The following is a 72089-nucleotide window of genomic DNA, read 5'->3' as shown; positions in this document are numbered from 1 at the left end:
TAATTCAATATCAACACCATTTAAGTACCATTTTCAGTCTCTTTAACGAGGCCTCTATTTCTAAACACAACAATTTTTGTTTTAGACAAGTTAATATCCAAATCATACTCTCTAGAATATATGTCTACACTGTCTATCATCTTTTGTAAACCATCAACAGTTTCACTAAAAAGAACTGTATCATCTGCATACATTAGCAAATATAAATTGAGCATCTTTAACTCATATGACTGACAACCTTGGCTTAAAAGTTCATTTTCAATGTCATTAATATACAAAGAATATAAAAAAGGAGATAATGATTCTCTTTGCATCAAACCAACATTACTTTGGAAGAAATTTGAAAAATTTCCTTCCAGTTTAATACAACATTTAATTTTGGCATACATAGATTTAATAACAGTTAATAAGTTTCCACTTATACCACATCTTATTAATCTTAACCACAATTTGAAATGAGACACACTATCAAATGCTTTTTTTATAGTCTATGAAACAACAATAAAATCGTTTTCCACTACGTAAAGACTTAGAAATTAGAGAATGGAGTGCGAAGATGGCGTCAGTTGTTCCATAACCCGGTTTAAATCCAAACTGTGCATCGGTTATTATATTGTGTTTTTCGCTCCATTTGGTAAGCCTGGTGTTAATAATTGATGTGAACAGTTTACCCACATGTGATACGAGAGAAATACCACGATAGTTGCCAGGGTCGTCCACTGGTCCTTTTTAAAAAAAACTGGTATTATAATGTTGTTTACCCATATTTCTTGAAAATCGCCTTCACTCAATATACGGTTAAACAGTTTACATAATACTGGTTTGATAAAGTTTCTGCTCGTTAATATATATTCGTTCATAATATTGTCATATCCAGTGGATTTATCACGTTTTAAATATCTAATAGAAGTGTCAAGTTCCGTCTGTAAACCACGGTTTATCATCTTTTTGGTCACGTGTTTTACTACTTGTAGGGCAGGAGTCACAATGTTTTTTGTATTTCACTTCTGACTTTGTGTATTGCTCGACAATATCTTTCGAAAGTTTATTCAATTCTTCCACGCAACAATCAATATCGCTTAGTTCGTCTATATTTGTGAGTAAGTGTTCAAATTGTTTGATCTTCGCACCCCTCGTTCCATTTAAAGATATCACAAACATAATAATAGTTTGTCACACTGTTTCGGTACTTCTAACACACGATGGAATCTGTTTCACTTATATATTTAATGCATACAGTTTATGTCAATCTTGAACTTGCAGTAACAGAAAGGAGTTTATTCGATGAGGTGAGAAACTAATATATAATCTTCATTTCTTTTGAGTTTTTTATTTGTGCTTTTCATTTTCTGTAATCATTTGATGCCATTTTTCTTGTTTTTTCACTGATTGATTGCCCTCTCGATGTCTTTTGGTTATTTGTTGTAGGGTTACTATTTCGTTGACATATGCCCATAATCACATTACATCCTTTATACTAACTTCAACCATCTTTGTCGTTGCCATCTCTCATACTAACCTTAACATTCTTTGTCGTTGCCATCCCCTATACTAACCTAACCATTCTTTGTCGTTGCCATCTCCTATACTAACCTAAACACTCCTTGTGGTTCCCATCTCCTATACTAACCTAAACATTCTTTGTCGTTCCCATCTCCTAAACTAACCTTAACATTTTTTGTCGTTGCCATTTCCTATACTTACCTCAACATTCTTTGTCGTTGCCATCCCTTATACTAACCTTAACATTCTTTGTCGTTGCCATCTCCTATAATCCAAAAGTTTAAAAAGTATAGCCAAATCCGTTAAAGGAATCAGAGCTTTGCATGAGGGAGATACATTCCTTAATTTATGATAAGATTCATCATTTTGTATAACCAAAACATTCTTTGTCGTTCCCATCCCCTATACTTACCTTAACATTCTTTGTCGTTCCCATCCCCTATACTAACCTTAACATCCCCTGTCGTTCCAATCTCCTATACTTTCCTAAACATTCTTTGTCGTTGCCATCCCCTATACTAACCATAACATTCTTTGTCGTTGACATCCCCTATACTAACCTTAACATCCCCTGTCGTTCCAATCCCCTATACTTACCTTAACATCCCCTGTCGTTCCAATCTCCTATACTTTCCTAAACATTCTTTGTCGTTGCCATCCCCTATACTAACCTTAACATTCTTTGTCGTTGACATCCCCTATACTAACCTTAACATTCTCTGTCGTTGCCATCTCTATACTAACCTTAACATTCTTTGTCATTCCCACCTTCTAAACTAACCCGAACATTCTTTGTCGTTCCCATCTCCTATACTAACCTTAACTTTCTTGTCGTTGCCATCTCCTGTACTTACCTTAACATTCTTTTTTATTGCAATCCCCAATACTAACCTTGACATTCTTTGTCGTTGCCATTTCCTTTACTAACCTTAACATTTTTTGTCGTTGCCATCCCTTATACTAACCTCAACATTTTTTGTCGTTGCCATCTCCTATACTAACCTTAACATTCTTTGTCGTTGCCATTTCCTATACTTACCTTATTATCTTTGTCGTTGCCATCCTTTATACTAACCTTAACATTTTTTGTCGTTGCCATCTCTTATACTAACCTTAACATTCTTTTTCGTTGCCATTTCCTTTACTAACCTTAACATTCCTTGTAGGTGCCATCCCCTATACTAACCTTAACATTCTTTTTCGTTGCCATCCCCTATACTAACCTTAACATTCTTTGTCGTTGCCATTTCCTATACTTACCTTATTATCTTTGTCGTTGCCATCCCCTATACTAACCTTAACATTCGTTGTCGTTGCCATCTCTTATACTAACCTTAACATTCTTTTTCGTTGCCATTTCCTTTACTAACCTTAACATTCCTTGTCAGTGTCATCCCCTATACTAACCAAAACATTCTTTGTCGTTGCCTTTTCTTATACTAACCTTAACATTTTTTGTCCTTGACATCCCCCATACTAAACTCAACATTCTCTGTCGTTGCCATCCCCTATACTAATCATAACATTCCCTGCTGTTTCCATCCCCTATACTTACTATAACATTCTTTGTCGTTCCATCTCCTATACCAGCCTTAACATTCTTTGTCGTTCACATCCCCTATACTAACCAAAACATTCTCTGTTGTTTCGGTCTCCTATATTAACCTAAACATTATTTTTCGTTCCCATCTCGAACACTAACCTAAACATTCTTTGTCGTTCGCATCTCCTATACTTTCCTAAACTCTCCTTGTCTTCCCATCTCCTATTCTAACCTAGAATTCTTTCTCGTTGTCATCTCCTATACTAACCTTAACATTCTTTGTCTTTCCCTTCCCATATACTTACTTAACATTCTTTGTTGTTCCCATGTCCTGTACTAACCTAAACATTCTTTGTCGTTCCCATGTCCTGAGCAAAATGAAGTTGATGGCAATGCTTCTATATCATCACAACTTTTCCGAGCATGACAGACCCCAGGTTTTGTCACTGTAACGTGCGACTAGAAGTTTTAAGAAATAATTACGTGACAATAATTATCAAAGTATCAGGATTATTATTAAGTACGCCTGACGCTGAGATTAAAATAGTTATAAACCAAACAACTACAGTTGAAGAGAATTGAGAACCCAAAATTTAAAAATTTTGTGCCAAAATACGGTTAAGGTAAAGGTACCAGGATTATAGTTAAGAACGCAAGACGCGCGTTTCGTCTACATAAGACTCATCAGTGACGCTCATTTCAAAATATTTATAAAGCCAAACAAGTACAAAGTTGAAGGGCATTGAGGATTGAAAATTCCCAAAAAATGTGCAAAATACAGCAAAGGTAATCTATGCCTGGGATAAGAAAATCCTTAGTTTTTCGAAAAAGTCAAAGTTTTGTAAACAGGAAATAATTATGAAAATGACCACATTATTGATATTCATGTCAACCCCTCGGGGATGAAACGTCCACCTGCAGTGGCGTCGACCCAGTGTAATAAATAGTTATTATACCAGGATTATAATTTAGGACGCAAGACGCGCGTTTCGTCGACATAAGACTCATCAGTACATACAAAAAACCAAAGTTTAAGAGCAAACTGAACTGGATCTTATTTCTAATTTAATACTCTTATAACCAGGTATGACTTTTAACTCTTTGAAGAGAGCTTTAAATTGTTTTATTTCAAAACAAACATTCTTATTGTCTTGTTGCAATAATCTTAAGGTTCTAAGATATTTAAAATACACTTTTGTATATTTTTGTTTTAGCAAGAACAAACTTGTTTTCACATATATTTTGCAACCAGCTATTTTTTTTAAAGATATTTATACAATTCATTTCAGTTAATCTACCTATACAACATCGTAATTTATTTCGCTTTTAACATTTTGAATCGAACGTCACTAACGAGCGTTTTGTAGATAAAACACGCAAAAGCCATACAGTTTACAAATTATAGGCCCTTATATTTTTGAGAGCTTTTTTACGCACAGTCAAACATAGCCAAACATGCACACATTTACTGCTGACTTCTGGGCTTGTGATACCCTATGGGAAATAAATCTCTACCAGCAGTGGCATCGACCAAGTGGTTGTAAATAAACTCATCATAGAAACCAGGACTCAATTTAGTATATTCGCCAGACGCGCGTGTCGTGTACAAAAGACTCATCAGTGACGCTCGAATTCAAAAAAGTTAAAAAGGCCAAATAAATTAGGAAGTTGAAGAGCATTGAGGACCAAAATTCATAAAAGTTTTGCCAAAAACAGCCAAGGTAATCTATGCCTGAAGTAGAAAAGCCTTATTATTTCAAATAATTAAAAAAATTGTAAACAGTAAATTTATAGATATAACCATATCAATGACAATTCATGTCAGCACTAAAAGTGCTGACTACTGAGCTTGTGATACCCTCGGGAAAATCCAGCAGAAGTGGCATCGACCCAGAGGTTGTAAATAAACTCATCATAGATATCAGGACTAAATTGAGTATATACGCCAGACGCGCGTTTCGTCTACAAAAGACTCATCAGTGACGCTTTTCTCATCAGGTGGACAATAAGAGAAGTATACCTAAAAAATCACAGTGTGAACCTGGACGTATACATCACCTCAACAAAGACACTAAGTACAGATCTGAGAGTACTTGTAGTTACGAACAGCTAATTCAAAGTCGATAAAAACTAATTAGAAAAATATGCATCTTAAATTCAATAAAAACTAATTAAAAAATATGAATCTTAAACTCAATTGTTATGACTGAATATTATAGTTCATGTTTGATGATACTTCAATTGTACCTACGACATGTACTATGTGCAAAAAAAAATATGTTAATATTATTATTTTTTATTTTTTTTATTTTTCTACATATCTTATAATAGTTATCAAAGGTACCAGGATTATAAGTTAGTACGCCAGACGCGCGTTTCGTCTACATAAGACTCATCAGTGACGCTTTTGAAAATGTTTATAAAGCCAAACAAGTACGAAGTTGAAGATAAATTACTAGTACTTAAATTTGTTTACCTTTAATTAACTTGAACACACTATAAAACAAACTAATCACTAGTAAAACAGTTTCAAATTGTCTCACAAACATTTTCCTGATTGTCCAACAAAATGTCAGTACCTTCACACATATACACAAAATTAACTCTTTCTACTCAATAATTATTTATTATGTTTAATATATTTTTTTCTTTCTGTCATGTCCTTAGCAGTTCTGTATAATAATCAAATTATTTCATTCTTCGAATTCTATTCTATTTTTTCTCTTGAATTAGGGGACTGCAAAATAAATGCTGTTAAGAATACTAATATAAAAACAAACCTTTACTGAATAAAGCACACACCATATAGTAATCCAAGCTCGCATTCTAATTATAATAAACCTTTAGAATTATAGTGTAAATCAAATACAGGTTGAGAAATTTTAATTTAATGTATGAATATTAATGAGATTGTGCTGCGCATGTGTGAACTTCAGTCTTCAAAGTAAAGTTTTATCAGTATGACATACAACGAAATATATACATATGTAAACCATAATAGCTACATATTGGTCTCCCTTAACAAGAGAGGGAGGGTGTGGCATTTAATCCCTTCAGTGTTTACACAACTCATAAAATTACAATTTAACTTTGTCTTTTACCAAGGTAAGAATCGTTTAATTGTTAAATTTTATTTCGTTGTAACACATCCAGGACCAAATGAGACTTTAAAGCCATAATGATAAAACTGAATACTAAGAATGAGAATTACCTTATGATTAATTCTTCAACACATTTTAAAAGCTGAAAGAATTTTTATCTTATTCAATCTTTTTATTATAAAATTTCGCAATTGGTTTTGCATCTGACCATCCTGCTTTTTGTAAATTACAAGAAATAGGTACTGCATTCATCTTAGAAAATGATGCAGATCGAACACTGTTAATCTTGAAAATTGTTGTGTCAATATTAGCTTTTGCCATTACTATTTTTATCCATCTAGAAATTGTATCTCTCGAAACAGGCTGATGCGGTTTCACATAACTTAAAAGAACCGGTTCACGTTTCCCTCTTATCAATTTGGTACGAAATACATATTCCTTATACACAGTATATACACAAAGTCTCCTATCTGGAGGGTAAGCCTTTTAGTTTCTTGTGTACAATTTGGAGTTTATCACTGAACTAGTATATATATTTGTTTAGGGGCCAGCTGAAAGAAGTCTCAAGGTGCGGGAATTTCTCGCTGTATTGGAGACCTGTTGGTGACCTTCTGCTGTTGTCTGCTCTATGGTCGGTTGTTGTCTCTTTGACCCATTCCCCATTTCCATTCTCAATGTTGATATGTGTATTTTGTATTAGGTAATAATGTGATGACGTTACAACACAACGTAATGCTTGGGTTAAAACAAAAGCTTAAAAAAAGACAAATTGTTAAACAAAAGGAAAACAGCGGATAAACTAGAGAACAATAAAGATATTTACTATAAACATGATAAAGAATAACAAAAAAATGGCATATTCATTCAGATTTCAAAAATATTAAAGAAATACAGACATTTTGCTTTATCGTCTTTTGATTACTGCGTATTTAACAATTATTTCATATGACACACACCAAATATTAAAACACAGACGGCCTTACCGTTGTGTTATGTAAAGTAAATGACCACGTGACCGCACAATAACACATTTTTGTGGTCTTTTGTACCATCCACGCCCAATAATTATGACGTAATCAGAAGTCATTCATTGTTAAAAGCTTTGTGTTTTAAAACCATTACGATGGAAAGTTTACATGGTAAAGCTATCTTAGATTGACTACATAAATAGAAAAACTATTATTAGAAGCATAACAATACATGTTTGGTATTGAGTACCAATTAATATGGTTACTGCATTGAATATTCATAAGAATAGTTATATTCTCTGTAGATGAGATTAATTAAACAACTCACTGGCGTATGAAGGGAGGTCGAAGTTTTTGATGGTCTGTAACGAAAGGAAAATTGATACTGACCGATGATAGTTGGATATTTGATACTGACCGAGGAAAGCTGGCAAATTGATACTGACCTAGGATAGTTGGATAGATGATACTGACCGAGGATAGTTGGAAAATTGATACTAACCGAGGATAATTGGATAGTTGATACTGACCGATGATAGTTGAATAGTTTATACTGACCGAGAATAGTTGGAAATTGATACTGACCAAGGATATTTGGATAGTTGATACTGCCCGATGACAGTTGGATAGTTGATACTGACCGAGGATAGTTGGATAGGATAGTTGATACTGACCGAGGATAGTTGGATTGTTGATACTGACCGAGGATAGTTGGAAAATTGATACTGACCGAGGATAGTTGGATAGTTAATACTTACCGATGATAGTTGGATAGTTGATACTGACCGAAGATAGTTGGATAGTTGATACTGACCAAGGATAGTTGGAAAATTAATACTGACCGAGGATAGTTGAATAGCTGATACTGACCGAGGATAGTTTGATATAGGTGGTGGCAGAAAAGAGACCAAGACGATTTGACATAAAACAACAAACACTTTGTAAAATCAGCAATAGAGGCGAAATAAAACTGAATACCAGAAGGAACCAACAGAACGACAAAAAGGCGCTTATTATCAAACAAATTAATAATAGACATGTTCGAATGCAACGGATTATATCACCTACTATTTCAAAGGCAAACAACAACACTGTGGATCCAGGAACAAACTTTTGTAACATAACTTTTTGTGAAATGACAGGATTACGGATCCGAGTAGTGGTCTAGCACAAAACATGATATAATTATTTGCCCTTCATATCTTCTTCCTCCTTTATAAAATTTGGCACTTGACATTACACAGAGATCGATCCCATCCTTTGCAATGTTTGCTAGCATCACTAATCTCATATATATAGAGCAGTTATTCCAGAATTTGCTATTTTGGCAAGATTCTCATGATTATTATAGAAGGTTACTAAAATAATATTAAAAAATAAATAATTTCAGTTCTGTGACGGCACCTGCTTTGGGATAACATTCATCGGTTTCACTTTTGACTTTTTATCGGGTAGGTTTACATGAAATATGTGTCAGTTCTAAGTTGTGTAATAATGGTTGTTTTCGCCTTATCTTTTACTTAGTGAGTTCACTCATCATAGATCGACACACGAGGTGTTATATGTTGAACAGGAAATGCTTATCCAACCAGAGCACAAGATTTCACTTCTGGTTTTTTTTTATGATGAAAAGGAATGGGGAATGGTACAATCAAATTTTAGTTCTCTTGCTTTCCTTTTAATTGCGACGTAAAAAGAAATAAGCAGACTATCGCTGTTGACGTCACATAAGAAGCAAACATTTAGAAAACCAAATAAAACAGACGGAAACGTTTGTCTTAATGTCTTCAAAGCGGGTTATTTAAAAATATGCACCACATGTTTGAGGTCATTTCGAATACGGAATAGACAGAAAAAATATTACACTCATTATTATTTGTTGGATACCAATTTTCGTTGTTTTCACGAGTAAAGGTGAACTACGAATTCAAATGTTCAACAATCTACACTTTTTCTATCATATTGTATGCACACTTCACATATCCGCAATCCTCGAAAATTGGTACTACTGAAAATAAATGAATCCGCAGTAGTTGAATTCTTAATTTCATTTTTAATGTTTTAAGGAATATTTTACAAACACTTCAATTATGGTGTCATATTCAGTTGTGAAGTTAATTGTATGAATTTTTCACTGAGGTATATATCTTGCTTGTTGTTTACAGAAACTTATTTAGTTGAGGTTTAGGGTAATTGATAATTGTCATACACCCTTAAATAACGCAACAGACTGAATTGTATTTAAAGCTACTGAAGAGTACAAGATTCATTGCAGGTAAAACGTGAGAATGTTACTGTATTTTAACCAATGAATACACTCTGAACGAAATTTACCTTTCTTTGGTTATAACCTTTTCAGAAAATATTCATCTGAAAACGGCTTTAGGCTTTAATACAATGTATCTACTTGGTATATCAGACAATGACTTTAAATTATTTGTTTTTTTTCCACATTTCTCTATTCTTATTATCATTTCATATTTTATTAAATTCATAAAACCCTCACATAAAAAATCAATGAAAAATCACGAATACCATGATTCCTTTAACTTTTAGATGGGAAATGATTGCAGATTATCCATTTGTGACCGAAAGAACGAGAATAATACTTATATGTAAAGATGCGGCTATCATCAATTAAACAACTATGTCATAAAATAAGACAAACAATACTTATTTGCAAGGTGATGTTTGTTAAAAAGCAACTGCTAATGGCGAATGGCTCATAAAGCAGAAAGCTATCGAACCAGGGCAATATGAAAGTAGTCTCGTCCTGATAAATATTGCCTGTCAACTTCATTAATAATACATGATGGTTTTTGAGTATAGATTATAGGTACAGACATAGTTAATCATCTTGTATAAATTATGCCCTTTTGTTTAGCCCACTTTTTTATTTGGCGGAGTGGCTTAGTACTTATACAACCCTGCAATGTGTTATTGTGCCATGGTTAATATGGCTATATGCAATTAAACATGTTATTTCTTATGTCATCTTATGATGAAACAGTATAAACTGAATAATGAAAAAAGTTAAGGTTGATTTTGATTTAGTGAAAATACAATTTATCATTCATATCTCAACTGGTTGATTGCGTTTTGTGTCTTGATTTCGGTTTTTCTTTTGGTTTCGCCATTGCATGATACGTCAAGTGTAAGGAAACAATGCAAAAAGAAAGATAACTTGTGTCATCATTAGAGATACTGATTTGTTTTTCACCACTGAAAACTATTAGACTGGTTTGAAAAGCCGTTTTATTCTGAACCACTCTCAAAAGAATTAAGTAAACATTATCATTATAATTTTCAGTCTTTCAGTTAATTGTTAGAAAGGTTCATCGTTATAACTTAATATCATTCAGACAATTTGGTTGGTGTTAATTGGGATCTCTTCAGTCTCTGTATAGATAAATCCCTTTTTTCGGTTCAACAAACGTTTTTATATGGTTCATAAGTGTTTCCCCTTTCTCGTTTTTTATACCGATTAGACCATTGGTTTTCCCGTTTGAATAGTTTTACATTAGCAACTAACAGGGCCCTTTTAACTTACTGTTCGGTGTCAACATAGTCTGTGTGTTGAAGATTATACCTTAACTTATAATAGTTTACTTTTATAAATTGTGACCTGGGTGTAGAGTTGTCTTATTGGCACTCATACCACAGTTTCGCATATTTATAAAACAGTATTTAATTGTGAGACTCCACAGGAAGATGTTATGATCAAATATAAAAAAGAAGATGTGATATGATTGCCAATGAGACAACTATCCACAAAAGACCAAAATGACACAAACATTAACAATTATAGGTCACCGTACGGCCTTCAACAATGAGCAAAGCACATACCGCATATAGTCAGCCATAAAATGCCCCGATAAGACAATGTAAAACAATTCAAACGAGAAACCTTTTACGATAAGAATTGTCATTATATCTAATTTAGAGTCGGTTATAACGTCACCCAGACTACGTATGCGTAACATTTCGTGCAATAGAACATTCGTATTTAATGGAGCGAACTGTAAAACCTTTATGTCTTGTTTTAATCAACAAAAGTGTGTTCGTTTTTTTTCACTTATTCCATGACCCTTATCAAAACCCTCAAATAACAATTACGGGCACTCTCAATTTAAAAATAAGGAGATGAGGTATGATAACCAAATGATAGAAATTTTCACAAGATATCAAGTTGACAAAAAAGGACGACAGATACCAGAGGAACAGTCAAACTCATATATTGAAAATAAACTGACAACGCAATGGCTGAAAATAAAAAGATTGGCACTCACACCACATCTTCCTATATCTATCTAAATAATAATACAGAATACACAAAGGTTATTGACCTCAGCTCAAAGCGCGCCTGTCAGCAATTAAAACAAAATCATATTGTATATTTAACTATTAACGGAGTAGGCTCGACTCAAATGAGCAAAATTCCAAAACACAATGATACAGAACAGTCAGTTATTAATGATCACTGGTTATATTAATTTCAATAGAAAATTGATTTGTTTTTAGAGATATACTGTTTTGCTTATTCATTGTCTTTGTAGATGAACAATTAGGAATATTTTAAAAAGAATGTAAATAGTAAGTTATAACAAACAGGATGTAACTAAATAAGGCTCCCAATAAACAAATACAACCAATTAGATTGAGAGCAAAGCCTGGACATAGCTTTGTATCTGAATGTATATTGAATGAAATGTCAATGAAATATAGGTATGTAAAAAGAGGTTAAAAAATTCGAATGTCTTCTTCTTGAATGGTCGCTTGGCAGTAGTATCTTACTTTAGCGATAAATTTAAGACAATGTGATTTGATTGCCAAGGAGGCAACTCTTCACCAATGTCCAAACTACATGGGATTTAGCTACAACAAAAGTCAGCATAATAAGGCATAGAGCCTCGCAGTTATCAATTAAAGAACCTTAGTGAGCACGCTCACATACCCCACGTCCCCACATTGTCATCGGACATTGTCAATTCTGTTGTGTGTTTTCAGAGGAGTTGAGATGACAAATTGTTGCAGAAGTACATTGAAGCAAATAAATTTAAAGGGGTGTAACTCCTAGAAAAAAAATTGGATCGCAATTTCCCGTCAATATGCACAACTACATAGTATGTCCTTACTATCTGAAAAGGTTTCGTGAAATTCTGTTGTGTGGTTTGAGAGGAGTTGCGATGACAAACTGTTACAGTAGTACATTATAGTAAATAAGTTCAAAGGGGCATAACTCCTAGAAAAAAAATTGAATCGCAATTTCCCGTCAATATGCACAACTACATAGTATGTCCTTACTATCTGAAAAGGTTTCGTGAAATTCTGTTGTGTGGTTTGAGAGGAGTTGCGATGACAAGAAACAGGACTGACGGACGGACGGACGGACGGGTCAAAAACATTATACCCTCCGCAAGTCGTTGCGTGGGGTATAATAAGAAAACACGGGAAGTTTGAGGATCTCACAGTATGTAACACAAATAAGGTGTACTGCAAGAACATTTGTTTGCTATCATAGCAGGAAATAGAGAAACGAATCATGAAAACTAGTAATACACGTTTATTGATCTGTTTTGGATAAAACAATGTGTAATCTAGTGTCATGTATATAACACCATCGTATAAATGTTTCACGGTCATCTTTACACTGATTTAACACAAACATGACTGCATCCCTGTTTACAACACTTCTTTCCCTTCGCACACGATGAATCATCCGTACATTTCCTGTCATAATAATAGCAAATCCTGTCGTCAGAATTCGGTGGACAGTTGTCGCGCTTTATAAAAGCAGCTGTAAGTAAAAATATATGTATATCATATTTGGTTAAATCTAAGAGGTTTGCAGAAAGAGAGGTGGAGAACAACAGTAAAAGAGTAATATTATATACATGGTCCCTTAAGTTCTGATTTTGTATTTCAACAGTAAGGGACTATAACTAAAGTTATTTTATCATATATCTGTGATATCTTTTTCATTTCAGAAAGCTTAAATCGTTGAGTAAATATGAATAGGCAATTTTACAATAGTTACTTTGTTCACTAATAAATAGAACATTATATTATTCCAAGATCACAAACGTCATTAGATAATAATAAAAATACTAATAAAAACAATTACGTGATGGTGTTCTCTCTACTGGATCTCGCGGTCCTATTGGTTCATTTTCTACGTCTTGACACTTAAATTAATACAAATTATCGAAATTATATTCAGTCTGATATGCCAAATCGTGCAACACTAAGTTAAATAATAATGTTTTTACTATGAGAGTCATGCATTTCTCTTTCATTGCAAAAAAGAAGTTTTTGCAACGCTATATAGTTAAGCATCGTAAATTAAAAGAATTTCGGTTCACAATTTTGAGAACAAAATCAATTTTGTCTGCTTTGGATGTGTGTATTTTCATGTTAAATGCATAAATCTACCAACATTGATACTGATTTTTATTTATGAAAAAGTCGATTAACCTTTTTTCAAATAATTTACTTAATTCATAAATATCGAAATTAAATTTCAAATAAACAATAATGTGTCCATGGTACACGGATGCCCCACTCCCACTTTCATTTTCTATGTTCAGTAGACCGTGAAATTGGGATCAAAACTTTAATTTGGAATTATAATTAGAAAGATTATATCATAGGGAACATGTGTACTAAGTTTCAAATTGATGTAACTTCAACTTCAACAAAAACTACCTTGACCAAAAACTTTAACCTGAACTTTGCACTATCATTTTCTATGTTCATTGGACCATGAAATAGGGGTCAAAACTATAATTTGGCATTGAAATTAAAAAGATCATATTATTAAGAACATGTGTACTAAGTTTCAAGTTGATTGGGCTTCAACTTCTTCAAAAAACTAACTTGACCAAAAACTTTAACCTGAAGCGAACGGACGCACAGACGGACGAACGAACGGAGGCACAGACCTGAAAACATAATGCCCCTCTACTATCGTAGGTGGGGCATAAAAATAATCTATCTAGCTTTAATATATAGAATATGAAAATACGCATTTAGGTCCATATCATTGTTATAGCCCGTTAATCTGTGAATGATTTCAGTTTCCGCATTTTATTTAAATTAACTATTGCATAATTCAAAATATGTATTCATTTTTGTTACGCAATTGTATATTTTCTACACAGTCCGTATATCAATGCATATCTTCTCATAGTATAAGCTTCCTTAAGGAACTTTGGTCCTCACTGCTCTTCAACTTTGTATTTCATTTGGATTTTTTTTTACTTTTTTGGATTCGAGCGTCACTGATGACTCTTTTTTAGACGAAACGTGCGTCTGACGTCAATTCAAAATTTAATCCTGGTATCTATGATGAGTTTATTTACAACCACTGGGTCGGTGCCATTGCTGGTGGAGTTTTCCGATGGAATTACTAGCACAGTCGTCAGAATTCGAATAAAGTAAATTGTGAAGAAAAGACAATTGCTTTTTGTATACTGCTATTGAGAGTCCACCAATCAAGAGGTGTATTACAGCTACAGCCGTACGATGAGGAAGAGATTGGAAATGTCTTAAAATCTTTCTATTTAAAGATGGTAGCTGTGTTATACTGGTCTTATTTAAAGAAATGACTTCCAAACCATATACATAAACAAAATTTCAATAATATTTTACAAGAGGGAACACTTACATATAAATGACACTGATACGTTTAATACCTCTTGGAATATAACAAAACAATTGAAGAACTAGAGCCTAAGTCATGTAAGTAGTACATCTTCGGAGATAACCAACTGGAAAACGCTAAGAAAAATCAGTTTGAGAATCGCTCTAAGCAAGGTTGGTTCTATTTTGGGTTTAACTAATAAAGATTAAAATATTCTTGCCGAATTTCCTTAGTTCTCTTTCAGAACTATAATACAACTGGACGGCATTGAATAATCACAAGAGATCAATTTGGTGCCATCTATCAAATAACTGTTCTCTTATAGTGAAGTTCTATAATTAAAAGTAATAACATCTCGTAATTAATTTGTCCTCAATAAAATTGTCTTAAAAATATAACAATTCAAGACAAAATCGAAGACAATTCTAACAGAAAAACGAAAAGAAATTTAATACCATTCTCGGTGGACACCTTTCTCCTTGTTGTACCAGTGGTCCCTTTTCCCCAAGGTGACATCCCACTTTACAACGTTTTCCGTTAACAGTTTCATACTCATAAATACACTTTGGAGGACATTCACCTGGAGGACTCCTGTCAGGTCTTGGACAACGTGGTGGGGGATCGCATCGATCTGCAAAAAAAAATTATCGTATGATACCAAAGCAAAATACTTGCATATCTAAAAACATGAATTGATTTTTTTCATTTCATTTTAGACTTTTAACGAGAAACGACCGATGTCCATGTATACGTTAGTCTTTTGAAACTCTTCAAATCATCTCCTATCGTACATCGATTACTGATTCTAATACATTTTGGATGTAACAAATTATTTCATTGGCTAAAAGTTGCCGTCAAATCCACAATTGACCAAGCGTAACAAAGGAGGGACCCGCCATTTTGAATTGATTGAATCAACAAATGTTCGATTACTACTAAATAATCGAAAATAAAACAACACCTACCTCGAATTCGCCGTTTTAATGTAATTTTATCCGAATTTGAAGCGTACAGTAACGTTATAACCTCCAGTATATAAGTTTTCATTTGTGCCAAAATCATTCATGAAGTTTCGCTGATTTTTTTCTTTTTGTCAAATTTGGACATTTTTTCAAGTTTTATCGTATTTTTTCTGTTTGTAATACATTAGAATCTGAATAACAGTACTGTAGTTAAAGAGTTGTCACCGTCAATTTTGATTTGATGGTCGCAAATCTCCGTTTAACTGTCACCGCTACGCGTCGCCAGTAAAACTGCATTTGCGACCGTCAAATCTACAATTGACGGTGGCAACTCTTCGACTACAGTACTGTTATTCCTTAATAACGTTGTTGATTTGGTATTGCTTGCATCAAGTGGTGTCGAGTTTGCATAATATATCTACCCACAATGACACAAGAGTGGACAATCAGCTTCCAGCTTAATATCATGAATTTTCGGTTCTTCCTTGACACCATTTGCGACTGTAAAAATTAATTGGGGGACAGGACAATTATTTCGCTTTTTCTGTATAAAAGAGGGACGAAAGATACCAAAGGGACAGTCAAACTCATAAATCCAAATCAAACTGACAAAGCCATGGCTAAAAATTAAAAAGACAAACAGAAAAACAATAGTTCACATGACGCAACATAGAATACTAAAGAATAAACTACACGAAACCCCACCAAAAACTAGGGGTGATCTCAGGTGCGCAGGAAGGGTAAGCAGATGCGGCACCCGTCGTGTTGCTTATGTGATTACAAATCCGGTAAATAGTCTAATTCGGTAGGTCAAATTCATGAAAGGGAAGGGGATTGTAGTTACGACGTAAGGAACATATCCGATATCATTTGTGAAACGGTTATTCCATAACGGTCAACCAACTCGTGATGGCGTCCGTAAAATTTACGAAGGGATGATTTCAACTTCACCATTTGGAACTCTTGGTTTAATAGCATCCTTGTGAGCAGCAACCCTCTATCAAGAAAATCATGATAGGAAATGCAAGCACCGGAATATCGTATCAATAGGGAGATATATACCCCGTATGCAGGTGCTGCTGGAATGTTGCAACTTAGAAATGGAAAGTTCACAATTGGAAAGCTGAAATCATCTCTTTTGGCGTAAAGTTTTGTCTTCAACCGACCCTTATTGTCATATTATATGTACGTTCATTATAATATGAACGTAAATATACTATTGATAAAGTATACATTGTATTTATTATTTTCCATTAATTTTAAGATTACTATCAACGGCGGTCATAATTTTGATAACTAATTATATAGATATTATAGTTTTTGTTTTTATCTATATTGCTATGCTCATTTCTGAACGCCGTACAGTGCCATATAGTAGTCATCAAATGTATCCTTTGGTCTCATGTCTCATATGCAATCCTACAACATCATTCTCCTTGTTTACTATTTGTTATGGTGTTTAACTTACCTTTTTGAGGAGAAGGAGCTCGAGGAGGTGGTGGTTTTGGTTCCGCTATTCCGTCACTACACTAAAATGATATGCAGATTACAGTCTCCATATTGTTGATTTTCCTTTAAATGCGTGCATTTTTTTTATCAGCTAACCATTATTTTACTCTTAGTCGATTGAACCGTTACTTAGTTGTACAAACTTATCAATTGCTTTAAGGATGTATTAACAGATCAAAAGGTCAGGTTTGGATATTTTTGTCATATGTTTGACTTCTTTGTGTTTTTCCTACAAATACAGGGTAAAATATGTCCCCACATTTTTCTTTTTATATCAAAATAAATGTCTCATAAAAGGTTATACTACACCAGTTTTGTGTCTACTGTTTTTTTTTTAAAACACTAAGAGTTTCATATATAATTGAAAAGGTCATAACAGAGGGACGTAAGATACCAGAGGGACAGTCAAACTCATAAATCGAAAATAACTGACAACGCAATGGCTATAAAAGGACAAACAATAGCACACACACGACTCAACATGGAAAACTAAAGAATAAACAACACGAACCCCGTCAAAAACTAGGGGTGATCTCAGGTGCTCCGGAAGAGTAAGCAGATCCTGCTCAACATGTGGCACGTTGCTTATGAGATAACAAATCTGTAAATAGTTTAATTCGGTAGGTCAAATTTATGAAAGGAAAGGGGATTAGATAGTTAATGTTTGTGTTGTTGGATTTGTAAATATTATTATTTTTCTGAAAAAAAAACTAACCCTACCGTTCGACCAAAACATTACAAAGAGCGTTCTCCTGCTAGAACCTATGGGCCAAACTTAGAATTGTTATACGAATGAAATTTAAAGTAATAAAAATGTTTGTTGCTTTTTTTTTTTAAAGTTTGTCAAATGATTAAAAAATCAATTAATATATGTATTTGGTTTGATTTTGCTGATGTACTATGGACCAACTACTATAAATATACCATATATTATGAGTATCTATATACGTAGGTTTACCAATAAGCACATTACAAAAAGGGCTGAAAAGATGCATAACTTACCTCGATTCGAAACAGTTTGAAAACTTTAAAAAAAAAATAGGGCTCACGGAATGTATATGGATAAAACCTTTAGTTTAGAAGAAAATAAAAGAAACACACCTTTCATTCGATGTGTGTTTTTTATTCAATGTTTTCAGCTTAGATCAATGTTGAATGACATATGGTTCCCTATAGTTGTTAACGTCTATGTCATTTGCTCTCTGATGAAGAGTGTTTAATTTGCAAGCATACCAATTTTTTTTTTAAACCGATTGATTGATGTTAAAATTCAGTGTATGGAAAACTATTTTTCTCTTTATATGGTGAAAACAAAAAAACGTATAAAAAAGATGTGGTAAGATTGCTAATGAGGCAACTATCCACAAAAGACCAAAATGACACAGACATTGAACAACTATAGCTCATCGTACGGCCTTCAACAATGAGCAAAGCCCATTCCGAATTGTCAGCTATATAAGGCCCCGATAAGACAATGCAAAACAATTCAATTTTCGGCTCTCCCTTGACACCATCTGCGAGTATGGTCTTGAGGAAACGATGATAGTCCATCGGAAAGGGACGATAAATGGCTGACCCGTGTTAAGAGAGAGCCACATCTCTTGCACGTTAAAGACACCCTTGTAGATTTCGAAAAAGAGTAGGCTAATGCCGCTACAAGGCAGCACTCGCACCCGCAAAGTGGAAAGGGATTAATATAAGTTGCAAAACTTGTTTCCCAATCCACTATAAATAAATATGTTTAACCTAAAACAATTCAAACAAGAAAACTTACGTCCTTATCTATGTAAAATATGAACGAAAAACAAATATGTAACACATAAACAAACGACAACCACTGAATTTACAGGCTCCTGACTTGGGACATACATAAACAATGTGGCGGGGTTAAACATGTTAGCGGGATCCCAACCCTCCCCGTAACCTGGTACAGTGGTATAACAGTACAACATAAAAACGAACTATTAAAATCAGTTGAAAAAGGCTTAACTCATCAGATGAGTAAAAATACAAGTGGACGTGGCCGGGTACTTTTACATCCCGACAAAAAAAGACACAATGAATAGATCTGAGAGTACTCGCTGTTATATGACATCTAGTTCACAGCCACTAACAACTTATAAAAAAATCATGCATCTAAGACTAAACGATCAATCCGTACACATCCAACATCCAAAGGATTTAGTGTAAAGACGTCATAACCAGCCAGAAAAAAAACATAACCTTGTGCAATGTCAAGTAACAGGTATCGACAAATTGTAGATCCATGAATATGTATATGTATATAACATACTAGTTATATTTAGTTAGCTTTTAATTTACTGATATTAACAAAATCAACATTTATACGAATAAAAACAATATTCAATGATCTTATTACAGTGTTGTATAGGTAACCTTTTAGAAGAAGTTTATTTAAAGGAGCGACAAGTTTACATGGATCATTTCTAAATTTCCGGGCACGGTTAACAACATTTCCGTAAAAATGAGGATGTGCTATCCCGTTTGAAATAAAATTTCTATAGGTAAAACCAAACTTCAATACCAAAACTTTATATCTATGGAAAAATTTAGTAAAAGTTTTAAGTAATTTATGATAACGATATCTCTGGTTTAATAATTTACCAGTAATACATAAGTTGCGTTCGTTAAAATAAAAAAATGCCACAACAGACACGGGCATAGTTGTGAAATATAAACACCGTAAGATGGTGCCAAAGGAACATCACCATCTAAAAATGAAAAATCAACAATAGGGAACGAAAAATCTCTCTTTTGTCGTAAATTGTAGTGTGGAGGTTCCCGTTTAAAACCGAAATACCTAAATCCAGGAAAGGACAGTTATTACCGAATAAATTTTATTTATTTAAAGTAAGTTCTTTTGGGTAAATTTCAGCAGTATGTTGAGAAAATTCTTGATTATTTAACAAAAAAATATCATCAAGATAACGGTAAGTGTTGTTGAATTTATCAATTAAATGCAATTTCGACACGTCAGGTATTTACTGAGTTAAGTCATAAACTGTGATTCGTAACAGTAGTAGAGTGGAGACTGTTGGTGGACAGATCTTGACAAGAATCCGTCGGACTATAAATACACACACACATATATATTATAAGCAAGAGTAAGCTATTCATCCATATGTTCTAGCTCGAATAAGACAGCAAAGACTATTTATAGATATAGATTTTTCAAATAGACATGAAAAAAGATATCTTATTAAATAAAAAATCATTTTGAACGAAAGGGATTTTTTAAAAGTTCACAAGTTTACGGACGACGACAATCTTCTATTGATTGTTAATGTACACATCGTTTCATTCGACCTGCTCTTATGAATACACAAACAAATCGATTCGCATTAATACCCCAAGATAATATACTTACTAATGATGGAGGACATGGCTTTCCTGGTTCTCCCTTAGGTCCTACTGGCCCAAGTTTACACGCCACTCTGCAACTTTTCCCATTAACTATTGCGTACTCATAAACACATTGCGGGGGACAGGTTCCTGGTGGGCCCCTTGGAGGTTGTGGACAACGGGGAGGGGGAAAGCACGGATCTAAAACAAAAAAAACCATTTCTGAATGAAAACATTTTATTAGTGAATTACAATATTAAGATAGATGAGAGTTGAAATAACAACTTTAGACTTAAGGATGTATTTAGATGAGGTTAGGAGAAAAACAATTGATAGTATAAGCCTGTAGAGCATTCGTTAAGGATAAAAATAAGCTAACAATATTGATAGGACATGGACCTCCTTTAGAGATATTTGAGATTTAAAATATGGTGGGAAAAGGCTGACTCGGACTTTTACCTAATATTTGCATTGATATTATTTGGGTCTCAAAACAAAAGAAAGAAAATCAAGAATCTTCTAAAATTTTGGAAAATGACTTTTCATGAGCTATTAAGTCTTATATGAAAACATAAATGGGTGTTATGGGGCAAAATATGTTACCTTGTATTGCATGGAAAAACACCAAGGAGTCCGAACATTTGACACGAATTCCAAAACATCCTTAACTAATTGCCTGTCAAGTATATATAATTATCCTATGAACCTCGACCTGAATTTTAAAGCAGACACAAATGGCATTGTTAGACTCTTTTTAGGTTGATTACAATAAAATTTGTTGTCTTGCAAATGCATCCGCAAATTAAACTAAAAGTTAAATCACACTACATTTATCGTTTGCCACATATATGTACAGTCATTTACCTCTGCAACACACTGCAAAACGATCTATTTCATCTACACTACAAAAATATCCCTTTGGGCATTTATCAGGGTTAGGTATCAGTCCACAGTTCAGCCTAGGCAAAGGTTTTCCTTGAGGACATTCTGAATTATAAATAGATATAAAGAAATTAACATAAAAGTGATTATTTTGTATCGTCGTATGTGCTTCTCTTATATCATATCTATAAAGTTATATATTGTCATAAACGAATACACAGAAAAAGAAAAAAAAGTTGATGCGTTTCATTTGTTGTTGAGTAAGGTATAACCTATGCATACGTGTTTTTAACGTTACTCTGCTAATAAACAAATAAAGGCATGATTGCAAAAAATACTCGTACATTAATATATTATTGGGGAACTGTCGCATTAAATTTCACCAGACAGCTATCATGGAAAGGCCAAATGTTTTGACGTGCAGTATTTCCTCAAAGCGTTCAAAATAAAAAAAAATTAACAGTAAAAAAGTAAAATAATGAATTAACATAATAGTTGGTACAGTTCATATGAACTCATTGTGTGTAAGAAAGCCAGATCAACAGTTCTGTGATTCGTTGTCATTTCTATCCAATCACAGTACTGCAAATTCAGAATTTATTTTGAGGTTTTTATATAAGCGAATATTTGGTGACGATTGCTATATATGTAGAGCCCAGATGGTCGTGTGGTCTAGCTGCAGTGCAATGCAGGCGATTTGGTGTCACGATATCACAGTAGCATGGGTTCGAATCCCGGCGAGGGAAGAACCAAAAATTTGCGAAAGCAAATTTACAGATCTAACATTGTTGGGTTGATGTTTAGACGAGTTGTATATACATTATGTACACAGCCATGTATCACCATCATTGATGGCGATCCGATGGATACATCTGTTGTAGGGTTGTCACTGACTCAGACGTACTTATGAATATAATTATTTTCTGTGACTGTATCTTACATTAATTTGTAGGATCATTTACTATAGATAATTTAGCTGATCTGTAACAATAACATCTTCATGCCTTATATATCATGTACTGTAGTACGCCGCTAGACTAAAACTGACGCGGAAAGGTAACATATGGCCACCGAAAGCTCTTTTTTTGAGAGCCCAGGTGGTCGTGTGGTCTAGCGGGACGGCTGCAGTGCAGGCGATTTGGTGTCACGATATCACAGTAGCATTGGTTCGAATCCCGGCGAGGGAAGAACCAAAAATTTGCGAAAGCAAATTTACAGATCTTACATTGTTGGGTTGATGTTTAGACGAGTTGTATATACATATATATATATATATATATATATGTATGCTAATTTACTTATTGCAATAATTATTCTCACTTTTGTGTCCATTCTTGAAAAATCGTAATAATACTTACAGTTTAATATGATTCGGAACAGACTGATTATAATGTGCAATGTTACAAATTTACAGTACACACTCTTGATACATTTTGTCACAAGGACAGTGTGCTGCTTCAAGTTATATTTAACTTCAGATTTCGTTAAATATCAAAATAAATCATTAAGTCACTGTATTACATCAGTGCGCATGTTCGATGGCAGATAGTAAGTCTACTCAATAAAACACAGCGGAATATTTAGACGTTATATTACTGTAAATTTGTAACATTGCACTTTTGTTAACCATAAAACTCAAAATTTTATAATGAACGAAACATATTAAGCAAACCTACTTGTCGTACATATACACGTTGGACAGCCATCGGTGGTTGTCTGAAACCCATATGGACATCTGTTGGAACATTTCACTTGTGGACAAGGCTCTAAAAAGATTCATGGAGTTATTCTCTAGAATTAATTTATAATAAGGGTATGCGGTAACTGTTTCACACAAAGGAAATGTGTATGATAATCTGTATAAAAGCAGCATTTTTGAATTAAGGACATACAGCAATCTATAGGCAACATCATGATCGTGTTTCTGTTATATTTTGAATAGATTTGACAATTCGCCCACTTCTGCTTATCTTTATAAACAAAAATAAATGAGAAAAAAGCAAAACTATTTATAAATTAATTATGTTCTTTGCAGAACCCTTTTTCTTTTACTACGCCAAAAAAAAATCAATTCCGAAGGCAATCGTTAAACGCAAGAATGGTCCATATGGTCAAATATCCTGCATCGGTTATTCTCATTTTTATCGAAAATATATTCTTTCTGTACTGTTATCAATCAGAGAACATGGATGTCGAATTTACTAATTTGTCGATTAATTTGAAAGAAGAAAATTGGACTGGAAGATTTGAACAACGTACGCTGGTCCCATTAAAAAAGCAAAAAAATAATTTGTTAAAAAATAATTTCAAAATCATATAATGCCACGTATTACAAACTTATGAATTATGAAATTGTTAATATCGCAGTCCCGCTAAGCCACGATAGCGCTACGATGTGTGAAATAAATGAAAATTTTGCTAATCGGAGAACGATCGTGGTGAGGTATTCGAGATCGTGATGAGCGTGGCCAACTTTGAACATGTTCAAAATAATCGTGGTGCAGTCGTGGTGAAACCAGGTCGTCATAGAAGCGTAGTAAGAGTGCACAAAGGTCGTAGTAAGATCGCAAAGGTCGCTGTACAGTCGTAGCGAGAGATTAGCGAAAAGCTAGGTTCACACGGGGTGGTCTACCTTGGTCGTCATCGATCTGACTTTCAACCCGAGAGTTTTTGACATGTCAAAAACATTCGAGTAAGGATCGAGAAGCCAATCACTCGAGAAGAGATCGAAAATTCGTCGAGATGCGGCCGAATTGATCGGGAAAGGACCGTGTAGAGATCGAGTTTGGTGGGAACACAAATAGTTTACCGATCAGTACTCGATAATTTCGATCTTTTCTCGACAATATCCGATAATTTCCAGATCAACAACAACCTGTACGATATGTGGTCAAGATTAACTCAACAAATGCCCGATAGCTTAATGATCACTGCGACTTTTTATGTTTTTTTCATCCCAGACCAACTCGAACAATATCCGGTTTCAACGCGGCCATATTCGACCACTCGTCGATCTCTACAAGGCCATACACTAGTTAACATGACTGCTACACGATTCTCTAAAAAAGTGGGCAGCTCTGATTAACTCTCATAATATAAAAAAGAAGATGTGGTATGATTGCCTATAACAACTATAGGTCACCGTATAGCCTTCAACAATGAGCAAAGCCCATACCGCATAGTCAGCTATAAAAGGCCTCGATAAGACAATGTAAAACAATTCAAACGAGAAAACTAACGGCCTTATTTATGTAAAAAAATGAACGAAAAACAAATATGTAACACATAAACAAACGACAACCACTGAATTACAGGCTCCTGACTTGGGACAGGCACATACATAAATAATGTGGCGGGGTAAAACATGTTAGCGCGGTCCCAACCCTCCCACTAATCTGGGACAGTGGTATAACAGTACAACATAAGAACGAACTATAAAAATCAGTTGAAAAATGCTTAACTCATCAGATAGACAAAAAAAAATACAAGTGGACGTGGCCGGGTAATTATACATCCCGACACAAAAAGACACAATGAACAGATCTGAAAGTACTCGCAGTTATCTGACAGCTAGTTCAAAGCCACTAACAACTAATAAATAAATCATGCCTCTAAGACTAAACAAGCAATCCGAAAACATCCAACATCAAATGGATTTAGTGTAAAGACGTCATAAACAGCCAGAGAAAAACATGACCTTGTGCAATGCCAAGTTAAAGTTATCGACAGATTGTAGATCCATGAAAATGTATTTGTATATAACATAATAGTAATATTTAGTTAGCTTTCAATCTACTGATAACAAAATAAATATGTATACCAATGAAAACAATATTCAATGATCTTATTACGGTGTTGAATAGGTAACCTTTTAGTTTACATGGATCATTTCTAAATTTCCGGGCACGGTTAACAACATTTCCGTAAAAATGAGGAAGTGCTATCCCGTTTGAAACAATTTTTTTTACAGGAACAACCAAACTTCAAAACTAAATCTTTATATCTATGGAAAAATTTAGTAAAGGTTTTAAGTAATCTATGGTAACGATATCCCTGGTTTAAAAATTTACCAGTAAAACTTTGCTTCTACAAACATATATTGTCACTATTTATTTTTTTACTGTACACAAATTTCTCCATGTACAGTTTGCGTCTGGATTTTTGCAAGGAGGTGTTAAATTATAAAAGAGAGAATACATATACCAAAGGACCAATCAAACTCGAAGGTCAAAGCGACACAGCCATAGCGAAAAAAAAGCCGACGAGAAGACAAACAGAAGTCTACATAACACAACAATGAAAACTAAAAAATTAACAACCTGTCTATCTGAGCTCTAACCATCTTGCCAAACAATCCGATCGCTTTATTTCCATGTAGATAATTTAAACTTATTTCTATTGACACACCTGTGTCATCTCTGCTATCGTTCACTAAAATATCGTCATTTGAGCTGAATGGACCAGCTAAAGGTTGCAATTTAGGTTGGATTGGTCGGTCCGAAATCTCTGCTTGATCAGGATTCGTTACTATCAGAGCTCCCTCTGCCTCTACACCAAATCCTACCACCACGCCCACGTATTCTAGAAGATTTTAGTGGCATGACCGAATTGTTTCCGAGATATATGTCTTATAATCAGAAATAGAAGGAATATAATGGTATTGATATAGAACACGATGTTGACGTTATTACTGATAACGTAGTGAGATCGCGGTATGAACGTAGTATAAGCAGGATAAGAACGTACTATAATCGCAGTATAGACGTGTTAAGACCGTGTTGCAATCCGATAACTCGTGGTATGGACGTAGCGAAAACGTGATGAGTTTAGAAAGATCTTGATAAGCGTAGAAAGAGAGGTAGCAGAATAAGCGCGGTGACCGTAGAGCGGTCGTGGTCGTGGGACTGGGGCTTAAGAACTAATTTTGCAAGTACAATAAATCTATGCAGTGTTATGAATACCCCCCCCCCCCCCAAAAAAAAAAAAAATAAAAAAAAATAAAAATAAAATAATAATAGCTTTAATTTGCTGCTACAATACCTTTACTTAGTTTTACAATTTTCTATAATTGTTTAAATTACCTGTTCTACATGAACTTTTACACGCTTCCAATGTTATGAAATTATTTTTGTTGCCTTCGCAACCACCATATCTGAATTCCTTACAAGATTTGGTCTCAGCGTCGTAATAGTGTCTTTTGATATCAGCGTCACATGGACCAATGTCCTTAGGAAGGAGACATTCTGCAATACATACATATGATAACATTTCTGTTGGAATTTTAATATTTATTCTTCTCCTTTTTTATTTGGCAAAAAGTTGGTAATGTGTTTTCCATTTAATATAGACATATGTGCACCACTTATTGCGGACCTATTTTTGTATTGTTATGAGTTACAATTGATGACAAAAATCAGTTGAAACAATATCTGATACACACATGTAATAGTACTTTTAGATATTTGGATGATATTTTGGCTCTCAATAATGATGACTTCAGTATGTATACTAAAGAAATTTGTCCTGTTGAACTTACTTTAAATAAAGCTAATACTAACAATGACCACTGCCCTTTCCTCGATCATGACATCTATATATTAACGGAAGGCTTAATACTAGAATTTATGATAAAAGAGATGAACTTTCATTTCTTATCGTCAATTATCCACTTTTAGATGGTGACGTTCCCTTGTCACCATCTTACGGTGTTTATATATCTCAACTTGTACGATTCGCTCGTGGATGTAACAATGTTGTTTTTGATTTTAACGAGAGAAATTTATGTATTACTGAAAAATTGTTATTGGCCATAAACAAATTAGTATTACTAGTATATGTATACTGATATTTATTTAAAGAAACAGAAAAGTATTTGATATTTATAGATATATTCTGAATTTTGAAAACAAAAATCAATTTTAAAGATTAACACATTGCTACACAATGTTTTTGTTTGCATACCTACATGTATCTTGTTTTAAAAATTGCTGACTAATTGAAGGTTATGAAATATAGTTTTGCTTACGATAATTCATTTTCTTCTAATCTTTATATTTTTCGTTAATTTTATTGTATATTCATATGGGCGTTTTTCAATAAAAACGAATTTTCTTGTCCCAGCCACTTTAATCTTTGTAAAAAAAACATATGCAGTCAGTACATTGAATTAGATTTAACATTTTTAAGCAAAGAAACAGTTTATTTTTAGAGGGGTTGATAGTATATTGACTCCTGAATGGTCCAAAACAACCAAAAATGGCATGTCCCTAGACCACCTGATCAACATTCTTACTCTAAAATATCGTAAAGAAAATGACGAAATAAATGTTATTTTTACTTTACATAAGTTCCTTAATAATTCAAAAGTATGTTTAGAGCCAACCTATTTTAATAAACAGCTTTCAATATAGGATTTTTAATTTCAGAAGGTATGTCCCTCACAAATTTTCACTACGAAACGAAGTCATTAAAATTTGCCAATAAACAGTTTTATAAAATCAGTGTAATTTTTGTTTGCAAGAAATATAAACATAAGGGTCTTACAAAAGAAGTGATGCTTTTATAACAGCAATTAAATTGTGGGTCAGAAAAATTGAGCACATCAAATGGACCAGAGTGATTCCGTATTTTTTTTTAATATCCACTACGAAACGGATCAAATCTCCTTCAGTATCTGGTTTTAAGAAAAAAATATCAGTGTACAGCTTAATAAATGCTTTGATGAATACAATCAGTCTGAAACTTATTGCAATATAGGGATTGTGGAAAAAAAAACCATGCGAATACGTCCCTACGAAACAAGTATGGGAGAAAAACGTTTCGTAGTAGACACTACCACTACCATGCAGTCTTTTGTTAATCTTTTTTCAATTATATTCGTGCAAAACAAATAACGAGGGTTAGTTTCATGTAATTTTTATTATGTTTTTATTAACATATAATAGGGTTGATGTCAACTACGAAACTTTTTGTCCACTACGAAACGGTTTTGTCCACTACGAAACGGTTTTGTCCACTACGAAACGCATTTAAATGTCCACTACGTAACATGAGTTGTACTGTCTAATCTTTATCGATAAAATGGTTTTCTAATTCAGAAAACAATGAGATTTTTAAAGTAAACAAACTGGAATGTCTATAGGAAACATTTAAAATTGCAAACAATATGTTTGTTTAGAAGAAGTTTCGTAGGGGACAAAAGTCCCCTACGATACAGTACACAAATTATGAAAATAATATCATTTTAAAGATTATTTAAGATTGCACTTTTTGTTTACAAACAGGTCTATAATAGAGGTATTCAAAATAACTTTTGAAATTAAATTTTAGACAAGTGAATTTCCATTTGTTTTAGGTGTGAAAGTTACGTTTTTATTGAAAAACGCCCATATAGAAATACTCAGAACTTTTTAGTTTTTAGTTTTCATGTTATGTTTACAGTTGACAACATTGTAAACAAAGATGAACATGTTGATTTGAATGCTTCAGATTCTTAACTTGTAATTTTTATTTTTATGGACATGGTTTACCTTTATTACATGGTAAAATCTCTGGACAGCCTTTGCATTTAACCCCGTCAAAATCGAAAAAGGTCTCCCGAGAGCAAACACCAATTGGCACTTGTACAAGTGGACATTTAGGTAGTGGGCAGGGATCTGAAATTATAAACTTTAGACTTGATATAATTTCTTCATTTTTTCTAATCTTGTCATTTTCAGCATTGCAATGAGAGTTGGTCATCAACTAAACCGTGCTCTCTTACATTTTGACGAAAGGTTCAAACGAACGTTAAGCATTGTATTTCCATGATGAAACTTAGTGTCTTGGCTAATACGGTAAAGCAGTATTTTTTTCTGAATCAAAATTATTTTTATCAATCTAAGTATGTCACAAATAAAACACGCTTTATATATGGAAATAAGAAAAATAGTTCCAAATACATTTCCGTACGATGTAATTTGCGTTAACCACGATTGGACACATTTGCGAGGGGATTAATCAAGTATGATACCCTATAATTAATGACAAGTTCCACAATTAATTTTATTAATTAATGGGCACTAGCTGTCTAATTCGTGTTCAGCAATGTGACTTAACTTTTCATATGTGATTTATAACAATATAAAACATTTATCCAAATTATAAAAAATCTAAAAAGCTAGAATTAACAGCCCAAACCGTTCAGGCAAAGAAAGAAAAGCAAACTCATTCGATTGATTCCAAAATTTCGTAAATCTGCGTCTGTTTTTTTGTTTTCTAATTACATATAACAAACAAATAGAAAGGAAGATCAATAGAATTAATCATGATTTCTTTGTTTGCATTTGCACACACGACAGCCATTTTCATCTTCTTCGAATCCGAATTCACATGCCAATGTACAGGTGAGGGGGTAACAATCTGGACCTATAATTACAGGAATCTCATTAACAACACCACTCTTATAGTATCCGTTACTGCATTTTCTGTGATATATGTACGTGTATGTTAATTGTACCAATTATAAACCTTTTCTAGTAAATGATTTGTTTGTCTAACATTTTGTTTTTTCAAAGTTGAGGCAGTTTACCGTTTGCATTCAATGTTTAAAGTCCATAACTTCTTATTTTCTCTGTATTGATTGGCATATCTGAATTCAACCAGTAAAAAGCAAACAATTGTATAAATTTCATTGTGTTTATCGTTAAAAACAACTTTTGATTTTTCTAAAGGTCTAATGTCGAAATAGTGTTTTGATTTCCCGGACACAAAAAGAACGATTAAGAAATCAGACACTATGCATATCTCCAATCTAAAAGAAATCGCTGCCTACATGTATTGGTCGATGATTTTAAGTAATAAGTATTTTACTATTACTTCATGCCTTTTAAACCCTACCAAAACAAAATGATTTTTATAAACACAGCCTTACAAATTTCACTGCGCATACACATGAAAAATGATGATGATGGTGATTAAAGTACCGTGGAACATTCACATCAGTTCAGGACATTTTAATTTTAGGTATAACGTCGTGTATACAATAACCACACATTATCAAGCATCTACATAAAAAGTGAAATAAGTCAGTAACATATCACATTCACCAATAATATCACGCAGTGTGAAGTTTGATCCATCAGATATTTGCCTACATCCAGGTTGACATTTCCATTCTTATTGTTCCCCTTATTGACCAATCAAATCTGACAGTTCAATTCAAAGTTTGATATGTAAGATATTGACCTAGATCACATTGACCTCACCGTTTACATTTTTGCAGCGTGCCTCCGATTGACCAATCAAATCAGAATTTCAATGTAACGTTTGATATATAAGGTATTCCCCTACCTTCAAGTTGACATCTCTGTTTACATTGTTCCAACGCCAACCCCCCCCCCCCCCCCCCCCCCCCATTAACCAATCAACTCACACAGTACAATGTGACGTTTGATATATAAGCTAGATCCCTACCTTCAGGTTCACATCTCTGTTTACATTGTTCCAGCGTCTCAAAATTGTTCTTATTGCCTTCGCATCCACCATATATAAACCTCAGACATTTCTTTACTTTCTTACTGTAATAATATCGTGGCATATACGCTTTACAAGGTCCAGTAACTTTTGGTAAGGAACAAACTGAAAGTGAATTGTTTAGAATTGTACGGAGAATAAAATATAACAGACTGAAGGAATTTTATCAGAGTACACGATAAGATAATGAAACATCTATATGAAACACTTATAGCTCAAGCCATGCATATATTTAAGTAAATGCAATCTATTTATCTGATAATTGATTCAACACAAACTATATTGGCTTCAGAAAAAAAATGAAGTTTACACAATGAGTAATACAAACATTTATATCAATTATTTACATCCGATTTTGTATTGTATAGCTCTTTTTCTGTTATGATGAGTAGAAATTCTTGCATGACTCTTGTATAGAAAGTTGTCCGAAAAAAATTGGATCCAATTATTCGATTTCAGTTATTTTCACGTTGAAGTAATAAGATTGACTTATACCTAATCAGATTTAGGGGCTATACTAACCTGTTGATATATTCAAATTTCGATGAGACATTAATTTAGGAGCAACACAGTTGGGTATAAATAAAACATCGAAAGGTCAGATTCACAGTTCGATCAAATAAGTTTGAGTGTAAATTGCAAATAGTAGTAGATAATTTTTAATCAGTAATTTGACGATTCAGAATTGAAATGAATAAAATAGTTTCAAAATTTGTATAAATTGAAACTATCGCAATTTCATTTATGGAATTTCTTTTACTGAATAATATCATAACCAATGACTACTTTGTTGGTATACATTTTAAAATAAATACCGGTATTAAAAATAAATCATTTTCCGAAACGGATATCAAATAAATTATTGTTTAGAATAATTGATTTAGTATAATATTCAATAGGGTTAATGTTAAGAATGATTGATTTAATTTATCAGTGCATTACTATCTGTAGGTAAATATATATTTTCCCCTGGTTTGCAGACTGTTCCACATTCAACACGGCAGCATATTTGTCCTGCAAATAGATGATGACATTCGATGTAGAACTACACATAAAAGCTATAAAACAGTCCTGTCTTTTGCATTTTTCTATGCACTGAATGTTACACAAAATATGAAATAAAACTAGGATATGAGATTTAGAAATTTGAAAATGATATGACTGATTAAAGTTAACAAACTATGCATTCAAATTATCTATATAGCTTTTTAGAAATAAAGTGCATCTAGATCTGTCGTACACAATTTCCCCCCTGGAATCTATGCTGAGTTTTATTTCATTGAAACAGACATAGGGCGTTGGAACTCAAATTGTAACGACACACATAAAAAATATGAGGCTCATAATTGAGGCATTCTTTGAAGTCCCTATTGGTCATATACATGAAGCTCGCTTATTTTTTTTAATTATTTCTATATAAGAAACGTTTACAATTTTGGGGTTGAACATTCCTAATGGAAGCGATCAAGAACACCCTTTTGAATGAGTAACATAGATAAGTGTTGATAGGATTATATATTTAAACCGCCCAATGGAAATATGATTTGTTTGGCTCAGGGTAAGTAAAATTGCAAATCTCCTTGAAGAAGGAAGCTAAGGTTTTTTAGACTTATATCTCGAATTTGACTTACACAGTCATCTCAGTACCAGAATATATGACAAACGAGACGATATTAATTTTGAAATTATATATTTTCCCCACCTTATTAGCAATATACCAAATTCACCTGCATATGCGATATATTTCCCAACATTTTCGATATTCAAGCGCTTGCAGCTCCCACTCAAGACTTTGTAAAACTTTATCAGTGTCTGAGTAGAAAGTTGATGAACCATTGGTATGTCAAAGAACGTCTCGTCCTTTTTCTAAAAGTTCATTGGAAGGTACCAAGACCCTCTTGATAAATATTTCGTATGAACTTCACAAATAATACATGATGGTCTTGATGTATAGATTCTGCGTGTACTGATGTTGGTTATCATCTTAACAACGTGTTTTATTGTTCTTTCATTTGTCTTTTTTCTATTAATAATATTACTTTTACTGTTGGATTGTTTTATGTAATATTCGTTTAATGTGGCTCGGTACTCATACATCCCGTCAATGTGTTTGTATTGTTTTCATTTTTGGTGGTGTGCTTTGTATATGCGATATTTTGTATTTCTTTGCTTGTTATAACATGACTCTGTATTTTAAAAGATCCCGTCAGTATGATATTGTTCTATCTTATGTCATTATGATACATTTCTAATATAAATAACAAAATACGTTGAACCACAAACGTTAAAATCAATCAATTGCGCAGTGGAATTAATTATTTGTGGATTCTTATAAATTCTATATAACTTTTCGACTATTTTAAATCTTGGTCTATTTTTGAAATTTAGTATTACATACTTTTGATTTTTTTACCCTGTATGCTTACATTGCCTATGTGAAATTTTTAAATTGTTTGTCTGTACATTGAACGACAAATATATGTGACGTATAAAACCTTCTGACGTCAGACACGCAAATCAATCAATGAATGTGTTTGTAGATAGATGTTTTTGTGTTCTGTTAAATTGTTCCTTTTAAAATTGTCACAGGATGATGACTGCTGTACCCATATTTTGACTATTTTATTTAGTGTGTCTGTTTAGTTAACGCATCCTTGTAAATATAACGGAATTTGATGAGACTGTCATCAAAGTAAGAGGATTAGCGCTATAAAACCAGGTTTTATCCACCATTTTCTACATTTGAAAATGCCTGTACCAAGTCAGGAATATGACAGTTCTTGTCCATTCGTTTTTGATGTATTTTGTTATTTGATTTTCCGCTAAGTTCAGTATTTATGTGATTTTACTTTTTATTTCATTACTTTTATTTAAAATCAAATATCTTTTTTTTTGTACCAGATTGAATACATTTTCAACCTGTTTTGGTCATACGTCTAAATTACCCAAGGTCACACATTCTAGAGGGGTATACACCATGCTGTTGGGGTGCTGTTTTTATTTGTTTCTTCGTTATACGTAGCTTTTTTTTAGCATATTATACAGTATCTATGGAAATGTGTTTTGTTTAATTCTTACGGCTGCATATATAGGTTTACATCCAGGTCCTTTGATTACTAGATGAAATTTTGCTCATTGAAATTACACTACATCTTCCGAGTTAGGGATTTTGAAAACATGATTAAGGCAATGATTTTCGAAATGTCAATGGCGTTGAAAACCTTATAACAACCGTATATCTTGTCGTTCGAGATGGACGCTATGTTCCCGGAAGGCATATCATATGTCTGTTTCAAGATGATGTTGTATAGTATAAATCGTTCATATATTCATTAATCTATCAATATTTACAAACCATGTGATTCAAAATAAACAAGTATGACTTCTTAATTCCTGTGGAATGTAATAAGATGCCTTGAATATGTGACTGAATATGTATAGTCCAGCGTTTATTCTTACCACCTTTGCAGTTTTTATCGGTAGAACATTGTCTGTCAAAACGTTTGCAGATCACATCTGTTCTGTACGGAGGACATGAGGGATTGTATTGTTTTTGCTGAAATAGAAAAAAAAACTTTGACAGAAATCTTTCTCCTGTATAAAAATCAAAACAGAAGGTGTAAGGCATGCATGTGGCGTTTATACATCAAAGAGATATACAGAAAGCGAAAGTGTGGTTCCAGGAAACACCCGGATTATGTTTAGTTCTGAGTCATTTAAAGTACTCAATAAGATTATAGATTAGCTCAATATGATTACAAAACCAAAGACATGCGTACGGACAAATCAACGAACCTACAACTGCAATGGAAAGAGATAATTCATTTTGTCGGTTTTATTTTGTAAGTGCGTGTCTTTTTTAATTTTTCATTCAAAAGAATTACAAATAAAAAATCATTTCTTACGTCTTTTTTTATGCATCTTAATCCACATTTGCGAGGACAACATATTTTTCCTGCAACAAAGAAAACCCCAAGTAAATGCATATTAATACAACAAACAGAAAGTGATCAACACATAAACAGCAACCACTGAGCAAGTATTATTTTTCATTTTGTTCTGGATAAAAACGCGTTAGTACGTTAATATGCAATATCTACATGTATGTTCTTTATGTTCAGCATTATGTGAAATTAAATTGACCGGTGCATTTGTTGGAAAATATAGAAATTAGAAAGTGTCAAGTATAAACAGAAATAATATTATATAAAATAATAATTACCATATTTACAGTCAGTATTTGTTTGACAAGTATCAAACTTTTGTTCAAATTCACATCTTTCGTTTTGTACTAGCGGAGGACAGCTCCTGTTCAAATCTTTGGAAGTTATCTGCAATAACAGTCGAATTTAAATGCATGCAATTTCTTTCAGCTGGAAGGAACAATCAACTTTTTTCATGAAATCCTTCACCTTATTCATTTATCAATCTATATAGGTATGTGTAGTCGTAAAGTTGTAATTATATGAACATTACAACAATAATTTTAGTATGCTACTTACATGAACTATGAAATAAGGAAAACACAAAAATATTACAATGTAATGCATTGCTTTGATGGTCAAAGTAGTGTATCCATCATTCTAAAATGGGTTATCTTGTAAAAACACATTAAGTTTGCACATAATTACGTTTCAGCTTCTTTTATATACAGATTAGAAACAACAAGATGTTGCATATAACATAACTAATTTTCCCGTAACATGCATACATTTTTCTAAATTTAAGCGTTGAGTAAAAGTAATATAATTGTGGGTGATCACATTATGTATGTAGGCGGCTTTTGTTCTATTGACATTATATACTTTTTCTAATAATTTGAAAATAATAAAATGAATCAACCTGTAAACTTGTAAAGCTATAAGAGCATTATTATACTCGTTTCATTGCCATTTTATGAATAATGCATAGCATTGTCGGGGATAAACCAATATAATCAGATTATCATACCTTAACTACCCATTTAATACTTAAATATCGTTATATTCTTGAATCAAAAGTGCAACAATGCAAATCCAATAAAATTGTTGAATAGCATGGGAAAATTATTTATAACAAAGGTCGAAATATTTGTCAAAGGAACGAAATGCCGACCAACAGTGGCTTAAATAGGCAAATCATAAGTCCATGTTTCTTGTTTAGTTGAACTTCTTTGTGTCTGTATACTGGACCGTATCTGTTAATTGGTGAAGGAAATAGTTCAATTCCGGTACATTTATGAAGATTTTGATAATAAAAATGATTTTTACTAAAAAAAAAAAAAAGTTCACACTCACTTCCTATAGAGTGCCATTGCAGTATAGAAAAAAGTGTTATTTTTGTTCAAATTGTGAGTATAAAGTAAAATCACAAAAATGCTAAACTCCGAGCAATTTTCAATCAGAAAGTCCCTAATCAAATAAATCAAATGACAACACACATCAAACGGAAGGACAACAATTGTCATATTCATGACATGGTACAGACATTTTCAAATGTATAAAATGGTGGATTGACTTTAATATACTACAGGTATAGAGTAATAATAGTAATTCATTCTAAGAGACACAATACACCCACCTTGACTTTTGGCTATTGTTTTTCATGTCATTTAATGTAACATTCTCTACAAACATGTCAATGTATAAAAGTTAGAATGGAAATGGGTAATGTGTCAAAGAGACAACAACCCGACCATAGAACAGACAACAACAGAAAGTCACCAATAGGTCTGCAATGCAGCGAGAAATTCCCGCACCGGAAGGCGTCCTTCATCTGGTCCCGAAATACATATATATATATACAAGTTCAGTGATAAAGAACGCCATACTAGACTACATGCATATCGTTTTACTTAAAATCTTTAACCTATTTTTTTAAATTTGTTTGCAATAAAAAGTAATACGCGTTGTGTTTTACTCGGTAAAAAAATCACTAATGCTTTCATAACCTATATAAACGCTAATTGTTTATCCATGAATGAAATTCAACATCATTGAAATAGCAATTGTTTAATAAAGAAATGTAGAGGATTTACTTTTATCGGGAATCCGACGAAGTAATTCGCACTAGAAAAATGAGAACAAAATAATATTATGTTGGGAGTCATTTCATTAATTCTTAGCTTTGTCTAGGGAACGATCAACTGTTAAGTATAGGAAATCCGTATACGGATGATCGTAGCTATTTAGGGAACGAAATTGAGCAGTGGCCCGTTTCTTGTTAAAATGAACTAGATATGAAGATACTATTGTACATGTGATGTCAGTAAATATGTCGATTAGAGTTGAAATAAACACATGATGTAAATGATGTAACTGTCATATAAGTGAGAGGTATAGCGTTATAAAACCAGGTTCAATCCACCATTTTTACATTTGAATGCCTGTACCAAGTCAGGAGTTTACAGTTGTTGACTATTCGTTTTAATTACGTTTCTTGTCATTTGATTTTGCAATTTGATTAAGTACTTTACGATTGAATTTCTCGAAGATATAGTACGTTTGTGCTTATTTTTTCTTCGTTATGTTTGAAATGATTTGGCATGTGCATTGTGTTTATATTATTTTACACATGTATGTTTAATTATCAAAACTCAGGTCGTACCCCCACTGTCAAAAATGAGATCAGAAGGTTATTTTGAGTTTTCCTTTTTGGTTTTTGTGATACTCTAAAATTAATTGTGTAATTTGTCTCAAAAATATTCAATAACTGGCATAGGAATTACAAGTAATGATTGTTCCCGTGAAAAGGAAAATAAAACATCGATAGAAAAATATCACCGTAATTTGAAAAGAAATCCTTGATCTTACTGATCTCTATTTCTTTTCTCAGAATTGGAGAGTGATATGAAAAATTATTTCTAGAAACTAAGGGCGCAAGTGCCCGTTTTCAATAGATTAACAACGTCGTTATAGGTAAAAGAGCGATAAATAGATTATTGTTGGTCATCTGGACTCGATTTCTTTTCTCACATTCGTCAAAAGGACTCAAGGGAAAAAATCAATCTCGTTGGGATGATCATCGATATTCTATAAGGAATATTTAAATAAAGAAAATGATGATGATACCCGTATCATTGTGATGTTTTGAGGTTTGAATAGGTATCAAAGGTATCAGGATTATAATTTATAACGCCAGACGCGCGTTTCGTCAACACAAGACTCATCAGTGACGCTCATATCAAAATATTTATAAAGCTAAATTACTGTTTTGTCGCTACCAACATTCGTATTTTTTTAATAATGAAAGCGTATTATATTATGTATTGCTATCAAGTTATGAAAACGTACGATCCTATATTCTTTCAATATTAGCACTTATGTTTCGCATAAAATAAAGCGGAGTTTTTATGACGTCTGTACTAAAATATTTGAATGTGTTTTGATTTAATCTTGGTAAACATTACTTTTAAGTATTTGCAATTGGTCCTTAACTGTCTTTCAGTTACTGCAATTCATTGTTGTTCGGTACATATTGCATTAAGACGTTATGTAAGTTGTTAGAAGTGTTTGTGCTTATTACCTATCGGATGAGTTAAACTATTCAAAATCGATAGTCACAATTCGTTCTCATCTTGTAGTGACGTTCTGGTTAAGGAGGGACAACTTTTACCGCGCAACATAAACATATTTATTCTCTCCATATTGTATATGTCCCCTTTCATCAGGAACTTGTAACTCATTGGTTGATTGTTAGTTGTTGCATATCATACTTATTTCATTTTTATAATTTGTATTGTTTCCATCAGGTCATTCCTAGTTTTGATTGTTTCATGTTTTGAATATTGGTTACTATTACATGATTATGGTGACCTATACTTCCTTATATCTACTTTATATGAACTCTATCAAATATATGCTCATTGGAACTAATAAAATTACTCATTATTCTGATAGTTAACATTAATTTCTCAAGAAACTGATCTAATAAATAGAGAATTACGCTAATTTGTAATGCACGCATACACAGTTATAACTCATTGAGATATATTGATATCGATATTATAAACACAATGATCAAAAACTATGTTTTATACATTTGTAATATTATAAGGAATTCTCTGTAACACTTATTGTTGAGAGATGTAAATGTTATATGCAAATTTCAGGTACAAACAAATATGACCTCAAAAGATATGCCTTTAAGGTTTTAATTATTAATATATACAAGTTACGCTATTTTTAACAAATTTCTATAGGTCGTTCGTTTATATATTATTAAGTTACACCACTCCTCAAGGTAAGGGGGTTGGGAGGATCCCGCTGATATGTTTATCCCCGCCACAGTCTGAATGTCTGTGCCTTTCCCAAGTCAGGAGCCTGTAATTCAATGGTCGTCGTTTTATTTCATTAACATATTTATGTTTCAAATGAAAAAGTATTTGATGCATGCATGTTAAGAAAGGATTGGCTCTCGAATAAAACATAGATGAAACTAACGTTTTGAATCGTTTTTAAGTAAGCTTAAATGACAAAATATTAATTTCATGATACATTGTGATACAAGGTTGTATGTTTTACGTTTATACCTTTTATTAAGATACATGAACAGTTCCGATTATTTTATCGTACTGGTGGTTTATTTACATTTACTGTCTAAAGATGTGTGTGTATTTCTAATTTCAAAAGTCAGATATTGCACTGTGCATGAGGGATTTGTGGCCCGATTAGTGACTTATTTCTTTGGGTAAAAATTAATTGTTATCTTTATACTACTCCAAAACAGTTATTTATTTCAATTATTTTTTCTTGTTTAATGTTTTTTAGTATTTCGTTAAACAGAATACACAAAGATTGTTCACTCGTTAGAAAATGTTTTTAGAAGATATCAGGTAATTACAAAAATGTGATCATGTATTTCCAGCGATTAAACGTGTGGTTTGCAGTCATCTACTTATTTCAAAAACTGATTAGTCCGTTTAATAGATAAAAAGTATCCAAAATAGAAACCCAACACTTTGTACTGTTAGCATGGCTACCTAAACTATAATAATATTGTTAAATGCTGCATTACAATTTATTTTTTAAACACTCATTGTTGGTGATTTTATAAGAGCAAGATATTACTAGTATACGAAGCGGAGGTCGATATCTAGACCTAATCAATGTTTTTATAATAGTTCACGAAAAGTACAAGTAGGTCAAGTCTAGGGCAGTTTCCGAATCAGGAAATCAAATGACTAAATTTTACATAACACAACATCCTCTTTCTTTTTACAAAATAGTTGTTTCATTTAAAAGTTATAAACACAGAAAATAAAATAATATTTCTTTCTTGTAATACGTAAAAAAAGGAAATAGAGCCTTATATACAAGACCATAGATGGGTAACTTGTATTAAGTGTTTAATAATATTTAGTTTTAGAAAAAAGAGTAGAGCAACTTTTTTAAAAGCAAAAACAAAAATATTGCAAAAAACAGTGGCCATATTCAAACTCGAGGCAAAAGGTTGATTAAACTTTATTTAAGAGTTAAATAGACCTTCCAAGTGTAAGACAATTGAAAAAAAGAACAATGAGCAAACAAAAGTTAAACGTATACAATAAAAGTTCAAACACATCGACTTAAATAAATTTGACTCGTTTAAGGGGGTAGACCTTGGTTCCGGGAAATAACTCCTTAAATCAGTTATGCGTTTTTAAAAGTCAAGTATCATCAATGTATTTTAAGCATTTACCTGATTGGAAATAATCTATGTAACCTAGATGCTTATAATATATTTATGAAAATGATTAACACAAACCTAGGTTTACCTCCTTAATTTTCATAATTTTTTTACAAAATATTTTCTATGAGCCTTTGACAAAAATATGAAAATTTAAAAAAACAACTTGAATAGTACACTTTTTCGGATCAATTTCATTGAACACACAGCAGCTAGTCAAACACTAATTCAGATCACTGAGAAGGTTTATGTTTCCTTAACAACACAACTTGATTTAAACGTTTAGATGATTTTTAAAGTGTCTCCGTATAGTGTTAGTTTCCACCTTCATTAAGTCCTTGTTAACAAACTACAAAAGTGACAGCGTTTAATTTCGTTCCATAGCTACCTAGCTACGTTCGAATGTGAAATGATTCCCTATACTATACGGTTTATCGATCTCTAGAAAAAGCCTTAATTCAATAGACTGAGAACCCCACCATAACTTTTTTTAAATTTATTTTTCTAATGCGATTTTCTCTGTCTAATCCTCTACATTTACTTATTGAAACAATTACTATTTTTATGATGTTGAATTTCGATCATGAATATACCATTGATTTTTATATAGGTTATGAAGAGATTAGTGGGCACGCTTGTTTTTTCTTTATTTTACTTCGAATATGACATTTTGCGCATTTCTTTTTTATTGCAAATAGATTTTTAAAAAAGATGATGGTTTATTTAAATTTACTGTCTTAATAAGCTTAAGATGTGTGTGTACTTCTAATTTCAAAAGTCACCGATATAGCAATGCGCATTAAGGGTTCGGGTCCGGTACAGTTAATTGTATTTTTTTGGATGAAATGAATTGTTATCTTTGTAAAACACCAAATCAATTGTGTTTTTTTATTTTTGTTCTGTTTAATGTTATTCGATGTTTCCTTTAACAGTTCATATATAAATTGAAACGTTTGAAACTGTTTTTAGAAGATATCAGGCATTTTATACAAAGAAGGTGACCATGTATTTACAGAATATAGTTTACAATCATCTATTTATTTCCAGAACTGGTTTGTCAATTAAATAAATAAACTGTATCAGACAATATCCCAACATTTTGTATTGTTAGCATGGCTACCTAATAATAATATTTTTTAATACAGCATTACAAGTTATTTTTAAAACACTCATTGTTGGCGATTTATTTTGATAAAGACACTATATGATGCGGAGGTTGATATCTTGGCTAAATCAATGTTGTTATAAAAGTACACGAAAAGGTCAAGTCTAGGGCAGCATCCGAAGCAGGAAATTAAGATAAACAGATAAAACATGACACTACATCCTCATTTTTTTTACATAATGTTTGTTTTCATTTTGTAGATTAATACACTAACCTGGGTGTGTCTATTTCTTGTGTTCGATTAAGTTCATTTATCAAATGTATCCGGTTTTTTTTTCTATAATTAGTTAGTACTTCAGTTTTATCATGAATATCTTTTACATAGTCTTTTTATAAAATTCTCTTTTTGCAAAAGTATAATATATTATTCTAAATGATGAGGATGTTCTAGTCCCAAGCAGCAAATCTTAACCGTACTTAGCACAACTTAAAATATAAAAGTTCGAAAGTACAAAGTTGTACAGCACTGAGGATCATAAGTTCAAAAGAGTTGTGCCAAATACGGCTAGGGTTTTCTGCTTGGGATCGGAACATCCTTATTTTTAGAACAATAAATGCCATTGCAAAAAAAGATATACATGATAAAACTGAAGTATTAACTAATTACAGAAAACAAAAACCAGATACATTACATAAACCAACGCAAAAAATTGACACACCCGACTAAGTCAAGTCCTCAACGCAAAAAGTGAAAAAAAGCGACGTTACATACGAAGTGGAGAAAATGCACTCAAAAAGACGTCACATATGAAATTCTAAAATAGCACACAAAAAAAATTACTGGCGTCATATTTGAATACCAATTAATAGCAAACTGAGGTAGCAAGTAACTATATTATAAAGCGATGTCCGATTTGTTTTGAATCTAACTGCAATCGTTAAACATCTTAAAAATTACGTTGAACCAAATCAAATCTAGTAAATTAAAGCGCTGATTAATTTTCTTTACTATAACACATGAATATTATAAAAAAGACGTCAATACATTTGAAAAAATCCGATGAGAATTATAAATTTATCATCAAACTAAATACATGAATAAGGGAAAGACAAGTACCGTAACATGTCTTGTAGTAATGCGAATTCACACTCAGCAAAACAGTCACAATCGGGGAAAAGTTACATTCGGTAATAAAAATATTAGACACGTAATGACAAATCACAATATACCATGTGGTAAAAACGTCCTTAGCTAGTTTGGACAAAGACACATCGTATGGATCAACCAATTCGTGATGGTGTCCATAAATCTTACGTAGTGTCAATTTTAATCTGTCCTGCTCACAACATTGTCGGAGCAGTTTCTGCGTAAGGAGCACACTCCTCTGTATGAAGTATTTGAAGAAGGACGAGAATAACGTATCATCTGAGATATGTAAACACCATACGAAGAGCAGGTGGTATGTTACTGCTGAGAAATGGGAAATTGATAATTGGGAAGTTGAAATCGTCCCGTTTATCATAGATTTTCGTGTCAAATCGTCAATCTGCGTTAGTATTGAGGACAAGATCAAAGTACGAAGCATCCTTTCTAGTATCAGTAATATTCTTAATTTCAAGTTCACTAGGATATATGAGATGTAAGTATTGGCTGAAATATGGGTTATTCAATGATAGATCATCTTCAATATATCGGAAAGTAAAATTAGAGAATTTCGCAAGGTGCTTTTTCTTTTTGTCACTTAGAAGGTTCTGAATGAATTCTGCTTCATACGAGTACAACAACAAATCAGTCAGTAGCGGTGCACAATTAGTACCCATTGGAATACCGAATGTCTGTTGAAAATCAAATCCTTCAAACTCAACAAATAGATTGTCGATCAAAAAGTCCAGCATGTTGATGGTATCATTTTCAGTACTTCAGTACAGTATTTTTTGGAAGATTCAGTGTTATTCGTCACAAAACATGCATTATTGTAACTCAAAACAAGAAATTTAATTTGTCTCTTTTTATAGAAAAAGCTCTGTTTTATGAGATGTTGAAGTAGATCTTTCAACTGAGCATGGGGAATAGTAGTGTATTGTAAATCTTGTATGGACAAAACGCACTTCTGGCGTATTAAATTTTAAACCTGGTGCCTTTTGATAGCTATTATTCGTGTGTTTCCTTGTCCAACAGGTTCTCCTATTTATATGTATTGTAGTCATGGAATGTTGTATTGTTATTTTATTGTTATGTTTAACATTGCCATTAAGGCGGGAGGTTTAGAACTTCACAAAACCAGGTTCAAACCACCCTTTTTCTTTTAAACATGTCCTGTTCCATGCCAGGAATATGGCCATCGCTATATTATTGTTCGTTTCTGTGTGTGTCACATTTTAACGTTGTGTTTCTTTTGTGTCGTTTGTTTCCTCTTATATTTAAGTGTGAATTCACATTATTATAAGACGTATCACGGTACTTGTTTCCCGAGTTCATGTATTTAGTTTTGATTTTATATTTGTTATTCTCATCGGATTTTGTCAAATGCTTAGATCGTTTCTGTGTGTGTTACACCGGATTCGTTTTTTTCTATCGAATTACGAGTTTTGAACAGCGGTGTACTACTGTTGCCTTTATTTGTGCTTCTTTCAAATTACTTATTTAGAATGATATTTTTTCATGCATTTTTAAAATGCATACACACAGTTAACATAAACAGTTATATATCCTTAGGAAAAAATTGATAACTACTAATACAGATAATAAAGATGGCAATGAGTTTTTAGTAATACCGCCATTGAAGTCCACTACTAACCCTTGTTGCACTTTTGTGGCAGAATTTATCATCCTTCAACTTAAGAAATATTTGGCATAAGTAAAATTTATCCTGTCCAGTACTATAAAAAAAAAATCAGATAACATTTCATTACATACAACCATCACTGGAAGTTAACTAATCAAATTTTCACCTTTCAATTTTACTGCAATGAAAAGTAGGTTTAACTTACTACAACTGTCAAATTTCTAGCAAATATCCCCCACCCAACTATTCACGTATGCAACCGGGCTTATCGTGCTATGATTTTGTGACGAACGAAAACAAGCATATTTTCATAAGAAAATCAATCAAAGAAAGTGAAATGATGTACGAAACCGTGAGTGCTAAAAGGTTGGAATTAGAACTGAATACTTATATGAATGTTATAAACTGCACAAGCATACTTTATGAACAAAATAATTAGATTCTTATTTAATAAGTAATATTTTGTAGTAGTATTGCTGTTTAATTTTCATTTCAAACGGAACTTAGATATGAAAACATATTTCAAACGCTATTCAACTTTAGTAATCTACGTAATGATTGTGGCAAGTAGATATTGTACTATTTACTTTAATGTCAAATTGAATACTCTTCAATCTGATATAGTAAAGTTGCATATGAACACAAAACTATATTTTTAAATAAATCATTGATTATTTTTGGGGGGTAAACAAACAATGTTTGAAATATCGTCACACTACACGGTCATGAAATTCCGACAAGGAAACTTGTATCCTGATTTTGTTTTTAACAAGTTCGTTAAACTTATGATTCATATGGTGTTTGTGGTAGTGTATTTCCGACAAACCGGCATCATCATTTCATATAAATGTACATCACTACAGTTTTGAATTAGATGTCTAGGTTGCATACGTAGACGCTGTTCATAAGCGAACAATTTTAAAGAATGACTATGTCACTATATGGTTTGACAGCACTGATTGGTTTGTTTGTTGGTATTACCTATGGGAGTGATAGAATGATTTACGACATCTCTTCACAGGTAGGTTTGTTGGTATTACCTATGGGAGTGATAGAATGAATTACGACATCTCTTCACAGGTAGGTTTGTTGGTATTAACTATGGGAGTGATAAAATGATTTACGACATATCTGCACAGGTTGGTTGTTGTTGATATTTCCTATGGGAGTTAGGTTTGTTGGTATTACATATAAAGTGAGTGATAAAATTATTTACGACATCTCTGCTCAGGTAGTTTTTTTTGTATTACCTATGGAGTGAATGACAGAATTGTTTACGACATATCTGCACAGGAAGGTTTGTTTGTATAACATATGGAGTGAGTGATAGAATGATTTACGACATCTCTTCACAGGTAAGTTTGTTCCTTGATATAACTATGGACGCGATAGAATGATTTACGACAATTCTGCACAGGTAAATGTGTTGGTATTACATATGGAGTGAGTGACAGAACGATTTACGAAATATCTGCACAGTTAGCTTTAATGATAATACGTGAGGAGTGAGTGATAGAATGATTTACGACATCTCTGCACAGGAAGGTTTGTAAGTATTACTTACAGAGTGAGTGGCAAAATGATTTACGACATCTCTGCACAGGTAGGTTTGTTTGTTGATATTACTTATGGATAGTTGTCCATTCGTTTGATGTGTTTTATCATTTGACTTTGCCATTTGATTAAAGCCTTTCTGTTTTGAATTTTACTCAGGGTTCAGTATTTACGAAACCTCTGCACAAGAAGGTTTGAAATGGCATTTTATTAAAGGACATGGGTTGTTCAAAAATTTCAAATATCTTTGTTTCTAAAAAAAAAGATCCATTGCAATCACTGATAAAATTATAAGAAATAACGATAGGCAAATTTATGGGTCTTTTGGGACGATTTATTTCTTTTAAATTGAATAGTATACCAGGAAAATTATTACTACTTAGTCGTGAAGTAAACTTGTTGGTTAGCCTATTATTTAGATTTTTCATTACATGTGTTTTTGGCTATTGTCGATAGAATTATATATACTAGAACACACCCGTGAAATCTCGGGCATTTATTGCGTGGTTGAAAGTATGTAAACTGTTGTAGGATGAATTTTTGTAAAATATTTGATGACTGGCTAATTTCATGAAAGGCATTAAAAGTCTAAGCTTGCGAGTGTCGTGTTGACAGGACAATATTGTGTTAGCCCTCCCACTTTTTTTTCCAAAGTTCGTTATTGTTTGTTTTCTGTTTACTATGTACATACATATATATACTAAAACAAAGTGTATTTTCTATTTACTATCAGTGTCAGAGATTGCTTTAATGAGTGATCATTTTTAATTTATAATTACACATCTATCGTATTTAACCTCTGTTTTAGTCTTTTAATTAAGACAACATTGTTAAAATACACTTCTGCTGCTGCAGTAAAATACATTTTATTTGTACTAGACAATTGTTTATTTTAGAAGGTTCCTCCTTTTTATATTAGCATTGGTTTGTTAGGTCAGCTTTTCGAATTTTAAAGTACCATTCCGTGTAAGAATCATGCAAAGGGTGATTCACTGGTAGTTGCAAAATTGGATCTCATGGGGTTCTATTGTTTCCTTTCAGGGAATAAGTGAAAAAAATGAAAAAATATTACTATTTTGCTATTCGGTTGCCATGGTTACCGTGCTGTCATAAATTACCTAGTTATTTCGCCCTAAAAACCTGAAATTTGGCATATTTTCTTGATCTCTTTCACCTTAATTTCGAAGTATCTTGAAATATATAACAATATAATGTTGAAGTTAAAGACATGTTCTTAATATGTAAGTATATGAGGAGAGGGAAACAGTTCTTCAAATTATGTTTCCATGGCAACCAAATTACCAATTTTTGCATCCAGAAGAAAAATTGAAAATAATCGATTTTCAATATCATTTATCTCCCATGAACAGACTGATATTTGAAATCTGTTTAGAAACATTTGTTTATTAGACCCTTGTCCAAAACATATCAAAAATAAACATTTGTAGACTCCTTTAGATTTTTTGTAAAAAAACATTTTTTACCCCCCCATTTCATGATTTTTGTGATTTTTTGAATTTTCTTGAATTCTGTTTTAGACAGCCTTTTCCATTGTTCCTTTTACATATATTGTTCTTTATTATTTTTTTATGTATATTTTATCATATAATTCTTGTCATAGTGCTATATTGACCTTAAGAATAAATATTGCCCATGGTTGCCATGGAAAACAAATGATATTGTTACATTTTAGAAAAAGTCTCATTTTAGGATTTACAAGAGTTGAATGTATGGATATACTGATAGCTATAACATTAAGTTGAAAATTGGCAATTTATAATTATACGGCAACACTCCTAGAAACCAAATCTTGAAACTTGCTTGTATTTTAAGAACGTCAGATGCCATAGTAGCCTACAGACCAAACTAAGACTCTAAAAAATATTGTCAAAATCTAATAAAAATTGATATTTCAGAGCTCATTACACCAAATCAGTTCATCCGATTGATTTGAAAATCAGAGAGTATACAGATCTTGGTAGTTCTCCTGTTCAAACTATTTACTCCTGTATCTATCGATACTATAAACAGCAGGGCTTTGGGCAAAATTCTTCCATGGCATGAACAACAACAAACATTTGAGCAAAATACATCTCTTCAGTTTAAAAAGATATAAACATGATACATACAATCTGTATTTTGAGGTTATCATAAAATGTACAGAATAAGAAAATATTTATTATGCAATCATGACACCCATAAATAGCAGAATAATTAATACAAATTATGATTACAAATGGTTAACATTTATTTTATTGATTAAAATAATGAAAATAAATGAAGAAAAAAACAAACACTTTTTTAAAAGTCTATAAATGGACTTATAATCTTCTAAATGTCCAGTACCAGTGCCCTAATTTTTGGCACAACCATACATGTATATCTAACAACCAAGTCTTCTTTGTTATTATACACTTAATGAAATATATAAAGTAAGAATAACATTTATTGTATTTATTTCAAGGTATTTGCATTGACAACTAATTAAAACCTTTAACCAGCCATATTTTGAGTTAGTATAGTTTTTTTTTTAACAGTCTAAATCAAAAATTAGATTATGTTTTCTATGAACATATTTATCTTGACCTTACATATGCCAAATAAAATTTGACTTCAAATTAAGGTTCTACAATCAGATCTTTTTTTATTTTTTAAAGTTGGCCACTATAATATAAAATGTATTTAATCTTCTATAACTCTCTTTTACACAATTGACACATTCTCTCTTGTTCCTGAAGCTCCTTATAGCATCCAATTTCTATTTCCAATTTATGAGCACTAATAATGAATTTTGTAAACAATTGTTTATGTTTCTGCTTTTCTCATTTATCAAATGTATATATAATTTTTCCATATTTTATCGTACTTGATCTTGTTGAAAAGAAAAAGTTTTATTTTTTTTTAATTTAAAATTGTACTTAAATTTAAATATTCAGCCAAACTATCAATACATCCAAACCAACAGTTTTTATTCTGAGTACATCAAATAATATGAATGCTTCAGGTAGCATGGAGTTATTAGATTTATGTATTTGTATATATAATACTTGAATGTAAATTGCAAAATGAATAAAAAGTTTCAATTATTATGTTATACACAAATACACCCAAACTTGTGTGAACTGCTTTTTTTTAATGCTCAATACTTTATTCAAAACATTAAATCTCCAAATACAAAAAGTGTAAAAATATCTTTCACACAAAACTTCACTTTTCTATTTATAAGTCTGTTCAATAGATCATTTCAATTTCCAAGTGTAAGCCAAAAATGTTCCCAATGATACAGGACTTAAGGTAAAACCTAGAGAAAACTATTTTTTCACCATTTTCAAATGTCTTATATCTTAAAAGCTGCAACCTCAATTTCTTCATTTTATTTTGTTTTGATGTCAAAGTTCTTTTATTTCAGAGTAACCATATACAATTCTTGTTACTTTCAATCTGACAATAAAATAAATTTTGAAATCGTGAATTATAAATCTTTTTAATATAATTCTATTATTATTTTAAATTTGACCAGCAGACAGCTGTACTGTAAAAATGTAATTATTGTGAAGTTTTGTTATTTCATTGTGACAACATCAAGGTTTTTGCATGGTTTACTCGGGTTTAGACTAAACTTATAAGAAATGACTGTAATATTTTTTCTTTCTATTCGAAATAACATAAAATATTTGAGACACAATTTAAATAACCTGCCTAGTGTGCACCACCTTTTTTATGCTATTTCTCCATGGAAAGAAAAATTATTACAGTTGCTCCTTAAATGAAATCATAATTATATATGCAAGCAATAACTTATAAATTTTACAGCAAGACACTCTCAAACAAAAATATTAACAAGTTCTTCCAATGCTTCAGCTTGATTAATTATAGCTATGGTGCTGTCAATATCGTCTTCAACTACATCTGTTGCTGGAGCTCTGGACAGCACTACTAGTCTTGAAAAATAGGAAGTGATTTGACTAGGTTGTAAGTATTCTTTTGGTGTAAACATTTTCATTCCATCCCCATCATGGCAAACTCTCATGTTCCGAGAAACATTAACTGGGTTGGCTTTGTTGCCACTACTTTCACCCTCATCAAATACACCTTTCAGGTAAACTTTTACCTTCTCTGAAAAACGATGATTTTTTCTATCCTTTTTCAATGCCCATCCAAGGGACAATTCACTCGTGCCGACTGAAAGGGTACTGTGTTTTGTTTTTGACGAAGTTGTATCTATATCTAAACATATGTCACGCCATTTCATTTTGATTCCATCAAAAGTGGACATGTAGTGATGGTCACCAACAAAACAGTGGTCATTAAGCTCTGAATATGAATGCAATACTGCATTGCAGTTGTGTTCCGGACAAGTCAGATTAACATCAGACTGACTTTCCTCAGAGGGTTGTTTTTCTCGGGCAGCTAGTATATTTCCAGTATCTTTACAAGGTACTTTAAAGTCTGACAAAACATTTAAAGTTGACTCAAGATTAATTGGAGTTATTGACATAGTTTGACCTTCACCAATGTTGTAGTTTTTCCAATATTTTAATTGGCACCAGTTTTCAAATTGTACGTTTGAAATCTTGGTAATTCCCTTTATTTTACGCTGGAGCGTCAATTGATCTACTGGTAGAGGAATGTCAACATGGGCAATTTGACATCCTGGAACACCCTCTCCGTCATCCAAAGCCTTCTTCATATCTGCAGAGCATGATATGTTGCCCCCATTGCTTACATATTTCCTCAGCTTTGCTCGCATGTGTGCTATTTTGGCATCACAATATGACTTGCCATCCTGTGATTCGCTAAAGTCGTACCTTTGTATATTTACACCTATAAGAAAAAATTATACTTAAACCTTAATATATTAATTACCTTGCAATTTAGGAGTACAAATAAAGTAAAGTGACAGTAGATGAATATCATTAAAACCCATGCCTATAACCAGAAATATGTGTTCTTGTACCTGAGTCTTCTCATTCTGAGATGTTTTGCATTGTATTCTGTTTTCGAAATCATATATATACTTGATTTGACATCATTTATAAGTACCATAAAAAATTGCGTTTCTTTCAAGGTAAAAATATTTTAAAAAGGTTAGACTTTATGGTTTGTTGTTGGTTTTTTTTTGTATTTTCATATTCAGATATGCTCTGTTTATTTTCATGATTATTTGATTCCATGGTCAAAGTCATTGTATAAGCCTTAAAAAAAAAACTTATACCTTATCAAACAAGGTGATATTTATTTATGCACATTGCTTTTAGTACATTTTCATTGAAATCCTTTTTAGTTTAATAATGTATAAGATACTAGCTTTGAGTAAGTTTTCATAGAAATCCTTGTTACAGTTTGAGAGGAGTGTGCTTTTTTATATTCTATTATTTCATTGTTAATATCTTATCTGCATACTATATCTTATGTCATCCACATCCTTATGTAGTGTATTTCAACAGTGCAAAAATTCACCAATATCCATCAATCTGTCAAAGCTTGGCTTTCAAAGTACATTGACAGACAGTCACACAGGGTATTATTAGTTACTCAGTGTGTGTAAGTGACCTGCTCACTAACTAAGTAATAATAAACATACCTGTTTCTTCTGATATTGCTGGAACAGCATGCCATAAATTACTGCAGTGGTAACACCCTGCGTTGTCACTTCTCAAAAATGCTGTTGTCACAGTAGGTTGTTGCTTTTTCAGAGCTAATAGTACATGTTGCAGCATACATGCTACACTGTACCAATCCTGTTTAACACCATCCATAACATGAACATATGTACGATGCTGAAATCAAAGTAACATGATTTAATGTTTTGTATACAGTAATTTTAAAAGCATTTATAAAACAGTAACAATTTAAATGTGCTTTTTCTGTTTCTCGTACTGGTCAATCTCCCCAAGGGAGGACCAACCAATCATACTTCGAAACAGTACCTCAGTCATTCAAAGCAATGATTTTCTCTTTAATACTTTCATAATTTATTTCTGGAGTTTGTTCATTAATGATAAGATCAAGATCAAAATCCACAGAACTTTACAGCGTGACATCAACATGGGTTATTTGCATAACTAGGTCAGTAGTCCAATTCATTAACAATGTGGTAGCATAGTGATGCATTTACTAAAATGTGTACATTCCTTACAAAATAATATAAAATCTTTAGTGGAGTAAGTATCTAATTATACAGACATCATGGATAATCTACAGATATTTCATTAGGAACAACCATGGAACTAAGGAACAAGTGCGTGAAGTTCCCCGATGTAATAGGTAGCAACATCCAGGGATATGGGTTAGCAACACCCAGGGGGTATGGGTTTTGTAATGATGTGCTTTAACCTATCTAAATCCTAGAAATATACTAAGCCGGGGATAATTGTTTTTATATATACAATTAAATTTAAAATAAAATATCCCCATCTTAAGATAGAATCGAAGAAAAAGAAAAAAACAAGAGATGTAGTTGAGAGTAACAATTTCCTTTGTTTATAAAGTAAACACAAAGTGATAGACACATACTAAGCTGGTTACATTATAATCTGATGTATAATAAAAATAGAAATAGAAATATATGTCACACAAAATCTTACCTTAAGCTGATTTTCATAATCTTTAAAAACACAAACAGTTACATGCCAATTCAGCCCCTTCTGTCCAAACCAATCACTTTGTTTTTCTCTGAACAATAAAGGGAGGAATTTCATTGCCCAGTCCATAACAACCATGACTTCTCCATTCTTAAGGTTTAGAAGTTTCTCTTTTCTGCAAGAATCTTGGGCGACCAATCTCACTATGTGGCATTTCCAATCAAAAACTGCGCTTTCTGAAGTGCTTAAATCGTGCTCTAACTCTCGCTGTTTTTCTATAGACAAATCTGCAATTATGATAAAAAAATGTTTGTCAAGTCAATGAATTATAAAATTTTGCATTCCATATTTTTTTGTAAATATTGCTAAAAACTTATTAATACAGATATAACTTGATAATCCATTGACAAGTAGCGATCAAAGTCCACTGAATAAATTACCTCTAATTTGTATCTGTTGTTCTTCAGGCAGGTTAAACGATAAGAGGAATTGTATTTTGCCATACTTACATGTTTGTATCTTATTCATATGCTTGTCCTTAAACATGTGTGTTTGTGTAAAGGGGAGGACGGCGGAGGGTGTGTGTGTTAAAAAGCATACACAAAACATCATTTAGCACCTCTCTCTTGAGTTGGCAATATTTTGTTGTTTGTATGTGTTTCTTGCACATTTTTAGTTATAAACTAGGTTTAGAACATTATTTGCTTTACCCTTGGACGAGATTTGTCATGGGTTTTTTTTTACCATCCAGAGACTGGGTGCTTGTAAGTAGGCAGTTCCTGCTTAATTTAAATTTAAGTGGTGAGCTCTAAAATAATTTCCTGTTCATATGGTAATTTTTAAATATCGTATTACCAATCTTGAGCCACTAGGTTTTTTCATGACTTAAAATGTTGTCAAAGAAATATATTTGGACACTTTAAAAAATGCTTTATACAAAGTATTGCATACCATCATTTCCCAAAACAAAGGATCTCAGCATGGAAATAGCTTCATCAAAATCATTGCATCTGTCACAGGTCATGTCATGGTCATGGTTACAGCACTGGTTTGTCAAATTTCTGTTTGTTATGTCACTAAGTCCAAAGTTGATGCAATGATCAGGACATCTACTTTCTCTTTCTAGATGCAGCTTGTATTCAGTCTTTATGTATAGTTTACTGGATTGTAGCTTTTCTTTGCACTCCTTCAGTATGGCATTACTTCTTCCTATACTTTGATTCTCTAAAACACCAATTACATCCATAAGTGTATCATATGCAGAATTACCATCAGCAGCTATGTTGTCCAGACCCTTAAGATTTGTTCGCCTTGATGCTGGACATTCACTCAATATTTTAAATAATGACGAGTTACAAAGTGGATCAAAACTTGTTTCTGAACAATAAGACAGGTATGTTTCAACCAGTGTTGAATGATAGGCAGTCCTAACTACATTTGGTATGGTTAACAGTGTTCCAGAGCTGAGCTTCATTTCTTTTGTTCCAAAGGCTGTTATCTGAAAATAAAAATATATTCTAACAATCTGTCATCTGATGTCAAAAATATAGTAATTTCTGACCATGGCACTCAAATCATAGTGCCACAGTTTAAATTGCATTAATTATAAGAACATTGTATAGTCTCATGTCGACTGGTTTAAGAGTTATCTCTCTTTGAATACTTCAACATGTCTGGTATCTGTTAAATAAATCTATTCAAATGCAGAACTAACAATGGGATGTATTGACCAAAAGTCATTGGCAAAATCATAGAAAAAATACCCTTACACATGCATGATCAGAGTATAAAACCTGACAATTAATAGCTCAGTCTGACAATGTTAACTATAAGCATAGAAATGTTTTCCGTTAATTGGTTTTATATGAAGATGTTCTTACCTGGTGAAAAGTTGGATCAAAGAAGAAGTCAAGGGCATGGTCTAACTTCTCTCTGTCCATTTTCTGTCTTTTTGCAGGTTCTTTTGATAGCACACCCATTCCTTTGTGTAAAATAAACTGCCTTATTAAATATCACAAGTAAACAAGAAATTATGCATTTATTACAATTGCTTATAAATTAAAATATGAAGTTATTATGTACAACAGTATTTTGATTCGAAGAAATCAAATGAACACTATGAACAGTTACAAAATAACTAAGATATATCATATGGAGCAGGCATACTGAGAGTTTGTGTCATGAGCAAATAATTTTTTGGTATACCATGTAGTGAGTTGATGTCTTCATGTCATGGGCCATGGATTTTAATAATAAAATCATATCACATCTTCCTATATCTACTTAAAGCATGATAACCATCTTTTTTTTTATATTTACATGTGCACTTTACTGTGGTAACCTGTGTCCTCATGAATATATTATGATTCATCTTGAAATAAATGTTACTTTCAAAATGACTAGAAAAAGGATGTTAGCCAAGCAAAATAATGTGTTATAATATACATACATTTTATGTAATTATTCTAATATGATGCCCTTCAAACATGTTAAGCCCAAACCTATGGTTAATATAATACTAACACATGGCTATTGTTTTCTATGCTGTAATTTTCATCTGGAAGTCATATTTTTAAAGTTGCCTTACAGCTATTATCCCAATGCTTGTAGAGTCAAACTTTGGTAGGCTTGATTGCTTTGTTTGTATAATTGTTTATTCAAGCTTTGTCAATCTCCAGACAATATATATGACATTGTTAAACCTGTATATATATAATATTTAAATTTAATCAAACATTTTTCCAATATAATTGTACAATAGACAAACAAAGCAAGCAAGCTAACCAAAGTCTTTATCTACATGCATTAGGAAAAAAGCTGTACTGAACTCACCTCACTGCCCGTCCCTAGGATTTTCATGGCATTCCATCTATGCCATCGATTTTTCATGGAAAAAGGATGGAAACGATGTAAAATTTGATGAAATTCCATGAAATTCATGGCAAAAATTTTCCATGGCAAAAATTTCCATCGTTTTCATATTATGTATAAAAGAAATTCCATGGAAAGGATGAAAATCTATGGCAATCGATGGCAAAGTTTGGACTTTAACTTTTTGGGGGGATGGAAACGATGGCAAACTTGGACTTTGAAATTTTTAAGGAAGGCAAACTACTTAGAAATTTTCTGAGATGAAAATGAAGGCAAAATTGGACTTAGAATATTTTGATGATTTGAAACATTAAAAGTTACTGAAACATTATCAATACTACTGTATGAGAATATTAGGAGGATTCCGCTTAAAAAAAGCTGGATCCCCGAGATGGAATCCACCTAAAAATAAAGTTCCTTTAATTTTTTTTTCAAATGAAAAATATATCAATACTGATGAGAGTGTGCATGATAATTATTTGTGTCATAAAGCCAGTATTTGTACCACCCTGAAATCCAACATATATTTGAAGAGTCTTAAAGATTGCATATTAAATTCAATTAAATATAAAATGTGATAGCATTGTTAGGTAATTTATAACTTTATTTTATGTGTTGCTATTTATATACATTTAAACAAATAAAAAGTGACCAGAATATTATACATGTTATATACTTATTTCACTAACAGTAATTAAGACAATAAGTTATTTTTTAATTTTCCAACATAGGAGATGCAGGTTAAATTAATTTATTTTCAAGTACAATTATAATTATTAAGTGTATCTCTTTTTAATTAAGTAATAATCATGATACAGTATGGATAATACACAAATATTATTTCCATGCAGTCTCTTCCTTAACAATTAGTGATAGAAATGTTATGTAGGTTCTCCATCTGGTTTCATTTGCTTCTGTGAAATGGACAGGAAATGATATGTACACATTCATTGACAAGAGTTGGGGCCCAAAGAAGGAGACCATATGGCTTTGTATATTTCTCTTAAATTTCTACAGTCCAAAATATAAAAATAATAGATAAAAATTGGTGAATATTTTTTATTTATTATTATATATATCTAATATTTAAGATTTAGGTAATTAATAGTATAATTAGGGAAACATTTCAAGGAATCAAACAACTCCCCAAACAACCCCAACACTGGTCAAATTCAAAATTTGAACTTGCAGACATTACAAGAAAAGATGTCTTATTTATCTTGACCAAAATATGAATTTTACCATGGATGTAGAGTTGTGGCCTAAAAAGAGCCAAAGTATTCTATTAACATTAAAAGTGCAGATGTATTATTCTGATGACATATGACTTGGATTTGTGAAGATTGATGTTTTCATATATTTTGGATTAAATCTTCTGGTAAGTACAAATTATGAATAAGTATTTCAACCTTTTTGAATATTATGAAACTGTTATTTCCTTCAGATAAATTGTGACATATATAAGTACCATGTGGGATCAAGAGAATAACTATAAAAGACCATGCAATTTTTGCAAAATTACATCATGTACATAATTACTGTGGTATTGTGACAAGACTTATATCTTTAAGACAATTTTATAGAATATTATTCGATAGTAGTTTTGGCAAAATTGGAGATCTGTAGTATGACTGTAATAAATTATATACATGATATATATAGACATCTATTCGGAAAAATCAAAAAGTATTATCTTTTAAAATTAGTACATATGTTCTGAACTATCATGATTATGGATCAAATTTAAGATTTTAAAAATGGCAAGACATACATGTAAATATGGGCCTATGATGTTAAAGTGAAATAAAAGACCAATACTAATCACAGTAAAGAATAACCTATACACTTCATACAAAATATGTAATAATTATTTTGTTTAATTGTAATATTTCTTATATTTTAATTGTAATATGTTTTATATTTCAGAACTGCATGGTGAAACAAAAGACAATTGTTTTGTGATAGGACTGAAGAATGGACACATTCAATCAGACTTGGAGTAAGTAGTTTTATATGAAAGAAATTCTTATGAATGCTTTTTAAGTAATTTTTGCACATATTGGACTTTCAAAACATTTTGGAAAAAAATAAAAAGTTGTAAAACCATCTGTAATATTCATTTTTATATAAACATGATATACATATTTGAAAATTTGGGGTTACAGCCCACAGGTCTTATTTTATTGAAAAAATCCCCAAAACAGGTCATTATAATTATCTGCCCTTGATTTTACAAGGATTCTTTTCTAAAAATATAATTACTTTTTAAAACATGCTTAACATCTTATTTTTCATAGTTTAATTTTATAATTTCGAGTTTTAGATGTTTCTGTTGTATATTGAATGATATGATAAAAATAGTAAATTCAATATAAAAAAGAAGATGTGGTATGATTGCCAATGAGACAACTATCAAAACAAAATGACACAGACATTAACAACTATAGTTCACCATACAGCCTTCAACAATGAGAAAAGCTCATCAAGTCAATATGTCAAAACGAAGGAAACGCCCACCTACTTGTTTTATTTCACTAGTATATATATGATATTTTTCAGAATAGATATTAATATATATGGTAACTTTTTTTAGGCATCATACGAAAGAAATGGAAAGTTGTCCACTAGGTCATCAACCATCTGCCGAAGCCAAGAAAGGAACACAATACAAGATAGACGTCAGATAGCAATAATGAACTTTGAACATTTCCAAAATGTTTAACTTAAATTTACATTAAAACATAGTCTAATTTTAATAGTTTTTATTTTTTTGATCTATTTTGCTAGCAATATATGGCAATGAAACTTTAATGGTGAAGCTTTATTTTGAAAGTAATGAGGTTAATTCAATCTGATGAGAACTCCTGCAGATATTTACTTTCCCAGTGTCCTATTTTGAAAAGGACAAAGGACAAGAATATGTTATTAAACTATACAGAACTATACATGGTAATATTGCAGGTCTGCATGTCCATTTGTGAGTAAATACCAGGGAAATGCCATGGATGCCATACTTTCCATGGCAATCTGTAATTGTTGCCATCATTTTCATGGCAACCTGCCATAAATGCCATACTTTTCATAGAGGCCATGTGAACCTGCCATTTATGCCACACTTTCCATGGAAATCATGGCAATTTGCCATCGATACCATGATTTCCATCCTTTTATGATTTCATGGCAACGATGGAAATACTGAGTATACAATCCCTGTCACTCTTTTTTTCGATGCCATGGATTTCATGAAATCCATGAAAAAGCTCATTTCAATACTCCATCCTTTTCATGGCAACAATTTTGCCATGGAAATTCCATGGAATGCCATGAAAATTCTAGGGACGGGAGCTCCAATCATGGTTGCATGTTTACGAGCTTCATCAATAGCATGAACTGTCACTCCTGGAATTAGCTGCTTTAACTCTGATTTTGTATGGGAATGTGCAATCATAAACAATAACTGTTTTTTCAAGCTTCTGTCTGAGCTCTCCATGTACAAATTTAATACCACTTCATGTAAATTTCCAGTGTCATCCTTACTGTCTGGCTCTTGTAGAATCTTTAATAATTTGGTACTTTGCCCAGGTGCAATTGCTTAAAATAAAAATAAGAGTGTTATTACTAATAAATTTCTAATATATATACTATAAATTCAAAAATTGTAGCATGCATTTATTATTGTGAATTGTCATTTTGGACTAAAATGCTATTCTAATTTTTGGGATATTGAGAAAATCCTGTTTAAGTTAAGTCATATAAAAAATTACAAAATGCAAGGTTTGATATTGCGATTATAACCTGATTGCATTTTTTGGGGGAAATGAACAATCACTCAGCCCTTTGGTTTACAACAAACACTGATTATTAACTCTTTCCTAACTGAATGGGGTTTTTCTGCAATATTGTGTAACCTGATCAAATTTTCAACAGAGTTTGCCTGATTTTGCCTGATTGGAGAAATCTGAAAATCCACTTGTTGCAATGTACAAAGCTTTATTCTATATGTTATAATGTGCTCATAAAAAATTGTTTCAATTAACATGGGTCACAAACCATTTTTATGTTGTGATCCTTAAATTTTACACTGGGATGTCTTGCACAAAGCTGATCCAGCTTCCCCTTCCAGAGCACCTGAGGTTTCCCAAGTTAATTTGGAGTACATGTTTATCCTCTTTCTTAAAAATTGCAATGCTGAATGTAACTTCTTATTTGTTCAAAATTTGGTCTTTTGTCTATTGATTGGCCTTCTTTTTGGATAGAGCTTGGATTAACAATTCCTTTTATAAATACCGCATTTCATTTCATGCCTGGTGAACATTTACTCACCATCTAGAAATAAATTTATAGTTTCTCCTGCTTTTCTTTTGACTGTGCGTAATGAAGAAGGCTGCAACAAGTCTAAATCACGTCTTACTCTGTACTTTATTGGACTGATTTGTCCATGACCTAAAACATCTATGGCATCATTCAAATCAGTCAGAACTGTATCAATGTTTTCCTCACTCCATGACGATATTTGTGACAGTGGTTGAGAACTTGAAGTCTATTTAAAAAAAAAGATTTAAAATATAAAATAACATAATATAAAAAATGTTTTCCACTTGTTGCTAAAAAGATTTGGATTTTCACCCAAAGGAAAAAAACATATATGTCCAGAAAAAAAAAAACATAGACAAAGAAATTCAAATGATTGCTGCCTGAAATTGACAGTTTATGTTACAAATATAGTGATTATACTGAATGTCTCAAATGTCATAATTTTATGTCAACATAACATGTCCACTATTACTAGATTTACACAGCTAGGAAATGATTTAACAAAAGTGTTAATTTGGTCCAATTTCCAATATTTCAACATGTTCAAAGATCCATTAATTTCATCTTGTTGTGTTTATGAAGCATGGGACAACTTATTCCACATGACAAATTAATTGCATTTATTCATACATTTAAATGTATACTTACATTTATGCTTTGAAAGTCGGAGTCAACCACTGCATCATTAGTACATGACTGTGAGTTTTCAAAACATGTTGCTCCTTTGTCTCGAGGCTTAAAGAAGAAATAAACAAACATATATATATATATACACTAGTATAAGCATAACAGAAGTTTTATATGGGTCATTGACCTTAAACCAGTCTCAATATCATTAGGTCATAGAGACACCTGAACAGTTAAGAATTATCCATTGTGGTGCCTTAATGTTATACAGTCTATGAAAAAGCTCATTCAGCATAGAAAAAACAGCAGCAGAAGTGTTTACCTAATATGCTGACTCTATATAAATCTTATTATAAAGGTCATACTAAACACCTTCAATAAAATTAATGTTGCTCATTTAATTTTTATCAAATTTTGACAAAAGTATTTACTTTGACACTTTGACAAAAATGTAAAATTTTTGAAAAAGGCTTTCAATTTTTTCCTTTTTTTGGTCAACTCATACCAACATCATTAATATCTTATAAAGACTTACCTGTAGTGTTACTGCATTTTTTAAGACAAGCTGTTTACCAAATTTGTAAAATTGGCCATCATCTTCTGTAGATTCTGCTACAGATAATTCTATAAAAGATTTAATTTAAAATTTTAATTTAGATAATTGAAATGACCTCTCATTACACAACACAAAATTATAAGCATACCGGTTTAACTATAAGCATAACTAGAAAATGTGCCTATAAGACAATGATATGCCCCAATCACTCATGATTTATATAAATATCAAAGTAAAGTAATGAAATGCAGGTCAAAATTACATTATTCATAGTGACTGAACCATGCAGTACACCCCAAGACCCATCCTCTGACCAAGAATCATTGTAGTGTCTGGTATCTGTAAATAAATGAGAGAAATCAACCTTTTAAACCCAAAATTTAACCAGAGTCATTCATGCATGAAATATAAGTCAAAATGACCCACCTATTAGTGAACCCTGTAGTATACACTTGCTTATTATCAATGACACATCATTTACTATCCTAGAAACTGAACTTAACGAAGAATGGGACAATACAGACGGGTGTACGAAAGGACAAGGTCTAAACTGTATATACATGTATGTGCCCCTTTCACATTCATCATTTGGGCATAAAAATGCCAATTTAGTAAAAAAAATATATATATATCATCTATTCTTAGTACTTATAAAATGTGTCAAAACATAAAATATTTATATATAAATCTTAAATAATTTAGTCTAAACAACAATATTTGTTTCATAACTGACCTTGTGAAAAACTTTGAAGATTTTCTTCATTCATACAGTCCTGCTTAGGCAACTTTAAGTAGCATTCATAACATACACCTAAAACATAAAACATGTTCAAATTACATTTGACTGGTCATTTGATAGGTAATGATCTAATTCATGAATAATAGTGTGAGCTTTCAATAATAATCATTGTACCATGTGTACCAATATGACTTTTGTTGTTTCTATTCTTTTGATATGAATAAATATGATGAAGTACAAGTAATAATCATATATGAACACATATATACATCTATATATTTTTAATCTTTTTTTTCAAAATGTAAACATGCTAAAATAGCACAAAACGGGTTATTGAAATAGTGAGCTTTTAAAGGCCCCAAAATTACAATGTAAAACAATTGAACATGTTCAAGCAAGAAAACTAATTTAATGGCCTTGTACGTACATGTATGTACAAAAAAGAACGAAAAACAAATATAATCACTAAAAACAAATGACAACCGCTAAATTCCAGGCTTCTAACTTGGGACAGGCACATATAGAATTTATAGTAAGCATGCTACATGTATAGTAAACATGCTAGTAGTCTGTTGTTATTTATGTATTATTGTCATTTTTGTTTATTTTCTTTGGTAACATCTACTGACATCAGACTCGGACTTCTCTTGAACTGAATTTTAATGTACGTATTGTTATGTGTTTACTTTTCTACATTGGTAAGAGGTATAGGGGGAGGGTTGATATCTCACAAACATGTTTAATCCCGCCGCATTTTTGCGCCTGTCCCATGTTAGGAGTCTCTGGCCTTTGTTAGTCTTGTTTTATTTTAATTTTAGTTTCTTGTGTACAATTTGGAAATTAGTATGGCGTTCATTATCACTGATCTAGTAATACTTGTTAAGGGGCCAGCTGAAGGACGCTTCCGGGTGCGGGAATTTCTCGCTACATTGAAGACCTGTTGGTGACCCTCTGTTGTTGTTTTTTTGTTTGGTCGGGTTGTTGTCTCTTTGACACATTCCCAATTTCCATTCTTAATTTTATGTATAGATAATAAGTATTTTTTTATATACATTGTACTAAGTATGAGATATAGGAAGATGTGGTATACACGTAAGTACCAATGAGACAACTCTCCATCTAAGTAACAATTCATAAAAGTAAACCGTTATATACTGTAGGTCAAGGTACAGCCTTCAACATGGCGCCTTGTCTGTATGCATTTGACAAGATTTGCAAATATTTGTTTTAAGAGACTGTGGACTTGCAATATAAAGGTATCAGTTCATACAATGTACATGTAGGGTCGCACATACACCATGTACAAATATATACCCCAATTTGTATCCTACAAATACATATGTTCTATTATGTACATGTAAGATGTAAAATGTAGGTGGGGCTTTAGTCTAAAAAAAAAAAAAAAAATGAAAATATAAGTATTAAAACATTAAATTTTTTTGAATAAGAATGCAAAGTCATATGTTATGGGACTAGGTAGGGCTTTTACTTGCTGGATTCACACTTTATAAAATTATAATATAATATACAAACCAGTTCCAACAGGAAGTAATACTCCATACTCTTCCAAAATATGCTGGCTATGAGTTGATGAAACTCCCCTGAAAATCTTCCCTTTTCCAGTATGGTCTGGGTAGGTGCACTTTTTAACCTGCCTAAAGTCTATTCCTAGCTTGTACCGATGAAATGGACACACAGTAAGGAACGAGTTGGTTGTAAACAACCCCACTCTGCGACACAGTAGGTCTGCCTCGGAACCTAAATCAACTGGGGATTTTATAGCTAGACCACCGACTCCCCCAACCGCCAACTTAAGAGTTCTTAGATGGTTTGAAATGTCTTTTCTGCATGACAACAGTTTCACGATTGTTTTTTCTTTTGGATATCGACTGTAAGGTCCACAATCACTGCTATGAAAAGTGCCAATACTGCAACGTAAATCTGGCTCGGTTGGCTCCATGGTGTAAAACAATTAACGAAAACGTTTATATCAATAAAAAAAGGTTATAACTCGTCCAATCTTGACACTCTACATGGTTTCAACGGTCAGAAAACACCAGAAACATGACTTACATTATTTTATATCGTATGTGGTTTATCGTCAAGCATAAGCGGAAGTGACGAAATGTAAACAAATGACCTTCGCGCTGAATAAATGAAAATGAAAATAAAACCCAAAGTCGAATATAAAGTCTATTCTATGTTTGCAGCTGTTCATTTTTATAAATATATAATATAAAAATCACGTATGAAGCGTCAGGTATTTTTTTAAGCGCATTTCACATTCTAGAAAAATATGGTAGTTTGTCCAGAGTTGTCTTTCTTTGAATGGTGTTTGAAAACGGCAGTTTTAAAAATCGAATTCATGCGAAATCGGTTGAAGTCTACAAATATGAAAAATTGATATATTGTAGGATGGATCGGATATTTTTCATTCGAATATTAACTGTATACATAAGCTCCTGTTCACAGGAGTTATATGTCCTTATATTCAACACTTTTACACTACTTTGATAGGGCGAAAATAGCAGTCATACCCATTTTAATTTAAGATTTAGAACCACAAAACTGTAAGAATAAACAACTATCATTAGATATATTTTTATTTTAATCAAAAACAAAGCAAGCATAACAATATAAAGTGATTTGGTCACATAGGGTGAATCATTTTTTTTTCAATTTGCATGATTCTTACACGGAATGGTACTTAATACTAATGTTTGATTTTCACATGTTTGTTACCAAAAGCGTCACGTAAAAGACGGTAAGTTTCAAAATTTACATAAGCACACATTCTGTCAATGATCAGTATTAGCATCAATTGAAATTTACATAAGCACAAATTCTGTCAATAATCAGTATTAGCATCAATTGTGTTAAAAGACACTGAAAAATGCATTTGGAAATTTGTAACCCACCAAATTTCTCCATCAATTTTATTTCACTTTATGACTTAAGCAAGGAATACAACTACTTCAATATTAAAAAGCTAATCTGATTCTAATCAAAAATTCATCCACGAAGATAAAATCGCATGAACGAATTTGAAAAAAATACAAATTTGATTTTACGGTTTGTATACATGCCTTCGTCATACTTTAACTCTAGTCTATTAAAACAATTTTCATTTTAGGCCAAATGTAGTGAGATCACGCGAGGTGCCACGAGAGATTGTAGATGGAAAGCAGGGATGAATATGCAAGTGGATCAAGTCGCAGCAGGAGGGAAGATAGCTGCATACAAAATTCGATGGTTTAGTGGTACCTGGAGTGGTTGGTTCGTTCCAGGATACAACGACATGGACTGGAAAATCAACGTTGGCAGCAGGAGTTGTTCAATGCCGTTGAAAGCCAACAGTCTAAGACGAATGTGGTCTTACTTCTACGACCACACACACAAATACATTGTGTGCAAAGCTTAGAAATGTTTGACAGAAGATCCATTTCAATATAAACTATAGAATGTAATAAATGAGTTTGTGTTAATTATTTACAAAACCAGTCATGTAAAGTGTTTTATATCTATCTTCAGTTTATAGACTTCTTTGCCAACACAAATCTAGCCTCAACTAATGTAAAAATGCGTGTACGTAATAAATCAAAGGTTTGCATTGTCCCTTTGTGTCGTTTTTATAACTCCTTTGATGAAAGCACTAGTTCTGTTATAGTATAATACAGAGCACATCTTTAACACTGTGTGCACATAATCAACAATGGTTTTACGATAAATGACAATATCCATCTGGAACATAGGGTCAACACGATCGGTGATGTTTTCCATTATTTGAATGTTAATAAAGAATTCCACATTGTTATTTATGAAATCATTGGTTGGGATTTTGTATCATGGAATTATAGTTGACAGTTTGCTTAATATAATATTAAGAAGAAGACAGTTGTTCTGTGTTTCCCATTTATGTTAAAGTAAAGAATATACGTGTTTGACCCGCCCAAGAAGTATTCAGCGCTATTTGTCTACCGGGTTTTCAAAAAACTATTGATCCATCTAGTCCAAAGCAAAAAAGGTTAATTGAAATTGACGTTCTCTTTTAAACAAAATAGATGATCAGCTTTTAATATTTGCACAACCTTACAACAAGACCGTTTTAGGTGTCTATTATTTTCCATTTTGACGTGAATATCGTTCAACAATCTACCTATACGAGTAAACCTTGAAGTGATAATAATGTGTTAAGCATTGAAAACATTGTATTTCGATACGATTCAAAAGTATCTGTATGTACCATTATATTATGTATACTTCTCCTTTCTTAAACAAACAAGATGCATAAGGATTGTTACTTTTCCATTGACATAAACTTGATCAGCTTGAAAGAAAATGTTCTTTCCGGTGATGGTACAATGACATCTTTTTCTGACCCTGGAATCATCAATAATTGTTCTCACTCATGATAATTTTGGCATCACAGAAAGACATCCCATATTTGCAAACGACTTTGAACAAATACTTTAATTGCAGCGGAACAGACGGACTGACGAACAGCCGGACGAACGAACGAACAGACAAACAGACCAGAAAACAGTATGCTTCTCTACTATCGTAATATTAGTTTTTATACTCCTTTTTCAATCTACAACTTTTTAACAATAATATATATATTTTTTAATTATTATTCACGCATTTCCTAAAAATAAAATACCTAAGTACAAAATGTAGCCTAGGTCGCAAACATGGAGACCCCTGTATTTGCAATTTGAATACCGAAATGGAGAACATTTCATCTCTTCATTAAATTTTCAAACTTCATCATTATTTAGTTGTATTTAATAAGCAAACTTACATGGATTCATGCAATATGTGCACCCATTGTCATGCTTGAATGCAATAGGCGGGACGAGTTCATGTACGTTGGTTATTTCGATTAATGTCTTTTAATTGGAAATATCCGTGTATGAGAACGGAAATTTGGAATTTTTATGTTCATGTATACCGAACCTTTGCAAAGAATCAAACAGATTTCATGTACAAATCCATAGAAGAAGAATATTATTGTCAACAAATTGTTGGATTGTTATTTCAACACCCTCTGTATTTTAATAGGTAGTGATTTTGCAGTCATGTGATTGCACATTCAGCCAAAACTCACACAGAATATTATGGCAGTTAAACAGAAGAACAACCTTTCTGGGTTATTTGATTTCGCTTTGAAATACAGTGATACCGTCCTGTCACGCAATATACCTCTATTGTGCGTGCTTGTTGTATAACAAGGAAACGGGAATGATAATGAAATTTAATCCAGAAGATTTTATTTTCATTGAAATATTTTAAGTTAGTCTCAGTTAAGAATCATGAACAAATATTTATAGAAAGCGCAGTTTGTTAGTACCAGAAATTGCGTTACTACACTTAGTACCAATGAATTCGGAATAAATATGTGTACATTTCTTATTATCGATAAACTTTGTCAGAGTTTTTTTGTTGCTATGAATCTGAATGGAGAATCTAAAAATATTATGAAAATTTAACAGTGTATGGTAGATAACTCCAAATGTTCATTTCACACAAAACATTACTTTCAAAATATGAAACGAATGCATGACAACAATAACAAAATTAATCATTGTACCATGTATTTACAAAATTGGAGTTGGTACTGTCGGGGGTTAATGTAAATGTGAACTTTAACGACGATTTCAACGACAAAGCATGATTTGGTTACAAAAAAATCAGAATTTCTCCGTTACAAGTCACGCATACATTGTAACATACAGTTATTCCCCTTTTCACGAGAAAAATAACATGTTCATTCCTTGCAAATACCTGTTTTACCACTAAATTATGTGACTTATGCAGACAGTTTAAACCGTTTTATACATCAATGTAGACTGGAAAAGATAGAGTGGCGAAGGACTACATAGAAAGTAAAAACTTTTTATTAACAATGTAAATACAAAATACAATACAAAACATGAACATAACAGCCAGAGTTGTTAATGAAATATCAGGTTACTGTTTGATGAATATGAAGATTAACCCCTCATTATAATCTTTGACATTGACTTTTGAATGTCGTGTTCCTTAATGTAACCACCTATCTCACAATCTACTATATATGTACAATAGTTGGTTCATAAATCAAATTCAAATGCACTTTTCCTTTATCCAGATGCAATAAAAATGATATAAATGCGCATTTTGTTTTATTCTTGATAATAAATAGCAAATGTTGCATTTTTTCTAATCCGTTGATCTCGTATCCTTACATCATACTAACCCTAAAAGTAATAGTTATTGAACAATCAATTCAGTATATGTTAGTTTTACAGCACAGCTTATTGAAACCCTTCTTAACCCAAATGACGGGTCACCAAGCTGTGCTGTATAACTAACAAATGACGGGTCACCAAGCTGTGCTGTATAACTAACAAATGACGGGTCACCAAGCTGTGCTGTATAACTAACAAATGACGGGTCACCAAGCTGTGCTGTATAACTAACAAATGACGGGTCACCAAGCTGTGCTGTATAACTAACAAATGACGGGTCACCAAGCTGTGCTGTATAACTAACAAATGACGGGTCACCAAGCTGTGCTGTATAACTAACAAATGACGGGTCACCAAGCTGTGCTGTATAACTAACAAATGACGGGTCACCAAGCTGTGCTGTATAACTAACAAATGACGGGTCACCAAGCTGTGCTGTATAACTAACAAATGACGGGTCACCAAGCTGTGCTGTATAACTAACAAATGACGGGTCACCAAGCTGTGCTGTATAACTAACATTTGATTTGTCTATAACTGTTTCAATACATGACAGCAGCAATGTAAACGTAAGTTTGTAATCCATAAAACAAACTTTCATATGCGGACTTCATAGTCAGTCCACAAATCCCGTGAAACAAAAAGGAAAATACGTATTCGAGAAGAAACAGGTTGGTAACTTTTTATATTACGAACTTGCGTTTTTTTTAAATTTATTTTCAATGGTATTAATGTCATGCCCACGTTTTTTGTATAAAATAATTTCAATGTTAGATATTGTTTTACTTCTGTTAGATATATCGTTAAGAAATGGAACGATTTAAAACATGCCATTTAATATAAACCTTGTCCTGCTGATCATGCTTAGTGTTCAAAACTGTAGTTTGCCCTCTATCATTTACGTATACCACAATCGTAGTAAGGTCAAGTCAAAAAGTGGAGGTCAATAAAAACTAACAAAATCAAAAGTTATCAATCATCGGAGCGAGTGAAACATATGTCTGACATTTTTATCGAAATTGTTTGTTAAACCTGGTTTTATAGCTAGCTATATTCTTCCGTAATGTTTATTGTCATGACAAAATTTGATGCGCCATCCAAACATATGTAATAGGTAAATGTGATACACCGTATATGACAACTGACTAAACAATTTAAACGAAAACATTTTTTGTTGTTGTATTTGATGGTATATTGACAACTCGGATTAAAATATATTTGCATTTAATATAATATATCATATATAGCACAAACGAATCGGTAAAGTACGAATTAGGAGATAACCGTATTGTATTTTAAGCTCGACGGCATCAATTTGGGGATTTGATGGTCGCAAATTAAGTTTACTGGCGACGCGTTAGCGGAGACAGTAAACGGGTATTTGCGACCATCAAATCCCAAATTGATGCCGTCGGAGCTTTGAATACAATATTGTTATCTCCATTCTAACGAAACTGACAGAAAACAACGTTAAAACATGTATTTAAAATCTGTAATATGCCGTCTGCGCTTGCGCGTACGTCCCATAGCATCATTTGTCAACTGATGCCATGTAAGAAAGTGACGTTATCCAATCAAAATAAACGTTACAAACGTTGTTGCATTAGAATTAAGAATAGATACAAGGTAAATAAATTTAAAGTAATTAATTGATCCAAATCAAATCTTAATCATTCAGATTTTCCTATACTTCGTGTGTCTTTACACTTTCTTCTCTTTCTCATTATAAAATGATGTAAATTATAGTATGTAAGAGTAAATTAGAGTTGTTACTCTTTGATTGCGATGATTAAACAACACAAATAAAATAAAGAGAAAGTTGATTGCATATTGAATCGATACATTTTCAAGCTGGTTATTCAAGGTTTCAGTGTCAAATGATTATTTTCAGTTACACAATTATCGTCAAGTCAAATTTCAATCACTGCATTTATCAGGAAAACAATGACTGTTCTCAATATTACAAAGACGGAAATCTTATCTCAGACGTGTGCATGTGTTTTTAATGAACGTTGACGAAATACAACAGCTTAAAAACCAGTAGCACTCTAGTTCTTATTGTATGATAATATCCTGTATTAAAATTAAATTGTATAACAGCAGACGAATCTTTATTGATGTAGAATCTTTTGAACTTTGGATCCTCAATGGTCTTCAACTTTGTACTTGTTTGGGTTTTTAAATATTTTGATGTGAGCGTCACTGATGAGTCTTATGTAGACGAAACGCGCGTCTGGCATACTAAATCATAATCCTGATACCTTTGATAACTATTAACACCAATGGGTCGATGCCACTGCTGGTGGACGTTTCGTCCCCGAGGGTATCACCAGCTCAGTAGTCAATACTTCGGTGTTGACATGAATATCAATAATGTTGTCAATTTTATAAATTTCCTGTTTAAAAAACTTTGAATTTTTCGAAATACTAAGGATTTTCTTATCCCAGGCATAGATTACCTTAGCCGAATTTGGCACAACATTTTGGAATTTTGAATCCTCAATGCTCTTCAACTTTGTACTTGTTTTGGTTTTTAAATATTACACGTGAACTGAGATTCACATGATTCTCACGTGAGAAATTTCACACGAATTCACGTGAACATTTCGAGAGAAAAAAAATGGTATTTATCATGATTTGACTTAAATTTGAAAATTTAGATGTTGTTTGAATTACTTTATTTTAAAAAATTATGTAAATTTCAAGCGAACAAAATTCATGTGATTTTCATGTGAATTTCACGAGAGTTTTACATAAAATTGATGTGAAACTCACATAAACTGATTTCACGTGAGTTTCACGTATAAGCTCGTTTGAGGTGAAATTCACGTCAATTTCACGTGAGATTCACATGAATTCAAATTCATGTGAAATTGATGTGACTGAAATTTGCCTGTGTAAATTATCATCCTGGTACCTTTGACAACTTTTTACAGCAGTTGCTGTTCCTTAATTTCTATGCTATTCGTTTTTTCTGGTTTATTTCGCTGTGACCTTAAAGTAAGTAGTGTACAAATTTTGTGTTGAAACGTTAACATGTGTACTTAAAAAAAAAGATCTGCTTGAATTCGTAATATTTTGAAATTAAGAATAAACGGGAAAAAGTGTTTAACAGTAACATTACTGCCTGGCGATTAAGCCCCAATAAAATGAAATAACTTGATTAAACAATTCTCCAATCGAAACATTCGCTTTTAGGAATACGACGGTTGTTATGTTATCCATTCGTTTTATGTGTTTGAGCTTTTGAATTTTGATTATGGACTTTTTGTTTTCAATATTCCTCGGAATTCGGTATGTTGTTATTTTATTTTGTATTATTGTTTAGCGAGTCACTTAACAGTTCCTCAACAATTGAAGAGCAATAAGACAAAACATGCCAGGTCAACGATGAAGAAACTCACTCGATTTATTCGTGTGAATTACTGGCAAAATATCCAAATTTGTTCGCTCTAGTCTGTTTTATTACAACGTACTAATGGAGTTTTAACACGCTATATCAAATAAGTGTTGACCCTTACACAAAATACTTCACAAATTCGACTCAAAAATTAATTTAAAGAATCAAAATTTCAGTTATTTTAGTTTGAGAGTATACAAATACACATGTTGATATCAATATTACGACACCATCTGTTTAATACCAATGCTTGTTATACATGTGATATAAGTACAATGCAATCGACTTGCCTGTAATTAGGTATGTCCTGATTTTGGTTGATGCATTACAACTTTTAAAAGTTTTAAAAGTACAAGTGTTTCAACAGTCTAGACTTATTCCGTAGTAATGCAAACTTTGGAACATAATGTAGATATAAAAAAAGTAAAATCACAAAAATACTAAACTCCAAGGAAAATTCAAAAAGGAAAGTCCCTAATCAAATGGCAAAATCAAAATCAAATGAAAAAACACTTCAAACGAATGGACAACAACTGTCATATTCCCGACTTAGTACAGGCATTTTCAAATGTAGAAAATAGTGGATTGAATAGCATCCAATTCCATTATATTTACAACGATGCGTGAACTAAACAGATGTACATGTAATAGGTAAAATTGTCAAAATATGGGTACAGCAGTCATCACTGTGT

General features: G+C 32.3%; 5 protein-coding genes and 4 long non-coding RNA genes across 12 annotated transcripts in view; 2 read left to right on the top strand and 7 right to left on the bottom strand.

Moving 5' to 3' along the window:
* Positions 1-5962, bottom strand: part of LOC134719112 (whey acidic protein-like) — a 23583-nt gene extending 17621 nt beyond the window's left edge. For both annotated transcript variants that reach the window (XR_010107508.1, XM_063582081.1), the window contains exons 1-2: positions 5827-5962; positions 3388-3505 (exon numbers count right to left, since the gene is read on the bottom strand). Coding sequence is in view for 1 of the 2 variants with exons in the window: in XM_063582081.1 (XP_063438151.1) it covers positions 3388-3505; positions 5827-5871 (163 nt within the window). In the remaining variant the exon portion in view is untranslated. The remainder of the gene's footprint in view (positions 1-3387; positions 3506-5826) is intronic.
* A 6774-nt stretch (positions 5963-12736) lies between these two features.
* LOC134719114 (uncharacterized) lies at positions 12737-17205 on the bottom strand. The gene is made up of 4 exons (XR_010107509.1): positions 17188-17205; positions 15213-15388; positions 13240-13300; positions 12737-12912 (listed from the first exon to the last, which is right to left on the bottom strand). It is a non-coding gene; the product is annotated as an uncharacterized LOC134719114 (long non-coding RNA).
* A 1-nt stretch (position 17206) lies between these two features.
* Positions 17207-29213, bottom strand: LOC134718237 (uncharacterized protein ZC84.1-like; the record flags this gene model as incomplete). The annotated part of the gene is made up of 6 exons (XM_063580731.1): positions 29003-29213; positions 26555-26716; positions 23150-23239; positions 21456-21578; positions 20617-20792; positions 17207-17248 (listed from the first exon to the last, which is right to left on the bottom strand). Coding segments are annotated over exons 1-6 (804 nt in total), but the record flags the coding sequence as incomplete, so codon positions are not given.
* Positions 29214-29772: 559 nt separating this feature from the next.
* On the bottom strand, positions 29773-34759 carry LOC134718236 (eppin-like). The gene is made up of 5 exons (XM_063580730.1): positions 34751-34759; positions 34446-34542; positions 31929-32000; positions 30927-31091; positions 29773-29879 (listed from the first exon to the last, which is right to left on the bottom strand). Exons 1-5 carry the CDS (start codon positions 34757-34759, stop codon positions 29773-29775), a joined length of 450 nt encoding a protein of 149 aa, XP_063436800.1.
* A 138-nt stretch (positions 34760-34897) lies between these two features.
* LOC134719832 (uncharacterized) lies at positions 34898-35588 on the bottom strand. The gene is made up of 3 exons (XR_010107716.1): positions 35489-35588; positions 35209-35317; positions 34898-34941 (listed from the first exon to the last, which is right to left on the bottom strand). It is a non-coding gene; the product is annotated as an uncharacterized LOC134719832 (long non-coding RNA).
* A 9770-nt stretch (positions 35589-45358) lies between these two features.
* Positions 45359-65382, top strand: LOC134719110 (uncharacterized). Of its 3 annotated transcripts, none has more exons than XM_063582078.1 (2): positions 45359-45602; positions 64901-65382. In XM_063582078.1, exons 1-2 carry the CDS (start codon positions 45579-45581, stop codon positions 65186-65188), a joined length of 312 nt encoding a protein of 103 aa, XP_063438148.1. In that variant the 5' UTR covers positions 45359-45578; the 3' UTR covers positions 65189-65382. The 3 variants fall into 3 exon arrangements, with proteins under 3 accessions (XP_063438148.1, XP_063438146.1, XP_063438147.1); XM_063582076.1 differs by having other exon boundaries at positions 45376-45543; XM_063582077.1 differs by lacking the exon at positions 45359-45602 and adding an exon at positions 45777-45877.
* Positions 49218-54639, bottom strand: LOC134719259 (uncharacterized). The gene is made up of 5 exons (XM_063582263.1): positions 54541-54639; positions 53612-54158; positions 52664-52947; positions 51661-51856; positions 49218-50900 (listed from the first exon to the last, which is right to left on the bottom strand). Exons 1-5 carry the CDS (start codon positions 54637-54639, stop codon positions 49900-49902), a joined length of 2127 nt encoding a protein of 708 aa, XP_063438333.1. The 3' UTR covers positions 49218-49899.
* On the top strand, positions 56368-58287 carry LOC134719831 (uncharacterized). Its single transcript, XR_010107715.1, has 3 exons — positions 56368-56909; positions 57458-57530; positions 58125-58287. It is a non-coding gene; the product is annotated as an uncharacterized LOC134719831 (long non-coding RNA).
* On the bottom strand, positions 59002-60582 carry LOC134719830 (uncharacterized). The gene is made up of 3 exons (XR_010107714.1): positions 60494-60582; positions 59855-60071; positions 59002-59122 (listed from the first exon to the last, which is right to left on the bottom strand). It is a non-coding gene; the product is annotated as an uncharacterized LOC134719830 (long non-coding RNA).
* Positions 65383-72089: the final 6707 nt, after the last annotated feature.

Source organism: Mytilus trossulus, chromosome 5, assembly GCF_036588685.1.
Source record: "Mytilus trossulus isolate FHL-02 chromosome 5, PNRI_Mtr1.1.1.hap1, whole genome shotgun sequence".
Taxonomy (NCBI): Eukaryota; Metazoa; Mollusca; class Bivalvia; order Mytilida; family Mytilidae; genus Mytilus; species Mytilus trossulus.
The sequence above is the reverse complement of the archived record's forward strand: the minus strand, read 5'-3'. Positions and strand labels throughout refer to the sequence as shown.

Coding starts and splice junctions, on each gene's coding strand:
- LOC134718236 (XM_063580730.1), bottom strand. Junction 32,001..34,445: donor CGATAAAAACTGCAAAGGTG/GTAAGAATAAAC, acceptor ATCTATTTGCAG/GACAAATATGCTGCCGTGTT. Junction 31,092..31,928: donor TATATATTTACCTACAGATA/GTAATGCACTGA, acceptor ATTCACTTTCAG/TTTGTTCCTTACCAAAAGTT.
- LOC134719110 (XM_063582076.1), top strand. CDS start 45,448: ATGACTATGTCACTATATGGTTTGACAGCACTGATTGGTTTGTTTGTT. Junction 45,544..64,900: donor TTTACGACATCTCTTCACAG/GTAGGTTTGTTG, acceptor TTTTCATTTTAG/GCCAAATGTAGTGAGATCAC.
- LOC134719259 (XM_063582263.1), bottom strand. CDS start 54,639: ATGGGTGTGCTATCAAAAGAACCTGCAAAAAGACAGAAAATGGACAGA. Junction 52,948..53,611: donor CTTTGTTTTGGGAAATGATG/GTATGCAATACT, acceptor TCATAATTGCAG/ATTTGTCTATAGAAAAACAG. Junction 51,857..52,663: donor ATTATGAAAATCAGCTTAAG/GTAAGATTTTGT, acceptor CTTTGATTTCAG/CATCGTACATATGTTCATGT.